General features: G+C 35.1%; 3 protein-coding genes across 5 annotated transcripts; 2 read left to right on the forward strand and 1 right to left on the reverse strand.

The window, feature by feature from the left end:
- Nucleotides 1-10,878: 10,878 nt before the first annotated feature.
- On the reverse strand, nt 10,879-24,426 carry LOC110783618 (uncharacterized). Of its 3 annotated transcripts, none has more exons than XM_056827628.1 (5): nt 24,019-24,426; nt 15,436-15,657; nt 14,674-14,798; nt 14,010-14,404; nt 10,879-11,997 (listed from the first exon to the last, which is right to left on the reverse strand). In XM_056827628.1, the coding sequence occupies exons 1-4, from the start codon at nt 24,223-24,225 to the stop codon at nt 14,035-14,037; spliced, it is 924 nt and encodes a 307-aa protein (XP_056683606.1). In that variant the 5' UTR covers nt 24,226-24,426; the 3' UTR covers nt 10,879-11,997; nt 14,010-14,034. The 3 variants fall into 3 exon arrangements, with proteins under 3 accessions (XP_056683606.1, XP_056683607.1, XP_021843661.2); XM_056827629.1 differs by having other exon boundaries at nt 14,674-14,786; nt 24,019-24,424; XM_021987969.2 differs by having other exon boundaries at nt 10,879-11,404; nt 14,674-14,786; nt 24,019-24,420.
- Nucleotides 24,427-42,686: 18,260 nt separating this feature from the next.
- Nucleotides 42,687-47,187, forward strand: LOC110783617 (phytosulfokine receptor 2). The gene has a single exon (XM_021987968.2). It carries the CDS (start codon nt 43,853-43,855, stop codon nt 47,012-47,014), a length of 3,162 nt encoding a protein of 1,053 aa, XP_021843660.1. The 5' UTR covers nt 42,687-43,852; the 3' UTR covers nt 47,015-47,187.
- Nucleotides 47,188-51,689: 4,502 nt separating this feature from the next.
- On the forward strand, nt 51,690-55,624 carry LOC110783601 (uncharacterized). Its single transcript, XM_056827630.1, has 2 exons — nt 51,690-51,831; nt 55,042-55,624. Exons 1-2 carry the CDS (start codon nt 51,709-51,711, stop codon nt 55,483-55,485), a joined length of 567 nt encoding a protein of 188 aa, XP_056683608.1. The 5' UTR covers nt 51,690-51,708; the 3' UTR covers nt 55,486-55,624.
- The last annotated feature ends 16,465 nt before the right edge of the window (nt 55,625-72,089 follow it).

Genomic DNA, 72,089 nt, shown 5'->3' on the forward strand with positions numbered 1-72,089 from the left:
AATCAATCCCATATTTCTGAGTGAGTCCCTTAGCTACAAGTCTAGCTTTGTATCTTTCAATTGAGCCATCCTTCTTTAACTTTATTCTATACACCCACTTGCAGCCAATGGCTTTCTTACCCTTAGGAAGCACACAAATTTCCCAAGTATCATTAGAAGTAAGAGCTTCAATCTCTTTATTCATAGCTGTAATCCAGTTTTCTGACTGGGAAGCTTCAAAATAGCTGACTGGTTCATTTTCCTTTATTGCTTGATTCACCAAAGCCTTATGTAGCACTAGTAGATCTTTGTAGCAAACAACATTGCACCAGTGGTTATTGGACACCAAGCAAACATAGTCATCCAACCAAACTGGTGCTTTATGAGTTCTGGTTGATTGTCTTGGTTGAATTGGTTCATGGTTAGGCTGTGTTTGATCAGATTGAGAGTCATGATCAGTGTCACTAAAGAGTTCAGAAGACTGATCAGTAGGTTCAGGGGTTGTCACTAGTGGAAAAAGGGTCATTTGCATCGCACTTTTAAGCACATTTGCATCGCACATTGTGCGTGGCAAAAGATCTCGATGCAAATGACTAAAAGTCATTTGCATCGCACAAAAGTGCGATGCAAATGACCCTTATTTGCGTCGCACATTAAGCAAATGTGCGTGGCAAATGACTTTTCAGGCACCATGTTGAAAAGTCATTTGCCACGCACATTAGCTTAAAGTGCGTGGCAAATGACTTTCAGGCGCCAAAAAAAAAAGTCATTTGCCACGCACAATAGCTTAATGTGCGACGCAAATGACAATTTGAGCGCCAAAAAATTAAGTCATTTGCCTCGCACATTAAGCTAACGTGCGTGGCAAATGACTTATTTTTTGTTTTTTTTTAAAATTGGTTTTTTAATATTTTATTGGAAATTCCGACATGATCGTCTTTGAAAGTAGACGCTTCCCAATACCGGGAATACATTTATAAATAATACCTGTCACAATAGTTTACAACGTAATTTACGTTCCCAATAAAAGGCAATTAAATTCGTCATAGATCAACCAACATGTTACAACAAACATAAAATTACTACAACAAAGGTATCTAGCTAGAGATCGAGTTCATATTACAAATTAAGCTAAAAGTCGACATTGTTCATGAAGTAATCTGCCCAAAAATCTTTCACCTCATTAATCTCCTCCGGTGAATAAGGCAATGTTCTTGAAAAATCCTAAAAAAGTGTAAATAATTCAATTTATCAACGATCGATCAATATAATAGTTTTGTGTACTTCAATTTATTATATAAATTAAAGTACGTAGTTTATGAGAACATACCTTAGTAAGATCTTGACTATTACCATGATTCATTATTATGTCGTACATAAAACGCATGACGTGGTAGCCACATTCTAGTGATCTCGGTTGTTGAGTACACTACATGCATTAAAATAAATAACACAAGTAAAATTTCTATCACAAAAGATCCTAAGGAATGTTTTCAAACTTATTACACGTTTAATATGCATATTTACAACTTTCTACGGCTCTTTACAATCTATTATTTCACATTTAAGGCTAATTTGGTCGTTCTAAGTCATTTTTAGGCAAATATGACGTTTTCGAACCCAACTTTGAACTAAAGAACCTAAGGAATGTTTTCAAACTTATTACACGTTTAATATGCATATTTACAACTTTCTAAGGCTCTTTACAATCTATTATTTCACATTTAAGGGTAATTGGGTCGTTCTAGGACATTTTTAGGCAAATATGACGTTTTCGAACCCAACTTTGAACTAAAGAACCTAAGGAATGTTTTCAAACTTATTACACCTTTAATATGCATATTTACAACTTTCTAAGGCTCTTTACAATCTATTGTTTCACATTTAAGGCTAATTTGGTCGTTCTAAGTCATTTTTAGGCAAAAATGAAGTTTTCGAACCCAACTTTGAACTAAAGAACCTAAGGAATGTTTTCAAACTTATTACACGTTTAATATGCATATTTACAACTTTTTAAGGCTCTTTACAATCTATTATTTCACATTTAAGGGTAATTGGGTCGTTCTAGGACATTTTTAGGCAAAAATGACGTTTTCGAACCCAACTTTGAACTAAAGAACCTAAGGAATGTTTTCAAACTTATTACACCTTTAATATGCATATTTACAACTTTCTAAGGCTCTTTACAATCTATTATTTCACATTTAAGGGTAATTGGGTCGTTCTAGGACATTTTTAGGCAAATATGACGTTTTCGAACCTAACTTTGAACTAAAGAACCTAAGGAATGTTTTCAAACTTATTACACGTTTGCAGTCGAGAAGAAATGCTAGACAAGGCTTCCCGATGGATAGAAGTGCCAGCATTCAGAACTCCCGCGGATATGGATGACCTGCATAAGACGGCTCAGCCTTGTGGATGACATTGATAGTGAACAATCCCCGAAGTAACTAGGATAAGCAAGTAGAAAGTCAAAAGCAGCCAAATATCAATGGAGCTCCTATCCAATTAAGCATAATATATTGGGCATACCTGAAAGCTACTACCTCGACAAATTCTGCGTTAACCTAAAGCGGCAGAATTAAATTAGCAAAAATTGGAGTCTCCTTCCATAGCGGAAAAATACTTTGTATATGATATCAAGAGACCACTTACTCCTGTCTCTTCCTTAACTTCTCCGATGGCTGCTGCATATATATCCTCTCTGTACATGGTAAAAATAACCTATAGAAACTTACAACATGCACAAGGCAACAATAAATTGGAAGTGGAGAGTGAAAGTCTATTAGCAATATACCTCATCCACGATTCCAATAGGGATATTCCAGACACCTGTTCCTCGAAGTCTGCCACTCTTTTCCTGTACTACAAGCATCTACAAACACCGACTGATCAAGCTCAATTAAACTAGAAATACAAAGTAAAACATAGAAAATAAGCTATCTGGAATTCTGGATTACAACTAAGATGAGTGACTGTAGTTAGACATTAAAACCAATTCGCAGGACAGTCAAATGCGCTATATAGAATTAGAACACTGTAGTTGGGCATTAAAACTGATTTGCAAAATAGTCAAATGCGCTATACAGAATTAGAACATTGTAGTTGGGCATTAAAACTGATTTGCAGGACAGTAAAATGCGCTGTACAGAATTATAGATATAGATCATTTTATGTAGAAGAATCTTAGGGGCAAGGAAAAAACACTGCATACCTCTCTTTTCTCTGTTAAGACAATAGCACCAACTCCAACACGATGTGTAGCATTTGCAGGGAGTGTATTAATAGTTTCAGGAATCCAGTAAACCAGCATTAGATAATTTGGCTCTGCATGATGATACCAAAAGCCTTCCTATAATCAACATAAGATGATTACAGAATGAAAGCTACAAATCCACAAAGTAGACTGGAAAGTTAATATCTTGTCGACTTCAGACTCAAAAGATATGCAGAACTTATCGATGTCGATCTAATTTCCTTTATTTGTGTTGCCCTGCTTGTGGCGTACCTTGACCACAGTTTCAACAAGGTTTGCAAGTTCAATGGGAAGTTTTATCCACACACCCTTTTTGCCCTGCCAACACATAATGTGCATATGCATAAGCATAAGCAATTAAAATAAGCTAGCCAGAAATGCAGTAACAACAACTATCATTCATGATTCATCAACTGTCATCTCAGTTCCTATCCAAACAGTTCGAACTCAAGACGGCCTAATAACTCAATCAATTCTTACACAACAGATGATAACTCAATCAATTAAAAAAAAAAAGTAGACAACCCAACCAGAGAGAAGAAAGCAACCAAAACCTAAAGATATAATGCTCTAAGTTCCCAGACTATTGGACTCGACCTTCGTCTCAGACTATTGGACTCACGTTTCCAGTGTCTACATCAAAATCTGAGTCTGTAGATCGGTGCCTCACCCATGCCAAGAAACTCTAGAAAAACAGTATTCAACAAACATGGCAAAACACTCTCAACATAAAACTGGAAAACCATTGAAATTTTAGAAATTCAGGGGAAAAACCGAATTCCATTGTTGAAATTGAAAATTTCAGGAAAAAGAACCTAACTTGTAGAAGAAATTACAAATTGAATTAAAAAATCGAATAAAGCACACGAAATCCACAAATTCGCAACAATAAATTAAAGAGAAAAAGAGGGAAATGAGAACAAAACCTAAATTTGTAGTTCTCTGACGACTGTGTTGAGGTCTCCGGTGGTATTTGATGTCATCAACCGTACGTAATTCTCCGATGGTAGACTCGCCGGTGGGGGTGAGTTCGAGAAATTGTCGTGCCCTAGTTGTGGTGAGTTCCAGGGAAGAAGAAGAAAGAGGCAAAGACTAAATAGCTAGGGTGAAATTGGGTTTTGAGAAAGTGTGGCGCCAGGAAATTAAAGAAAATAGAGACCTGTCATGTTAAATGATTCGGGAAAAAAAAAATTTAGTCATTTGCATCGCAGATTTATAATTCTGCGTGGCAAATGACTCTAGGAGCACCCTAGAGTCATTTGCCACGCAGAATTATAAATCTGCGATGCACTTAATTGAGTAATTTGCGTCGCAGATTTATAATTCTGCGTGGCAAATGACTCTAGGGTGCTCCCCTAGAGTCATTTGCCACGCAGAATTATAAATCTGCGATGCAAATGACTAAATTTTATGCTAAAATTTGTTATTTGCTTCGCATGTTCAGAATGGCGTGGCAAATGCGGGGATGCAAATAAGCCTTTTTCCACTAGTGTGTGTTTGTGTTTTCTGTAGCAGAAGAAGACTGTTCTGTGGGTGGTTCAGTAGGGTTTTCTGTAACTTGGAAAACATCAGGTAGATCAAAAGGAGTGTGAATTGGTAAGAAAATTGGGCTTGATGTAGTGTGTTGAGTGGCAGATATGTGGAATGGGAGATGTTTTTCATGGAAATGAACATCCCTGGAAATTACTATCTGCTTGGTTTCTAAATTAAGCATTTTGTAGCCTTTTTTATTTGGAGGGTAACCAACCAGAACACATGGTATTGATAATCCAAGCATCCATACACTCTTAGATGCTCCAAACTAACAGATTTCTTATTCAACCTTTCAAAGGGTATCTCAAAATCAATGCTACTCAATGGCATTCTGTTTATCAGATGAGTTGCTGTGAGTAAACACTCTCCCCAAAACCTCATTGGTAACCTGGATTGAAAAAACAAAGCTCTTGCTGTTTCTAGAAGATGCCTATGTTTTCTTTCCACCACTCCATTCTGTTGTGGTGTTTCTGCACAGCTTCTCTGATGTTTAATGCCTAAGGAATGATACAAGGATAAAATCTTTCCTTCACACAGCTCTTTTGCATTGTCAGTTCTGAAACACTTAACATTAGAATCATATTGAGTTTTGATAAAATTCAAGAAATTACTCAAAATGTCTACACAATCTGATTTATGTTTCATCATAAAAGTCCATGTATTCCTTGAAAAATCATCTACAAATGTAAGAAAGAAAGTACACTTATCATGTGTTTGGACCTTGTAAGGACCCCAAACATCAATGTGAAGCAATTCAAAACACTGAGTGGTTTTGCTATGACTAATTGGAAAAGACTTTCTGCATTGTTTTGCTCTAGGACAAATTTGACAGAAACTATCACAGTGTTTCCCAATAGAAGGCAAGTCCTTATTGATCAAATGCAGTTTGTCAAAAGGTAGATGACCCATTCTTAGGTGCCATAGCTTGACATCCTCACTAACTGCAACTAAGACTTCTGTTCTTGAGTTGGTTTTATTCTCCAGATTCTTACTTTCCAATCCTTCAACCATAGCATACAATCCTGAGTCAAGCTTACCAAGAACCACTGAATTCTTCTGGGAATGACCCTGAATCATGCACTTGTCATGAGTGAAAACAATATTGCAAGACAAATCTTTGCACAACTTATGAGTAGAAATTAGATTGTATTGACAGTTAGGCACATGAAGCACATTTTGAAGAGTAATGTCATTACCAATCTTGACATCACCAATGTGTGTCACCATAACTCTCTTACCATCTGCCACTGTGATAGATTTTTCACCCTTATCAACTATAGAATAGGAATGGAACAGTTCTAAGTTCGAGCATATATGATCAATTGCACCACTATCAATGATCCATCTAGAATTTAATGAAGTAATTAAGCAATTACCTGCCATGTTTACTTTTGAGTCAGACTGCTTGATTAAGTCCATGAATTGCTGATATTGTTCTTGTGAGATATGAGTTACACTGTCAACTTGATCTGTATCATCATCACTCTGTATCACACCAGCAAACTTCTTGTTCTTGAAATGAGCTGGATAACCATGTATCTTCCAGCATCTTTCAATTGTATGCCCTGATATTTTACAATGGTTACAGAAACTAGCACTTCTCTTGTTTGAAACTGTAAATCTTTGATTACCAGGACCTTGTAAGACCTTTGATTGTGCACCCTTAAAGTTTCCTTGATAAATTCTTCTATCTTCAGTGTTGACAGCAGCAAATACCATTGGTTTTTTTTCTTGACTTTCAGACATCTTCTGCTGTCTTTCATCTTGGATGAGAAGTCTGTATGCTGTTGTGATACTAGGCAAGGGGTTCATCATGAGAATATTAGTTCTTACTTGTGAATGCTTTTTGTGCAATTTCATCAAAAGTTGAACTAGTCTTTCTTCCTCTTTTTCTTGTAGAAATTTCTGACTAACATTGCAAGTGCAACCACTGCAGACACATACTGGCACTGACTTGGCACTGCTCAGTTCATCCCAAATCATTTTGATCTTGGTGAAAAAATCAGTGATACTACTATCACCCTGTGAAACCTCACTTAAACTTTGCTGTAAACCATACAATTGTGGTCCTGGAGTTACAGAAAACCTGTCTTCTAAATCTTTCCAGATTTCCCTAGCAGTAGGCAAGAACACTACACTTTTGGCAATTGTGGGACTCAAAGATCTCAAGAGATATGACATCACCATACTGTTACATCTGTCCCAAGCTTGGTAATCAACATGTCCAATAGATGGCTTAGGCAAGGAACCATCAATGAAACCCACCTTGTTCTTGATTGCAAATGCCAACAAAACACCCCTCTTCCATTCTGCATAACCTTCTCCATCAAACTTATCTGAGACAATTGCTGCATATGGATTTTCTGAGGAATGTATGAAGTACACACTGCTAGGATCTTGCATAGGAGGAAGAATTGTTGCCATCTTGCAGTGTGACAGTAATCAAATCAGGTTTTGAACAATTTTCAAGTTGTTTTGAACTTGATCACTAATTGAAATTTTCTACTAAACTTTGTAGCAGATTGATGATATGCGGAAAAAATGGCAGGATCTTATGCCTGCTCTGATACCATGTAGAAATTCTAGGATTAAGAACTTCGAATTTAGAGAGAAAAGAAGGAGATTTTATTAACTGCAGAATTAGAGTATTTACAATGCGATACAATTGACTGACTATAGGAGTATTTATACTAAGTGTACAAGCTAGCAACTACAGCTGGTTGAGTTAGTTACAACTGACTCTAACTAACTCTTACAAGTGGTAACAACCTTGTACAAGTCAGCAATCTGTGTGGTGATAAGACATGTCAGCAATCTGTGCTTCACAATCTTCAATGTGTAGCAGCTGAGTCACAAGAGCTGTAATCAGCGCGCTGTTGTTTGTGTTTGTTGTTGTGTTTGTTGTTGCTGTTGTTACTTGCTGCAACATGTACTCCAATATTAATCGTTAAAACGCGTGAAAAATACCAAACGTAAAAAACAAAAAGAGACGGAGGGAGTATTATGTAGCTAGCTTATTTATTACTCGTATTAGACATTATGTTATAAAAGTTGAGTAATTTGAAAACCTGATATTCGATACGGATTACATGTTTAGTTTCATCGGGATATCCGTTTTTCTAACCATACTTGAGCTAAGTGATTAAATGATTGTTACAGTGAATTAGGGATCTTTGTCATGAATTTTGAGGCATATTTTATCAAGAATAACGTACTAACGTAGAGAGTAAGTATTAGTCATTCGGCTCACTTGTGTTGGAGTCTTGGTTACCGATAAACCCGAATTAACGTACAAGTCAGTCAACTCCACCATCATCTTATCATATATACCTTGGGCCAGCAATTGCATGATTTTGAATCGCAACATGCGAGTACGCCGTGTCATAATGATGACATGACGTGTTTATGTGTCATGATTTAAATTGGAAACTAAAATATAACCTATTATATAGATACAAAATAAGGTAGGAAAATCTTAATATTCTAATTTGTTTCCTTCTTTATACCGACTACTTTATTTACCTATTTTCATAGTAAAAATATTGCATTGATAGTAAAAATATTATGATGACGCATAGCCTACGTGACGCCTATATGTTCGAATTAAACTCCGACACATAAGATTGTGACAACTAAATGTTGTCGCAACTTGGAACCTTTATCATCGCCCAACTATACCCACCATGGATGATGGGGCAAATGTGGATTTTGTGTTTGACTCGCCCTATCCCCGCCTGCTTCTCTCCGCTTCATACCCGTCAACTCGACCCGAATATCGTTTTCTACGTGAACTAAAAATTTTAAAGAATATCTAAAAATTGAACAATATTTTTAATGTGTTTAGATTTATTTTCCCTTACATATATGTTATTAGTCTTATATGCACGCGATGCATGCGACGATATATAAAAAACTAAAATTATGTAATGTAGAAAAAAATTATTCGCGAACTTTCACTACAGAAAAAGTAGACATCGAAATAATTGGGGATGCATTTTTGTTACGGAGTATATTTGTTTGATTGAATTTGTTTAAAAAACCCTAAACAAATATACTAATTGAATCGAATTTGTACAGATTTGTGAGAATGGAAATTCATTGAAATAAGCAGATGAAGATGTGCAGAAATTTGATTTCATCGATTTGTGAAATGGAGTTTGATAGCTAATTAAAATTTATCTCCGCAAGAATTAAGGTGGGAACTTACAAAGTATTTATCTGTGCAAGCAATGAAGGAGAGAGAATTAGGGGGTTACATTTCATAAACGCCAGTTACTGTAGATGAATTACCAAGGGTTAATTGTTGGAGAATTAGGGGGTTACCTCCAATTACGCCAATAGGGGATTAATTAATTAGGGGAGAGAGAATTAGGGGGTTACAAATTCATTAGGGGATTAATTGTAACTACTTTGTAATTGGCGTAATTGGCGTAATTTACATATTTGTTCTTCATTACTTTGTAATTGGCGTATTTACTTTGTTTGAATTAACATAATTAATCAGATTTACAGTAATATGTAATTTTGTGAAATATGAGGGTATTTTTGTATTTTTGATAGGGGACACCAAAAGTGGTGTTACTGAAATGCCCCTCCCCTCTCCACTTATATAATAGAGATCTTTAGTTGTAATTTCTTTTAAAAGTTAATTTTTCATTATATGTATTGTCAGGTGTTTTCTAAATGAGAAAAATTAGATGGATATGGTGGGAAAGAGATGGGGATGGATGCCCATGCGAGAATGAATATGTAGGCGGGGATGGGGGTAAATTGTGTAGCTTCCATGGGTGATGGGACAGGAATAGAGGGAACTACATCTGTATCCATCCGCCTCCATTGACATCTTTTGGATTCCCATCAAGTCAGGTGTCAATTCGAGTTTAGAAAGTTGTCGGGTCGGGTCTGGTCAAATGGATTGACACCGTTAACGATCACTGTCGATTCAGGCTTGCAGCTTCACCTTCGAATCTCACTTAGGCCCAACAATTCTTCGGGCATGGATAAGTTCCGAGCCAATAAAGGCTCATGCATGTTTCTCAAGTCCGCGTTACTTTTCGACACCTTTAACCTCTACTAATATTGGGCTAATTTGTATCCAAAGGTAGAACCCTTGGGCCTTGGCCTAAACCAAGACCAAACTGAAGTTGGACCATCAACCCTCAAGAGAGACAATGACCTACGTTGGCTCCGTATGCAACCGGCAGCTAACGTACCATTTTATTTTTCACTTATTGACTACTTTCCCGACCTTAAAACATTTCCCCATTCACATCTCAAAGCCACGACTTAAAACGTAAATATCTCTAATTTTACAAGCATAAATATTACTCTCTCCGTCCCAGATTAGTTGTTACATTTACCTTTGCACAAAGTTTTAGGTAATAAGTGCTTGTTTGGTTATTTTATTGAAAAAGTAGATGTGATAGGAGTTAGTGGGATATTTTTTTAATTGAATGAGAGAGGGTATGGGGACAAAAAAAAATTAGTGAGAAAAGAGAGACAATATAATAATTATGGGGTCATTCCTAATTTAAAAGTGTAACAACTAATTTGGGACGGGCGAAAAAGAAAAGTGTAACAACTAATCTGCGACGGAGGGAGTATAAAAAGTTGATATTCAATTGAAACGAATCCAACAAGACCCCACATGACTATATTATTTCTTATAGTCTAATGAAATCCAAGGTTAAAGTTTTCAGAACTTAACCCAGAAAATTACAACGGAATAATCTTTTAGGGGCAAAGGGAGTAGAACTCGTTAACATAGCTTCTGAGTTCTGACTCTTTTGAAAATATATTTGCAACCTCACCTTGGAGTCACATAATCAATATCGCCATGTTTATCCTTTATGAAATGTCTTGATGGTTGGCCAACTAACTTTTACACCCACACCCCTCAGGTTCTGGGCAGCTAGATCGTGCCCCTCACAGTCACAGCTTACTCCACTCCTTTGGGATCGGGGCAAAAGCATGGAACCCCGTTCCCCCAACACTTCTTCTATAACATATCCTAAACAGACAGAAGGAAATCCATATAGCTACCTTATCTTGAAAGTTTTTCTTTTTTTACCTTATCTTGAAATTTGAAACAAACCAATAGTGCAAAAAAGTGAAAAACTAGTAACTTTGTACTAATAGACACAACCTAATGTAACTCAACCAGTATACATTTAAGAATTATAGCCATCAGATGTGTACTATGCCTAATCACATCCTTGCAGTAAAATCTGAAAGCCGAAAATCTCAAATTCAAATTCACAGAAAAAACATTCCAGATGAGACGATCCAATTATATAGGGAAAGGGTTGGGCGGAGAATACATTATTTGAAGTTTGAACATATACTAGTAGCAATTCGTACCTGCATTTCAGATTAATGGAGAGTCCCAGAGTAAAAAGGAACATCAAATCACTTGCACATTGCCTTAATCTCAAATATTTATAGCCAACTGATTATTAGTTGGAATTACAATTAACAATCATTCTACTCTGCTGCTGGTGCTGCTGGTGCCACTGCTGCTGGAGGTGCTGCTGCAGCTGCAGGTGCAACTTCAGCACTACCGCTTTTCTTTTCTTTCGGCTTTTCTGTCTTCTCCTTCGGCTTCTCCGTATTTTCCTTCGGCTTCCCTTTCTGGGGCTTCATGAAACAGAAACATGAACAGCAAGGACACTGGAATAAGAATTTCATTATGTTATGTCTCTTCCCAACAGATAACTAAAATCTCTCTCCTCAAATCTGATTCTTTTCTGCCAGGAAAAAGTACCAACTTTTTATTCTGTTGTTTCAGAAACTATCTTCTATTCTACTCCAGCTTTTCCCCTTAATCAAATTGCTTTGCCCATTGGATCCCATTCAGTATCAGGCCCCACATAAAAAGAAGGCCATCCATTAATCAATAATTCCAGCTCTTAAGTGGGGTAGAGTTGTGGGGCTAAAGGTTGTCACTAACCAACAGAGTCAAGTCGGCTAAGGCTGGCAAGCAGTACCAAATAGACTTTTAGGCTTTTGCAATTATAGTAACACAACTTTAAGCACAGTATTAACATCAACTTAATCTCAATTTTTCTAAAGGAACTCCCACCCATGACAGGGTAGGAGGCGTAAGATGATGCAGCCAAACCCGAAAATAATAGAGAAACTCTTTTCAATTGACCATTGTAACAGTGCACCTCAAAAACAAGGTCCTTTATTTTTCCATAAGATATCCACATGAAGTTCTAGCTTATTTTCTGAAATAAGTGAACAAAAAAGGTTTCAGATAGGATTACGTCAGAATACAGAGAGCATTATCATTTATTTCTTACAGTATGATCATTTTGCCTTGATGCAGAAGGCTAGATTAACATATCTGGTAGGGTATATTTAAGACTGTGTGTGCCCAAGTTTGCATGTGATGAACATGATGGCTATGCATGACAATTGGTTTCCTTAGGTAAATCTATATACAACTCTACTTTATGCACCAAGAAAGAGACAAATGTACTATTGGCATATTGCAAATCACACAATATTCTCTCCACTACTAGTTTGTTGGCACCAGAAAATTTACAAAAGTTGCACTGCACCATTGTAAAACCCATTTCAACCTCGAAAAAAGAGGAAAGGGTTTCAATAATTGTTGAAATATACTCCAAAAGAATATTCAACTATTCTGATTGGTTGAGATTGATTTGCTTGTAAGGTTTCAGATTTACAAAAGAATTAGTGTATAGGATTTTTTTAGGATACACACGGTAACATTCTTTGGCAATTGCATTTTGCCAATGGTAAGCAAGATTCAGGTTATCCGTCTGAATGTCACAAGAGTCACAATAAAAATTAACAGAAAAGAAAAGTAAAAGCTTCTCAAGCTTCAATCTCCGACACTTTTCCGTCTCCAAACTTTATAAGCATTAGCTTATACTACCTCCGTTCCTTAATGTTCTTTACGCTTACTATTTGCACGGACTCCAATGCAATATTTAACCACTTATATATCCATTTTCGTATGTGAAAAAATTATAAAAATTTGATATTTTGAAAATACACGACGAGGCCAATCTAACAAGATCTTACATGATAAAATTTTGATGTATATAACAGTGAGAATTCACGGTCAAAGTTTTCATACTTTGGACACATTCCAAAGCGTAAAGAACATTAAGGAACGGAGGTAGTAATTAACTGTTTGAAAACATTGCTCCCACTTTAGAAAAAAAGAATCTTATCCGACTTTATGTCTTAATATATTATTAAGGGGGGGGGGAGGGATTTTAAAAATAAAATCTTTCATTTAACATCAGATAATACATCATGAAAAAGGTGGAATCGGAGATCCAATTTACCAATTATATAGCTGGACTCATGCTTGTATTCCACTAGATTTACTCACAAAATATTAGTATAATGTGAATGAATTGTGTTTTCTGAAATCTCTCTTCTTCAAAATGAATTTTATCTTCATCATTATCATTACCCCATTGCCTCAAAGAGACTCCCGCAAGAAGCGGGGTAAGGGGGGGTCGGACGTACGCAACCTTACCTCTGCAATCGCAGAGAGGTTGTTTCCAATTAACCCAAAAGCGATAACGGGATGACAATGGGACGATCATCTTATACTTCAGTGACCCAAAATGAATTTTATCTTGATTTATCAAAATTTGTCCTACTTATCAAAATATTAATTGTCTTTTGCCTAATGTATTCGCTCCGAACATGGAAAATTATTTTACAAAAAAGGGTAAAACCCAACAGGCCTTTTGCAGAAAGCAAAAAAATAGTGCTGTAGTGGGTCTCCCTGTTTCTAGATGCTTTTAATCTGCATCTACATTGGCCCAGCACATTCCAGTATCTTAATTGGTTAAGGAAGCTTATCCTATGGGCTTCTTTGTTAGGATACTTTGTCATGACCATGCATCAGTGTCTCTAGAACTTTGCCTATTACATAGATTTTTACTTCACGGGTAGTTATGTTACAAGGCACTAACAATTCACATACTCAGAAATGCATCAGCATGAGGTTTAGCATAAACAGTTTCCTCACAGATTGACTACAACTGACATCGGCAAGGGAAAGCAAGCAACCAAAACGACGGTAATACACAGAATTTCAGTAGATATTCTAGATAATATAACATTTGCAATCCCTTATGTGTGTTCTTAGTGATACCAGGAAATATTTTGTTTTACGGTGATCATGACATCTTATACCCTTATGTGTCTACTGTTCGTAGTTCTAGATACAAAGAGCTATGTTGCTTACCTTATTAGCTGATAACAGTGACAAATCAAAGTCTTGCTGCATGCTTGGTAGATTTTGGTGCATCACGGTAGTCGTATACCCCAACACCAGATTTTCTGCCAAGACGACCAGCATCAACATATTGAGCAAGAAGAGGGCAAGGGGCATACTTAACGTCTCCAAGTCCTCCGTGAAGGACTTTAAGAATTGACAAACAAACATCCAAGCCAATAAAATCTGCAAGCTCCAGTGGACCCATTGGCTGGTTTGTCCCAAGTTTCATTCCTGCATCAATGTCTTCCTTGGTTGCCACTCCAGTATATAAAGTGAAAAATGCTTCATTTATCATTGGCATTAAGATTCTGTTTACAATGAATCCTGAATAATCCTTAGAGCATACCACTGTTTTACCAAACCTGAGAAATCAATAATGCATGAGATGATTAGTCAACAGCATTTAAATTATAAATAAATTAATTAAATTAAATCAAGGAAAGACACAGGAAAATAAAGATGAACATTTTTGGTGAATCGTAGTCCATTACTCATGGATCGACAGAACAGCAGTTATCAGATGACAAATATGCACAAGAAGAAATAGAAAAAAGAGTGATAGTACATGTGAAAATAAATAATTAAGGGAAATAAAGACTCGGCACACTTTAAAGGTCTTTAACTAAGTCACCTCTCTGCCAAAGTTTTAGTTGCACTGAAAGTTTCATCTGATGTGTCTGCACCCCTTATAATCTCAACCAATTTCATTATAGGAGGAGGATTCATGAAATGCATTCCAATGACCTGCAAATGTTTCTGTAACTCTTAATATAACAAAATCTTCAAAATGATCAATTATAAACAAACTATATTCAACTCCAATAATCGAAAAGGATAGACATTCAACATATAAATTGAGAAAGAAATGAAGCACAGTAGTACACTTATTTGAAGTCAAATTTGAGAAAATCCTAGTTTTACACATATAGATGGGAAAAAAAAAAAAAAAAAAAAAAAAGGAGCAAAGAGTGCAAGATAGAACAAAACATCTTGAATGAGATGAAGAAGTGGAGTTTGAAAAGAACTTATTTATCAGTATGTCAAATAGTCTGTAAAGCAGTCATAGAATTCGATAGAGAAACATGACCAAGAAATGCATTGTCAATGTGATGATGGAATACTGGAAAGAATAAAAAATGTGGTAATTAACAATGAAAATTATGCAGCACCAAGCCATCGATTTCACTTACTTTATTATAACACAAGCTTCCATTCTCTACAAATGCAAAGTCTTAGTAACTTTTATGTAAAATGCCAAATGATGCGCAAGTCAACTCCACTAAATTGTCAAACTATACAAACTTGCCCCACCTTGGAATTTTTTCTCTTTCTATTTTGTGGAGTTAAAAGCTTTTAACCAATGTCAAACATGAAATATAATACTAATGCAGACCTGGGATGGTCGACTTGTTACAGAAGCAAGCCGCGTGATAGAGATGGAACTAGTGTTAGATGCTAAGATGGCAGAAGATTTGGTTGTCTTGTCCAGCTCAACAAATAGATTCTTCTTAGCCACTTCTGATTCAGCAATTGCTTCAATTACAATATCTGCAGAATGAAAATCCTTCAAACTCGTGGTACAGTGTAGGCGTTTCAGCGCATCACTGATGACAGCCTACCATGAGACAATGAAAATGAGTTGAGTTTTGACTACAATAAACAAGCATAATAAATCATGGGTCAGCAAACCTGGTGCGCTCTATAGAGAACACAAACCTAACTTGTCAACAGACCCATAAGTCTTGCACAATTTCTACAGAACACAACTAAAAAAAAAGCCAGTTAAAAAATTATGGTGCCAGAAGAACTACCACAAACAAGTACCAATACTGCTACGAACAGAGTCTAAGAAACACAACCTTATCCCCAACTAGTGTGAATCTGTAAAGAGATCACTCATTTACTCTAAAGACCTACAGACAACATTTCTGTAAAAGTGTGACAACTTGATTTGATTTGTTTTATTGCAGAATGTTAAAATAATGGCCTCTCCTCTCATTTAATAAGCACAGGTTCATATTAATTTACTATATAATTCAAACTCTATTATTAGTGTTAAATTATCTATCATTTAAAAGAGGTGTAGAGAGAAAATCTCTCTCTACCTTTATTTCTTTAAGTAATTGATGTAGTATATATATATGTCGTAAGAGAGAATATAAATATAACACATTTTTGTTCTTTAATTTTTTCTCTCCAATTCTATCTCCACATTTTTTGCACAATTTAGCACAAAGCCTCTTACAAGGCTAACAATTGGTACCAGAGCCATTGATCCTCCATTTAAATAAATTAAAAAAAAAAAAAACTTTGAGCAACATTTTCCACCAGCTTCCGCATGGCAACTCAAAGTATTAATCATCAATTCGTCCCTATTTTCAATGGTGAAAACTATGACTTTTGGGTTGTAAAAATGAAAACAATACTTAAGTCAAGAGATCTTAGGGACATTGTAGAGAATGGCCCGACAAAAAGTGCTCCCACAACCTCATAAACTTCCGCAAGCGGTGGTGAACCTTCTAAGGAGGAAATCATCAAGGATCAAAATGCATTGCAAATTCTGCAAAATGCTATGACTGATGCTATATTTCCCAGAATAGTCACCGCTAAAACGGCAAAAGAGGCTTGGGATACGTTTAACACCGAATTTCAAGGAAGTGCCCAAGTTAGAGGCATAAAACTTCAAACCTTGAGAGCAGAGTTCGAAAACTTGGTAATGTCTAATGATGAAAATATTAATCAATATTTTTCACGAGTTACAGGCATTGTCAATCAAATGAAGATATATGGAGAAGATGTTAGAGAGGAAAGAATTGTTTCCAAAATGCTCAGTACCGTAACGAAGAAGTATGACACTCCTGTTAGTGTTATCCAAAGTACAAAAGATTTATCAACATTGAGTGCATTGGAAATGATTGGTTTATTTAAAGCACAAGAACAAAGGGATTAAAGTAGATCGGATCATAGTTCATCCGAAAAAGCTTTTCAAGCAAACCAAAAAGGACATAGCAAAAAATTTGAGGGAAAATATAGTTCTAACAATTCTGGAGGAGGGATTAAAGGAAAATACCCTCCATGTAGGATTTGCAAGAGAACTAACCATCTGGAGAAAGATTGTAGATGGAAAGGAAAACCTCAATGCAACTTTTGTAAGATGTTTGGGCATATCGAGAAGGATTGCAGAAAGAAGCCAAAACAAGCTCAAGCCCAAATTTCTGAGTGTGATGATGAAGATCATCTATTCTGTGCATACCACGCAACACAAACCCTTAATGATGATGTGTGGTTGGTTGATAGTGGATGTAGTAATCATATGACAAAGAATTCATCTTGCTTCATCAGTCTAGATAATTCAATACGAATCCCTATTAGGATGAGTAATGGAGCAATTGTCCAATCAGACGGTAAAGGTACTATTGCCATAGAAACTACTAAAGGAAGAAGATTAATTAAAGATATTTTATATGTTCCCAAATTAGACAAGAACCTACTCACTGTTCCTCAGATGATGAAGAATGGATATTCCGTGCACTTTGTCGGTAACACTTGCAAGATTCTTGATCCTTCCGATAAGGAGATTGCAAAAGTCCCACTGACAAGCAAGAGTTTCCCCGTGAAATGGTTATATTCATCATATTATGCTTACAAAGCTGAAAGCAATGAGACATATTGGTTATGGCATCGAAGGTTAGGTCATAGCAATACTGAATCTCTCTGTGTGTTATCCAAAAACCAGTTTGTCAAAGATATTCCAATACTACATGAGTGTAAAGATCTTTGTGGAACATGTCAGCTTGGGAAGATGCACAAATTTCCATTTCCTAAGAATGGAGCATGGAGAGCGACCAGAAAATTAGAACTTGTGCACACAGATGTTTGTGGCCCTATGAAGACCCTTTCAATGGATGGAAGTAAGTATTTTATTCTTTTTATAGATGATTTGACGAGAATGACGTGGGTATACTTTATGAGAGAAAAGTCACAAGTCTTCTCTATTTTCCTTAAATGGAAAAATCTTGTGGAGAATCAAAGTGGATATTCGCTAAAATCCATAAGAAGCGATAATGGCACGGAGTATACCTCTAAAAATTTTGATAAATTTTGTCAAGATGAAGGAGTTGAGCATCAACTTACAGTTACATATACACCCCAACAAAATGGTGTTTTTGAAAGGAAAAATAGGACTGTAATGGAAATGGCTAGATGTTTGCTTGAAGAGAAAGGACTTCCAAAGAAGTTATGGGCAGAAGCAGTATACACCTCGGTTTATATACAAAATCGAGGAATGACCAAGGCTGTGAAAAAGCATGACACCTCTAGAAGCTTGGTATGGGTATAAGCCATCAATAAAACATTTCCGTGTGTTCGGGAGCATATGTTATTTTCACGTTCAAGATCAGAAAAGGAGCAAGCTAGATGCTAAAGCTAAGAAAGGAATATTTATTGGTTATAGTTCTCAATCAAAAGGTTACAGAATTCTCAATCTAGAAAATGAGAAAGTTGTCATAAGTCGAGATGTTACTTTTGACGAGGATGCATTGTGGAATTGGAGAAAGAAGAAAAAAGACACATAAATATTCCAATAATAGGAACAACTTCCTTACAAAATGAAAGCGAAGTTGATTTACCTCATACACCATTAAGTTCACCTCGAGCACCACCCTCTTCTCAGATTACACCAGATAATATGAATGCCACTGGTCCTAGAGGAAAGAAGTCCATCACAGAGTTGTATGAAAGATTTCCCGAGATTAATGATATTGAGGATTCAGAATCTTGTCATGTAGCAATCATTGAGCCCACTCATTATAAATGAAGCTGTTCAATTTTCAGAATGGAGGGCGGCCATGAAAGAAGAAATTCGAATGATTGAAAAAAATGGAACTTGGGAACTAGTTGAGAAACCTCCTCATAAGAAAGCCATTGGAGTCAAGTGGATTTACAAGATCAAATACAATCCTGATGACACTATATTAAAGTATAAAGCAAGACTTGTTGTCAAGGGTTATTCTCAACAATTCGGCATCGATTACAATGAGACATTTGCGCCTGTTTCAAGACATGACACTATTCGAGCCGTTTTAGCCCTAGCTGCCTCAAAGGGATGGAAGGTACATCAAATGGATGTCAAATCAGCATTCCTCAATGGCTATTTGAATGAGGAGATATATGTTCAACAACCACTTGGATTCGAAGTGAACGGACAATTTGACAAAGTCTTGAAGCTCAAAAAGGCCTTATATGGTCTAAAGCAGGCTCTTACAGCAGAATTGATGATTATTTCACTCAGGAAGGATTCGAAAAAAGCATAAGTGAGCATACCCTTTATGTTAAGAAACATAAGAATGGGGAAATTATTATCCTTTCCTTATATGTGGATGATCTAATCATCACAGGCAATAATCAGGAATTGATTATAAATTTCAAGAAGAAAATGATGCAAGAATTTGAGATGAGATGACTGATCTAGGACTTCTGAGTTATTTCCTCGGTATGGAAGTTAATCAAAGTTCAGAAGGAATTTTCATTTGCCAGAAGAAATATGCAGAAGGTCTGCTAAAGAAATTCATGTTGGAGAATTGCAATCCTGTGACAACTCCACTTCAAGTTAATGAGAAGTTGTCCAAGGATGATGGGCATAAGAAGGCAGATGAGAGAATCTACAGAAGCATAATTGGAAGCTTACTCTATCTTACTGCAACTAGACCTGATATTATGTTTGCTGCAAGTTTCCTCTCTAGATTTATGCAGAATCCAAGCCAACTTCACTTAGGAGCTGCTAAAAAACTCTTAAGATACGTGAAGGGAACCACAGGCTATGGCATTCAATTTCAGACCTCTAACAATCCAAGAGTAGTTGGTTATACCGACAGTGATTGGGCAGGTTCTCAAGATGATATGAGAAGCACCTCAGGTTACACATTTACTCTAGGAAATGGTGTGTTTTCGTGGTTATCTCAGAAATAAGACACAATTGCCCAATCTACAGCTGAAGCAGAATATATTGCAGCTTGTGCAGCTGTGAATCAAGCAATATGGCTAAGAAAAATTATGTCGGACCTCTGGTGAATTTCAAGGAGGAGCTACTATCATTCATTGTGATAATAAGTCAGCAATAGCCATTGCTAAAAATCCAGTTTTTCATCGAAAAACCAAGCATATAAAAGTGAAGTATCACTTCATAAGAGAAGTAGAGAATGAAGGTGAAGTTAAACTTGTTCATTGCAAGGGAGATGATCAAGTTGCAGACATTTTCACCAAACCCCTTCCAAAGGGTAGATTCGAGATACTAAGAAACATGCTTGGGATGAGAGAGAAGAGTTTCAAGGAGGAGTGTTAAAATAATGGCCTCTCCTCTCATTTAATAAGCATAGGTTCATATTAATTTACTATTTAATTCAAACTCTATTATTAGTGTTAAATTATTTATCATTTAAAAGAGGTGTAGAGAGAAAATCTCTCTCTACCTTTATTTCTTTAAGTAATTGATGTAGTATATATATATGTCGTAAGAGAAAATATAAATATAACACATTTTTGTTCTTTAATTTTTTCTCTCCAATTCTATCTCCACATTTTTTGCACAATTTAGCACAAAGCCTCTTACAAGACTAACACAGAATAAGAAAACAGCATTAGGAAAGAAAGATGGTAAATTAGAATTGAGTTAGAGACAAGCAATGAGCATAGGAATAAGAGGTGGCGTAGAATAACAAAACTGCAAAGGAATACAAATTAGAAGCACATACGGTCACGAGATGACACCGCGGAGTTATTCTAGTACTTTTTGGTCTGTGGCGAATGGTGCTTTCCTAATTATTTTCGTTTGGAGGTCCGGCATTCCAAGTGATAACACACTCCAGCCAGATTCAAAATCAAGGTAGCTTAGTCAACTTGCAACAACCCATACTGGAGGTCGAGCTTGTTCGCCTCTGAAAAATTCAGCCACAGCTCCACGCCTCCACTCATTAATGCCACTGGGCCTCAAGTAACAAGCTCAAACCAAGAAGATATCGTTTCTCATCACAACATTCCTTTTTCGAATATTTTGCTGATACTTTGAAATCCTCATACATATATTGTGAAATCTATATTGTCACGACTCATTTGCTTTGTCAAATTTATAAACTTGAGCGTACTGAAGAACTTTTTGAGCCGGACTGCTCGTTAAGGTTTCCAGCCAACTCGAGCCTTAGTTAGCTCACTTGGGCTGAACTTTGAGTAATTCAAACACGCGAAGCTAATGAGAAGGCTAGACTCATTATCACCCTTTCCAATTTGATTAATGCACTTTCTTGAATATTTTTTGATGAATGAACATTTTAAATAGTTACATAGTTACTTTTATACATTATTAGTGATTTTGAAGGGATAATTGTTACTAAATCGGAAAAATTTATCACTGATAAATAGATAACTTTTACAATTAACTTTAAAACATTTTACCTTAAATTTTACTCTGGCAATATTTATTGTACACCACCTTTAAATAAGAATTTGTATTTTCTTATTATAATGAGTAACTTCAACCAGGACCTTTACTTATAGTGTATTCTCATTTTGGACACCTTAGGTTTTGGATTACGTTCAAACCCCTGAAGTTTCCCGTATCTTTCATTTACCCCCACTATTATTTATTAAATAATTTTAATAAAAGAACCAAAAATAAAATAAAATTGAGGGACAAGGTCAGACCATCACGGTTCAAAGTAAGTCATTCGCTGCAAGCATCAAAATGAATTTTAAAATAAAACAGAAAAAGCTAGAAAAAAAAGGCAGTTTATCACATAAGCAGACTTTTAAAGGTAATTTATGTCAAATTTTCCATTCGTGTAAAATGCGATTATTAGAGGGAACCCACGAACAGAACCTCCCTCCAAGTAATCAGGAAAATAAGAATAGAAGAGAACCCCTAGATCACATTGCCTTGGGTATGTTGCCCTTAAACAGTATTTGCCAAGTTGATAATTGGCTTGAGCCAAAATCTTTACTGACATAAATATTTCTATGTGGGCCAAACTAGCAGGTCTTGAAACTAAAATAGCAGGGCCGTCCAGGTAAGCATACAATGTGACAGCCTCAAACTATTCAAGGTAAAATCCCTGACCTTGGTGAGTATGTCAAGCTTAACTAACAAGGTGACATCCTAAATCGATTCGAAAGGGAATTTCCAAAAGAAAAGGAAGCCAATGTCTTCTGACAATTGAGCGTTCGACTACCCAATAGTTAAGTGAATAGAAGAAAGCATACAGGACAAGTTACTAAGTGTCACTTAATAAATTCTTTTCTGATGGCACGCAACCGGTGACAAACAAATTTGTTCAGATCTTTACCAAATCCAAGCTCCCAAACTTGATACTGTTGAGGAACTCTGCAAGGCTTACACCACCTTGAATCATTGTATTTGAACCTTTGGACTAATCTAGAATTATATTATCAGAACAGATAAAATTACATAGCTGGCTTGACAATGAATGAAGCATAGTTGAGAGAAAACCCTCAAGTTATACAAGTGAAGTTGATTGACCACAAATTAACAACATATGAGTTGTGAAAACACCTGAGCGTCACAGGAACAAAAGACATATACTGCTCCAAGTGAACCTTTAAAACCTTGAGAGGTACTCAAGAACAATACTCCAAGAGTCCAAGGTGTCTGGCCATTGGTAACTTCTTCAAATCAGGTCATTCGCCAGTCACTAGTCACCACCCACTCTTCAAATGATGGCAATAGCCAATAAAAACGCAGTGATTTCTCAAAACTAATATCAGAGTGCTTAATTAATCCCTATCTATAAATATTTATTTTACCAGGTGCGCCTATAATTCAGGAAGCAATACATCCAATACTGTCATACCTACACAGTGTTTATCTAAATGACATTTTTCATAGTACAAAAAGAAAGACATCAATAATCCAGGTCTCTTCTCTCTTTTACTCAAGACACAGATTAGCTAAAAGATTTGAAATACAAAATCTTCAGAACAGGGAACCTTACATACAAAACAAAAGGAAAGCCTTCCACACATCCATATCACTGTTGGGAATGACCAGATGGAATCCAGTGAGAGAGGCTAAATATTTGATACTAAGGTACCTACCCCTATACATATGATACATCTTTAAGCCACATAAATTCCCCAGCTGAAACCCTAAGTAATCGCCAATTAAGCAACTAGGTTTCCCTCTTCCTTCTAACTCATTGCCATTGTAAACCCCCGTGCTTATTATAACATCTAAAATATATGTTGTGTTGGGTCAGAACCAACTCAGGTAGTTTCCTTGTTCCGAAAATTCCTAGCAAGTGATGTCCACACGAATGAACAAGCAAGTAACCAAGGAACAACAGCCAAGACGCTATCGCACTAGGCTGACATAGTGGGGTTTTCTAACAGCCATTATAACTTTGTAAATACTAACTAACTAATCCCACTTCCCACCTCGTTAAATTTTGATGAGCTACACTTGGTCACACAAGAAGTTCACCTACACTTCACTACCCTCCCACCCCCATCCCCCCAATTTTCTATCCTTTTGAATGGCAATTGAACAGAATTCATCACAGCTCTTTGTTTCTCACAATATTAAATATTAACTAGCCCCCTCTCACCCCAATAGGCCGATTTCTATTTTTAGGACGTCCCAATACATTACAGGTCCCAATTTCTATCATTTCCTACGTCATGCTGAATACCCAATTCCATAACTTTCTGCCACAAAACCATACTCAACACGCAATTTCATTCATCAGATCAATTTTTGCATCCCCCAAGTAATGCAAAACTACTTTCTCCGCAATTCCAGTTTCGGTTAAATGAGATTGCCAGTCATAAAATTACATACAAATCCTATCAATCAATTTTAGCAAAGTAATGCTACCGCAAATCAAACTGGGCAAAAACACAGTAAAATCAAGATTGAATTAGTCAATTTCAACACATGCAAAAAATAAAACCTTTGAATTAGGTAAAGTACCTGGGAAAGTTGGCCTTTGGAAGCAAGACGTTGGAGAGAATTGGCGATAGTTTTGGTAGCCCTAGTAAGAGAATTGGGGTCCGAATCCAAAAGCCAAACGTTGAGGCCATTCACGGCGGCGAGCTGTGCGATTCCGGCACCCATTTGGCCGGCGCCCACCACTCCGATTGTCGTTATTTCATCCATTTTTGCGGGATTTCTTATCATTTCCACGGTTTTAGCGAGCTTTGATTGCCGTTAAATAATTTTTATGTTTGTCTAACTTTGAAAGGTGATTCCAAATTCATACTCCCTCTCCGTTCTTGATTACATTAGTTCTCGACTCCTTATAATCCAGATTAATTCTAAATCTCAACAGGTTCGTGTCCATATGAACACATGACTATCAATATCAACAAAATTTTGTGAAATACTTAATGTTTGGACGTTTTGTGAATTACTACCTTATAAAAACATTTTTTATATTTTCCTACCTTATAAGTTTGATATGTTTGAGTAACAATGTCTTGTAACAGAAAAACGTTAAATCTCTCTGTTTGTGGACCCCACCCCAACGACTTTATTTCATTTTTCTTTCCTCTTTCTCAGTCTCTGTTTTCTACTCCTCTTTCTCAATGTTTGTCCTCCCATTTCTCAATCTCATTCTCTTTCTCAATCTTTGTAGAAGAAAACCCACTCGAATACCCACTAAAACCAGAAAACTCGTTGCTGATAGCATCTCCTTCTCTTCATTTTTCCGGATATTATGGTATAAATCTGGTTTCATCTTGATGAATTTTACAATGTCTGATACATAGATAGGACATCGAAATGGCACATTCAGTTTTCTTTTGTTGTGTTTCTTCACGTGAATTAGCTAAATTCTGAATAATGTGAGACTAAGAGATGAACCTATTTGATGTCTTTTTCTTCCCCTTTTTCTCTATATTTTGTTCAGACGTCGTGCACTCATACTTTCCTCCTTTTTATCATTGGTTAAGATTTTAGAGGGCACTATAATGATTACTTTAATTTGTTCTTAGAAGTGTTCTTGTCTTCCGTCTGACAGAATGTGTTTTAACCTGAAATATGATTGTGTGACATAATGTGTTTTAACCTGAAATTTGAGAGCTAGTGAATAAAAATCGCATCTGTCATATGATTTCCTCTTCTTATTAAAGTTGACATAAGGGCACCTCTGATTTGCTTTTAGAATCTTGAGATTGTTTTTGTTTTATGAAAGAATTTCGTTGCCACATACCATTAGATTAAATACTTAAATGTCTATGTGAACTTCCTTGGTCCACAAACAGCAAAGAAGCCAGTAAAAGGGCAATGTAACTCGTGCAAATTTGCTTAGCTACTTTCAAATTTCCATGCTCTTCCCTGTTTAGCATTATTTTACGTCAGAGTGTTTTTTAACAGTTTTCTTTCTGGAAGCTGAACTGAAGAGTATTGACAAATCAAACTTTGTGCAAGTTTTCTAGCTAATCCTGGTAAATTGTGTTGATAATGCTGTCTGCCACCTTCTGATTTAAAACCCTCCAACAAACCAGAAAAGTCGTTGTCTTTTGCTATAAACTTGGCTGTAGAAAACTGATTTAGTGGGTATTTGAGTGGGTCTTCTTCTACAAAGATTGAGAAAGAGAATGAGATTGAGAAATGGGAGGATAAACATTGAGAAATGGGAGTAAAGAACAGAGACTGAGAAAGAGGAATGATAAATGAAATAAAAAATTTGGGGGTAGGGGCCGCAAACGGAGAGATTTAACGTTTTCTGTTACAAAGTAGTGTTACTCAAACATATCACACTTATAAGGTAGGAAAATATAAAAAAGTTTTTATAAGGTAATAATTCACAAAACGTCCCAACATTAAGTTAGTGTTTCACAAAATTTCCTTTGTTTCATTTGTTTGTTTATAAAAAAGGCTACGAAGTACTAAATGAGATCGAAGGGGACTTTTGAGAATCTAGCCAGTGGACATTTGAATCTTAAAAAAAATACTTCGTAGATCCTAGGAATCACATTATAGAAATAAACACTTAAGAAATATTTTTAAGTCTCGAATAAAGGCTCACAAATGAAAGTGATCTAACAGGTACTTGTAAACAAAGTCACGGTAATAATCAGGTGTCGACAACCGAACAAACTGCTACCCATCCTGCTTTTAGTGGCTTGTAGCCTTGTATTAGGGAGTACTCCCTAGTTTGTTGTGTGAAGTTTTTAGAGTCAACTGTAACTTTTGTTTGATTTATGCGAATTAAGCTTTTATAAAATAAAATAAAAACCTCTGTAATAGCTATGACTCGTAGTAAACAACTTAATTATAACCTACAAAGTACAAAAACAATAGTTTGTAGCTACTACTATAGGCAATTTTTCTCCATACTATTGTTACTCAAAGAAAAATCGGTGATAATAAAGGTCGCAAGATGAGACAACATTTAGTTGTCGCAATTCAACGTGTCGGATTCTAAATGGTACATATAGGCGCCATGTAGGTCATGCGTCATCAAAATATTTTTACTATTAATGCAATATTTTTACTATGAAAATATGTAAATAAGGTAGTTGATACAAAGAGTGAAACAAATATTTATTATATTTATAATAAATTAGAATATTAAAATTTTCCTACCTTTTATGTAACATGTAGGTTATATACTTTAAATATTTTAGTTTGCAATTACGTTATGACACATCAACATATTATGTTATCATTGTGACACGGCAAAAGTCGCAAGTAGCAACCTTTATCATTTTCGAAAAAAATTAAACCAAAAGCTAGAAAAAAGATGAGAAATTTGTCTTTTGTCCTTCAAATATCAAGGATTACAACCACATTTCAAAGTGCATCGCATCTAAAATGACACATCCTATGTACTCTCTTTGTTTTTTTTCCATGGTTGCACTTTTACCCTACAAACATTAACTGTAAATTCTCATAATTACAATCATCAACAAAATATGTTTGAGATATTGTTGGATTGCTAATAATATGTATTTTCAAAATTAGGGTTATTCAACCTTGGCTCTGATACCATGTCAAATTAATATAATGTCTCACTCATTCTCATTAATCTCAACTGTATATATATTACATAGGAAGGCTATTTCGGTAATTCCGTATATCCTAGAATATTACAATACTAACATAATATACTCCGTATATATTATCGTGACAAATTCTTATAAAAAAAACTTTACAATATATTGGATATATTAATGGCCAAACATGTTCATTAATAACGTAAAAATTAAAGTCTAGCCATAAAAAACAAGGGAGTACTATACTATTTGTAGTGAAACTTACAGTGTAGCATGATGCTACAACATAACTTCAACCATGCATTCTCAAACATGTCATTTTCAAAGTTAAAAAAAAATATAATCGTCACATTGATGATAACTAGCCTAAAACTCCAACATGTTGCATGCACACCTAATTATAAACCCGATAACCATTAAAGTTTTTCTTTACTATTTTAAAGTAAATAAATAAAATAAGCTTAAAAAATATAGCAATAATTATGAAAAGCTAATGAGTTCACATGTAAGCACACCATTTCGAGGGGCAGGTTAGTTGAGTAGTTGACCCAACAACCTTCACCTTTTTATGCAATAGTTATAAAAATGACGTGGTATTATGGATAAATCCAATTTCTGTTTTTTAGCTTTTAATTTTTAGTTGACATATTTTTCACTAACTATATTCTTAGGTGAGTTGAAATTTTTAAGGAATTTGGAATATATTTGGGTCCATGGTAAGTGAGAGAAATGAAATAATCTTAGTTAAAGTATGTTATTTATAGAAACGAGGCGAGTATTAAGGGACGATTTTATAAGAAAAGCGAGGCGAGTATTAAAGTACGGAGGGAGTATCGTTATTTTATAACTTTTTTACATACGAAATTAAATATATTACTAGTGATTAAATGTTTCACTTGAGTTTATGCAAATAGTAACTGCAAAAAACTTTGAGGAACTGATGTAGCATATACTTCGTATTTACTTTTAAGTCATGTCTTGGGCACTGTAAAAATTCAAATGGTGCAATGAGAGACATGACGTAGTATGTTAGGCGGGTGAAAAGCGAGTGACGTCTGACATGGTGTGGTCTAACAGCTAAATACTCCCACCGTATTTAAATAAGAGATGTACTTACTATTTTCGACCGTATTTAAATAGGAGATACACTTGTCAATTTTAGTAACTTTTCAATTCCACCATCTAATTAAATAATACTCCAACCCCACTACCACATCTATACCTAGTATTTAAAAAGCAACCCCATAGATGTTTAGATGACATGTGGCATCCTCTTCTTTCACTCATTATTTGTTATTTCAATTGTTTATTTTGTTGTTTGCTATGTTTTACAATTTTAATGCATCTTTCACTTCATCTTCTTCATTCAACATCAATTTACCATTTAATAATATTCATTCAATTTTTTACACTTCATCTACTTCTTTAACACTCAATATTAATTCACCATTTAATTTAATTTTTATATATTATTTCAACCTTCAAATTTCATCTCTATCTAATTATATATTCCCCCTAAAATCACAAACCCTCAAAAAATTAGTAGAACTTTAAAACACGTAAACAACAACTAATTGTCCGTTCTTAGAACGGGCTCAAGAGCTAGTTAAACAATTAATTTCATAAACCCCTCATCCCACATCCCTCCAAAATTTAATGGTCCTCACTTATTTTACTTGATTAAAATATCCCCAAACCCACTTGCTTATTAATTTATTTCATTCAAATATTCTTTCTCAATACACGTGTCAGACCAAATGTATTTCATATTTAAATACTGAGAGAGTAAGGCCTTGTTTAGTTCACCTTATTTCTCATGATCTGATCTAATCTGCTCTGATCTGAGCTTATTTTTTCTGATCTGATCTGAACTTATTTGTTTGATCTGATCTGGTTTGATCTGATATGATCTGGTCTTATCTGATCTGATCTGGTCGGGTCTGATCTGATCTGATTTGATCTGATTTTTCAGAATTAAGTTTAAACACAAATCTACATTTATTAATATTAAACGACTTACGTGTAAAATAGATGTTATACAAATTTATAATATTGTTTTTTTTTTTACTTTACTCATGATTTAACTATTACTTATTTAGATAGACCTAAACATGATCTAGATAGATCGTTTATGATCTAGACATATAAGTTCTGGATCTGGATATGATTTGTACAGATCGGTTCTAATTTGGGGATGATATGTACAAATTTGGTTCTGATCTAGATATGATCTAGACAGGTCGGTTCTGATATGGACATGATCAATACAAACATGATCTATACATAGCAGTTTCGACCTAGACATGATCTGTGCATACAAGTTCTGATTTGGACATGATCTAGACAGATCGGTTTTAATCGAAATAGATCGATTCAAATTTGGACATGATCTGGACAAACGGGAGATGATCTGGACATATGAGTTTTGATATGGACATGATCTTGACAAATCAGTACAGATTTAGACATGAAATAGATAGATCGATCTGAATATATTGGTTCTGATCTACACATATGGGTTCTGATATGGACAGATCGATTTTGATCTGGACATGATATGTGTATATCAATTCTGATCTGGACATGATCTATACAGATCAATACTGATCTGGACATGATTTGTACATATTAGTTCTAATCTGGACATGATTTGTACATATTAGTTCTGATCTGGACATGATCTGTACAGACCAGTTCTGAATTGCACAAGGTTGTACATATCAGTTCTGATCTGGACATGATCTGTACAGACCAGTTCTGATCTGGTCATGATCTTTACAGACCAGTTCTGATCTGGACATGATCTTTGTAGATCAATTCTGATCTGAACATAATCTGTACAGTGTCGATATCTAGACCAGTTATAATCTGGACATGATTTTACAAATCGATTATGATCTGAACATATTGGTTCTATAAGGATCGAACATGATTTATAAGGATCGGCTCTAATGTAGACAAGATCTTTGCAGATTTGAACATGATCTGGACATGATCTGTACATATCATTGATCTGGATATTATCTGATCATACCGGTTCTGGTCTGGATATATAATGGTTATGATCTATAAAAATCAGTTCTGATATGGACATGACCTGATCATATCGTTTCTGATCTGGACTTAATGGTTTTAATTTGGACATGATGAAATTTAATGTTTCGTTAATGTTTTTTATGCCTTAAATAATAGGTTTTAATTGCACCGACAACAACAATCTTTTTTATTAAAGCAATAATAATAATAATAATAATAATAATAATAATAATAATAATAATAATAATAATAATAATAATAATAATGGATCGGGGATGTGATGTGTGTGTTGACTTGACGGGATCTTCTCCTATGACGCAATCTGGGTTGTCTGGCTTTGTTCCGGGCAGGGTGGTGACTGATGCAGCTATTCGTAAGCGGATCAAGTACGAAGCGCGTTGTAGGGCGATTGGTTATGGATTTCTTCCGTTCTCTTTCTCTTCTTTGGGGGAGCTGGATAAGGATGTTGTTGCGTTGCTGAAGCGGATTCAGAAGTTTTCTAGGACTCAGGACATTGGGGCTCGTGCTGCTGTTCATATTTTCACCAGGATAGGTTTTGCTATAGTCAGAGGAGTGGGGGCCCAGATTGTATCTCGGCTTCCCACTAATTATTTGTAGATTAATAACTTTGTTAGTATTTGATAATAATAATAATAATAATAATAATAATAATAATAATAATAATAATAATAATAATAATAATAATAATAATAATAATAATAATAATAATAATAATAATCTGATATGGTCTGGTCTGATTTGGCCTGATCTGGTCTGATCTAATTAAATCTGAAATAAGTTATAAGGTCCTGAAATAAGGTGAATTAAACAGGGTCTAAGTGTCAACCCATATTTTACAAGAATTTGTATTGATTTTATGAGTTTATTTAATTAGACGAGTTTGAGTTCATTTACACACATCCAAGTTCCAAGTTCAACCCCTAAGAAGTAGAGAGCTAGATATTGTCCGTGACTTTCGCATGCAGCAGTTGGGGTTGGGGTTGGGGTTGGGCTATAAAGGTGATCTCATTCTCACTCGATTCCTCTTTTCCGGTATATCGATTTTACCTTCTCTTTTGACTCTTCTTACGTATTCCTAACTCTTACGCCCCCTATTACAAGTGCGTTTCCTTCATCCTCGATATCGTGGAGTGGGATTCTACTACATGTACACCTAGTCTACAAGGCATCTTATACACCATATTTTTCTATTTGTCGAAATGACATATTTATAGTCTTTCATTCACATTTTTTAGTGGGTTTGATGATGTGTCAACAAATTAGTGGTGGTGTACAAGAGATTCTTGTATACTTTTTTTTTGATGCAATAGAATTGGAATAACCAACATGTAGACACCTACTTTTGTCCCCATTCCCGAAAGGGAAGGTTCGATGATGAGAACGTAAATCTCCACTTGACAACGCATCTCCTATAAAATAACGAATCTCGATCACCCCTTTTCATTTCACTCGAAACCTGCTATTTATAGAAACCTGTTATTTATGGAAACCTGCTAAAAATAGTAACTGCCGTAATGGGTAGTTGTTAAAAGTGGCAAGTCATAAAAGATAGAAACCTGTCAGAATTAGGTGTTGCACTCCAACATAAATCCTAAATGAGATAGAGATTATGAGAGAATCCTATTCCTAATATGATTCGAAAATAAGAGTCACGTATTAATTAAAATCCTAACGAGCCTAGAGTTCGTAACGGGCCCAGACGCATCCCGTCACAAGGTTAATACGCACCATAAGACTCAATTAAATCTCAAATACTCCGGATTCTAGGAATCCGAATCTGACAAAGAAACGGCCCAAACATCAATTTCAACGCCCATCCCTGGGCGCTGAAATTGCCTGGATCCTATTTTCAACTCCCAAAGCTGGGCGCCGAAATCTTTGACGCCCAACCCTGGGCGCTGAAAATACCTGGGACGTGTTTTTTCCTAATTCCTCGTGGATTAGAGTTCTACAATTCTATCTTTCCACGAACTCTTTTCTATAAATAGGGCCCTAAGTTCGACGTGAAAAAAACAACAACACACAATTATTATTCTGAGTATTGACTTTAAACCCCTAAGCCTAAGCCTCATGCTGCAAAACCGATCACGCGTTCTGTCGCAATCGATCCATAAATCGAACAGAACGTATCCTGTCCCATAATTTGAGATTCGTTAAATAAAAGGAGAAATAGCAAAGTCAAAGTGGTTAATTTTCTGAGAACCGTGACGCACCTCTCAAGGGTGCGTCGTAATGTGTCCCTTTTCTATGATTTAATTGCTTTCCTCGCCCTTTTATGAACTGTTAAACTAACTAAATCTGATTGTTCGATCACGCCTAATAAATATGATATTTTTGGGAAATTGGATTATCATGCTAGGTCCCTTAAAAAAATCTAAATCAGATAATCGCGTTCGATCTAGTACTATATGTTGCATATTCTTAAAATCGACTCAGATTAGTTTAATAGTTAACGCATGTCCCTTCAATTATTTATGCTGAGCTAGTAAGGATATCTTGCCTCTGGAGTTATCGAAGAGCGAGTACTCCTCTCGGTAGTTACAGTCCCCCGAACCCTCAATCTCTACCCTGCGGGTGTACGTTGAGCGATCCCCACCACCAGGGATCACAAGGGAACCTACGGCCGTCGTGGTCAAACATAATTGCACTCCCTTTTTGTCACGATAACCGGGTTTTGTCAGTTTTTCTCATTGTCGTTAAAAACTGAATGGCGACTCCTATATTACTAGTCAATTGGGTGTAAACTCACAGGAAATCCAATTACACTTGATTTGACAAAAAGAAGCGTCACACCCACGAGGGACGAGGTTACGCATTAGCCTCGTGCTTTTTCGACCCCCTCACACAACAAGAAACAAGAAAAATACGAAAAGTAAAACAACTACTACAGCTAAAGGAAATAAGCTAACTTAGGGAGGAATGAGACGTGGTAGAGCCACACCTCGAATGTCCTCATCTAAAATACGAATAAGAGCTAATGGAATATCCTCTAAGATTACAGTTCTTAGAGTTTGAGCCACCCCATGGTTGGCGAGCCAGTCCGCGGCACGATTTCCTTCACACGATAAACATGTACGACACAAACTTCCCAATCATCTTTGTTAATCACCCTACGACAGTAATCCATAAGGTGAGAGCATTCACCACTTCCTGGAGCTGAGCTTTTTAATGCTTGAACACAGGCCATGTTGTCAAGTTGGATAACCAGCTTCTTAATTTGCAAATCACGAGCAAGGTCAAGGCCACTTACGAGAGTTGTGACCTCTGCGCGAAAGGAGGTGCAATGACCAAAGTTGCCTATTAATGCTGATATAAAAGAGCCATGTTGGTCCCTTATGATTGGTCCACCCCCCGCAGGACCAGGGCAGCCCTTCGCAGCACCGTCCGTATTCAATGAGTACCACCCAATTGGTGGAGCCTGCCAGGAGATATACACTTCCTGCATCCTTCGAGGTCCAGGCAGATGAGTTTCATCCAGGTTGAGTAAACTTCTTTTGGTTTCAACCACTCGGACTTTCAGAAAACCTCCTATATCCAGAGGGATGTCATTGCTTCTACCAAAAACAAAGCAATTCCGCCATCTCCAAATCCACCATACTGTTGTACAAAATTGGATGGGCCAATTGCCTTCTTCAGTTCCATCATCAAGCTCCAAATTCGTCACAATCCACTGTTTTAAATCTCCTTGAAAGAACGAGGGAGAGTTGGCTGATCCACCCACCTTGCGCCACACACTTTTGGCTGTCGGGCAACTACGTAACATATGTAAGGTTGACTCCTCTTCCTCATTGCAAATGAAGCACTTCGGATCATCTGTGAGATGACGAGTGTAGCGGTTGGCCTTGCCAAGGAGACGATCATGACTAGCTAACCACAGAAATGCTCTGGTTCGTTGTTGAGTAGGGGCCTTCCAAACTAGCTTCCATATGGCCTCTTCAAATTCATTGCTCTCTTTCCGAATTACTGGCAAGGCAGATTGGATAGTAAACTTGCCTTTAGGCCCATTCTGCCAGTAAATCAGATCACCCACATCTTCATTCAGTTTCAGTTCGTGGGCCTGGATTAACTTCAGCGTGTCAGGCTCCAAATATGGGGAAAACACACCCCATTTCCAGCCAACGCCTTCCTCCCACATCTCCCCTACTTTCGTTCCCATCAGTTCAGGTGGAACTTGCTGTGTGGTTAGTTCACTCAGTGGGGAAGAAGTGGCCCACTTGTGATCCCAAAAGAGAGTTTTCACCCCATCACCCACTGCAATCCGTATGCCCTCGCATAGAACACGCGCATTGTCTGTTATTCCACTCCAAACATTGGACATTCCAACCTTTGGTTCAAACATATCCACATCACACCGGCCCTTGCAGTACTTGGCTCGGAGGACACGGGCCCACAGGGCTTTCGGTTCAACTAGCATGCGCCATCCTAGTTTGGTCAAGAATGTTGAATTAGCCTGTCGTGCAGAGCGAATACCTATCCCACCTTGATGTTTGGGGCATTGTAGAGTTTCCCAAGAAAGTAAATGGACTGTGCGAATGTCCTCGTTGCCTCCCCAGATGAACCGACGGACTTTCCTGTCCATATCATCACATATAGTTCTCAGAATTTTGGCCGTTTGCATCGAATAAACCCCATTGAGGCTACAGTGGTATTGGCGAGTGTGATTCTTCCTGCCAAATAAAGGTATTTTGATTTCCAACCTGACAATCTCCGACCGATTTTCTCACAGAGATGAGAAAAAGTAGCACGGTCACTCGGCTAGTTAGGGTCGGCATGCCTAGGTACATGCCGAGGTCCGTCGTTTCAGTCATACCCAGGGTCGTGCTAATCTGAGTTTTTTCCAAGTCCTGCATATTCTTTGAGAAGTAGATACATGATTTGGATAGGCTAATTTTTTGCCCTGATGCTTGACAAAACCGGTGAAGGCAATCTTGGATGACCATGACTTGGTCAACGCTTGCCTCCGCGAATAAAATAATATCGTCAGCAAAAAATAGATTTGAGAGAAGAGGCCCGTCTCGACTTGCACGGATTGGCTTCCAACGATGCAAAACTATAGCTTCCTTAATTGTTTGGTACAACCTTTCCATACACATAACAAATAAATACGGAGAGAGGGGGTCACCTTGTCGAACTCCTCGACTTGGGGTAAAGCTAGTAGAGGGTTTGCCATTCCAAAGAACCTTGAGGGAAGCTGTAGTAACGCACTCCATGATAACATTGATAAGCAGGGAAGGCAAGTTCATTTGTAATAAAGTGTCCCGGATGAAAGACCACTTGAGCCTATCGTAAGCTTTTTCAAAGTCGATTTTGATAGCTTTTTTCCGCGTGGAGGGAGCGTTTACTCTGCCCACATGGTTACATGTAGACATATTTGTATGAGTTTGAAATTTGGGATAAAATCATGGCAATATAGATTTGAAACTTGATAATTACAAATTAATATCATGTGTATATGTTCAAGATTTATTTTTTAAGACATCCGCTAACCTCTGTTATAATATAGTAATATGTGACTGTGTAATATGATTTTGGATCCTTTAGAGTTCTAAAATGACTCTATAAGGTAGAGTTTGAGCATATCAACCATTGAATGAAAAATCAATAGTTTATATGTTATATATCTTTCCAAAATTCCCCCTATTTTTTCTCATCAATATGAGCCATTGATTTTAAAATGTATGGTTTAGATACAACTCTACCTTGTAGAGTTTTATTAAAACTCTAGAGGATCCGGACTCGTGTAATATGTATAGGCCGAGAAAACATCATTGACGGTGCTGCTAAATTCAATAAAATCACCTTTTTCCCTAATTACATCTCAAAATGGAGGCATGAATGTAATTTACAATCTATTCACTTGTATAGTAAAAATTAATCAATCCGTACAGAATACTTGTAACAGTTTGACTTTTACACTATTTAAGTATTCATACATTTACTTTTACTATATCTTCTCATATAAAAATCAAATGTTAGCTAATGTATTACTCCCTCTGTCCCAGAATACTCGCACCGGTTCGAGTCGACACGCTTGCCAATGCACAACTTGACCACCAATATCTTTAACAACATATTGTAAAAACTTATGAAATATTAATATTTTGAAAATATATGTTAAGATGAAGCCAACAATATATTATATGCTAACTTTGTTTTCATATACTAGAAATAAAATAGGGTCAAAGTGAATTATGTGAATAGTGCAAAAAGTCAAACCGGTGCATGTATTTCGGGACGGAGGGAGTATGTTGTTAGTAGTCTTAATGTAAAATTTTCAAATATCAATTGTATAGAGCTTTTGCGAATATATAAGAATAACATATATTTACGGTCAAACAAGTACATTGGCAAGTGTGCCAATTAAACTGTTACAAATACTCTCTCCGTATTTATTTAAGAGATACACTTGGTCGGGCACGAGTATTAAGAAAAAGAATTAAATGAAATAAAGTAATAAAACAAGTGGGGTTGAGTATATATTTTAATAAGTAAAACAAGTGGAGACCATGTTATTTTAGGAGATGGGGGTGGGATAGGGTGTAGATAGATTATTTAATTAGAATGTGAGATTGATAAGTTACTAAAAATGACAAGTATATCTCTTAAATAAATACGGTCGAAAAAGACAAATATATCCATCAAATAAATACAGAGGGAGTATTATGAAACGGAGAAACTGGGTAAACAACGATAAAGGGTAAACAGTAAAAGGTTACAGACGAAGTATTACTCCTTGTAGGGCTTGTACCTAAGATATCTGTGACGCAACGTTTGGAAATTAGAGGGTCCTTTACGACACTGGCACGCTATCTATGGCATGAGTCTGACCGCATCCGCATGAGGAGGAGATTATAAAAGTCCATGCTCCATTCTACACTCTGCTGAATGGCTTGAATACTTGAATGACACAAACGATAGATGGGAATGAACATTATTAATCATTTTTTTAGTCAACCTTTCAGAAATATACGGAGTAGTACTAGCTGGCAGATGTTATTTTATATCTTCTCGTCTTTTAAAAATACAAAATAAATAGGAGTAGAGTAGTCTCTACATCACATAATATATGTAGTTTATGCTCTTGGCTGCACAGTAAAATATCCTTTCTAAAACCTGCAAGATTAACACAAGAATTTTCATCTCAAATTATAATCAGGGGGTGAAGGATCCACTCATCATAGTTGAGAGTCTTGGATTTTTTTATTTATTTATTTTTTTTTTTTTTTTGTGCGTGTGTGTCTGTATTTGTGCAGTGAGAGTTATAATGGTCAAGATGAAAAATCATGTACACGAGATTTAATCTCAGGTTTTTGAGTACCATTCCCTCAATACTTTACCAATTAAACTAATTGGCATCCGATCCACATATTTTTATATTTTATTTGTACTTCATAATACGGTATAAGTCATTCCGGAAATAAAATTAATGTTGTGTCCAATATAGATTTTCAAAATTAACTTTTTTAGGAAAAAAATATTGAAATCATTTTTTTTTAAATTATTTTGATTCAAGGATCATATAATATGTAGGACTCCGTAGGTGAGATCAAATAAAATACTCCACAATTAGTTATACTGGAATTAATTAAGCCCATGCGATACACGGATTAAAAGTAAAATTACAACAGAGATACATGATTTGTTACTTTTTATAGGGTAAAACTATACCTCATCACATATATCATATCAGTAATTAGATAGCATGTCGTAGAATATTTCACTTAAAAGAGGGGATTTGAGCCCGTCAATGAGATTGTTTTTTTTTTTTTGGTAATGTGGTTGCATTATATAGAACATGCTAAGTATTTATTTATCTATTTAGAGTCCAAAGTACTAACAAAATTTATCTCTTATTATCTTTGTACTTACCAGTAGTTGAATCCTATTAAAATTACTACGGAGTAAGTATTTATTTATCTATTAATCTCTCCTTTATCTATTTGGAATCCTAGAAAAAATTATCTCTTATTATCTTTTTACCAGTAGTTGACTCCTATTAAAACTACTAAGTGTACGTTTATTTATCTTTTACCGGGTTTTTATTTATATATTTTTATTTTAATAAATCTGGAAATAAATATTATATATATATATATATATATATATATATATATATATATATATATATATATATATATATATATATATATATATATATATATATATATATATATATATATATATATATATATATATATGACGTGGAAATCCTACGTGGCGCTCAAAATGCTCTCCAAAAAACTCTCATAAATATATTAGACTAGATTTTAGCCCGTGCGATGCACGTATTCTATTAAATTGTTAAGTTAAACTAAAAATCCTATATATACGAACTGTTATATTATAATTTTGGATTGAATTTCATTTTAGATTTATTTTTTTAATTATTAAAGTGTTTGATTTCAGATGAAATTGCAATATCAATAATTAATTAATAAAAATATCTACTTTGTACCTAATTATATATCTACATGGCACTCGACTTTTTTAATTCAAAAATAATTTCGAAATCTTATTTTTCATTAGCCAAAACCATCAGATTTCCTACGTGGCGCTCTAATATTGGATTAATGTTTAATTTTGGATTGAATTTTATTTTAGATTAGTGTTTGGTTTTGGATGAATTTTATTTCAGATTTATTTTTTAATTATTTGAGTGTTTGATTTTATATGAAGTTGTATATATTAGTAACTAATTAAATAAAATATCTACGTGGCACCTAATTATTTATTTACGCGGCACTCGACTTTTTTAATTCAAAAATAATTTAGAAATCTTACTTTTCATTGGCCGAAACCATCAGATTTCATACGTGGCGCTCTAATATTCTTTGTATTAGTGTTTGACTTTGGACATAATTTTATTTTAGATTAGCGTTTGATTTTGGATTAATTTTATTTTTGATTTATTTTTTAATTAGTAGAGGATTTGATTTTGGATGGAGTTGTACATATTATTAACTAGATTTTAGCCCGTGCGATGCACGGTTTCTATCAAATTATTATGTTTAAATAAAACTCCTATGTATATACCAATTTTATATACTTCGTATTAGATTAAATTAGTTTTTAATTTTGAATTGAATTTCATTTTAGATTTTTTTTTAATTATGAGAGTGTTTATTTCTCGATAAAATTTCATATGCGTAATATTAATAATTAATTAATAAAAATATAGCACTTAATTATTTATCTACGTGGCACTCGACTTTTTTTAATTCAAAATTAATTTTGAAATCTTATTTTTGATTGGCCAAAACCATTAGATTTCCTACATGGCGCTCTAATATTGGATTAATGTTTGATTTTAAATTGAATTTTATTTATTTTATTTTAGATTAGTGTTTGATTTTGGGTGAATTTTATTTTAGATTTATTGTTTAATTATTAGAGTTTTTGATTTTAGATGGAGTTGTATATATTAATAATTAATTAAAATATCTACGTGGCACCAATTAATTATCTACATGGCAATCGATTTTTTAATTCAAAAATAAAATAGAAATCTTATTTTTCATTGGCCGAAACCATTAGTAATCCTACGCGGCGCTATAATAATTCATGCCTATTGGATTAATGTTTGATTTTAAATTGAATTTTATTTATTTTATTTTAGATTAGTGGTTGATTTTGGATGAATTTTATTCTAGATTTATTTTTTAATTATTAGAGTGTTTGATTTTAGATGGAGTTGTATATATTAGTAATTAATTAATTAAAATATCTACGTGGCACCTAATTAATTATCTACGCGGCAATCGATTTTTTTAATTCAAAAATAAATTAGAAATCTTATTTTTCATTGGCCGAAACCATTAGTAATCCTATATGGCGCTCTAATAATTTAGCAAATATGCCTCCTTTATATATTAGATTAATTATCTAAAATATCTACGTGACACTTGATTTTTTTTAATTCAAAACTAAATTAGAAATCTTATTTTTCATTGGCCGAAACCAATAATAATCCTAGGTGGCGCTCTAATATTTCAGCAAATATGCCTCCTTTATATGTATATATATATATATATATATATATATATATATATATATATATATATATATATATATATATATATATATATATATATATATATATATATATATATATATATATATATATATATAGAGTTCTGGTATTATTATGCTCCCTCCGTCTCTTTTTGTTCTCTATGTTTGGTCTTTTGCATGTTTATTAACGACTTATTAATGTGAATTAAGACACCCAAAAAGAAAAACGTAAAAAACAAAAAGAGATGGAGGGGATAACTTATACTTCATCTATTTGGAAATACTCGCAACGTTGGTCACTTTCACGCATGTCAATGTACAATTTTGATCGTTAATATCTTAAATTTTCTTCAAACAAAAATTATAAAAAGTTGATATTTTGAAAATACGCATCGAGACGAATCTTACAAGATCTCACATGACTGTTTTATCTGAAATATAAGTCACCAACAATAGTCAAAGTAGAATATATAAATAGCGTAAAAAATTTAAATGTTGCGAGTATTTCTAGACGGAGAAAATACTACGTAAGACATAGGGAGTATATTAATTAAATATAGTCGTTTGCAAAAACGTTGATTTTACTAGGAAGAGCATGTAAAAGGAATTAAATGGGTATCGGTCAAGTTCAAGTTAGTTAGGAAAAATGAATATTATGTTCCCTTGTAACTTTGAATTTGTTAAGTTACAATAATCAAAGTCAATTAATTCATGCACTACTAATCTGCATTTCTTCTTGTAACCCCATTTTCCAGAACTACGAACGTTGACTATATGGGTTGTTGTCCTCTTGACCACAAATTTATACAAATATTTCATTCAAGTAACATGCATGTTTGTTGACTTTTTTTTTTTTTTTTACCACCCGGTTTATCCTTAGCGCAATTCGGACTCGGGGTAAGTTTTGAGTGAATAGATTCTAGTCCCCTCCCAATTATTGTTGCGGGGGATCGAACACGGGGTCCTCTCTACCAAGTTCAGCATCAATCACCACTAAATCAACAGACAATTGGTTATGAGTGCATGTTTGATGACTTGATGCGGTGTTATTACACTTATTATTACGATATCAATGACAAACTTATAAATAATTGGCAAATTTGCCAAAAAGGACCTCTAATAACGCAATTTTTGCGAGAAAGGACCTTATATAATTTTTTTTGTGAAAACACACCTTAAAGTAATTTTTTTTGCTAGAAATGACCTAAGGGAAGTTTCCGGCATTGACTGATCTTTTCCGGCCATTGACTTGCACGTGAGCAGCACGTGTAGCTTACGTTGGCTAAAGACATTGATTTTCTCGAGTCTTGAATTTTCAAGCTTGATTTTATTTCGATTTATTTTTCAACTTTAGGTTTTAAAGCTTAGAATTTTGGAGGAAAATTGGGTGTGATTAGCAAAATAAAGTCACACGTGCTTCTCACGTGCAAGTCAATGGCCGAAAAAGCTCAGTCAATGCCGGAAATTTACTTTTGGTTGTCTTTCGCAAAAAAAAATTACATTAAAGTGTGATTTCACAAAAAAAAAATTATATAAGGTCCTTTCTCGCAAAAAAAGTTACATTAAGGTGTGATTTCACAAAAAAAATTATATAAGGTACTTTCTCGCAAAATTTGGGTTATAAAAGGTCCTTTTTAACAAATTTGCCTAAATAATTACTCCCTCTGTTCTTGATTATTAGTCCCTTTTGAAATCTTGTCACTATTTAAAATTATTGAGTACTATTCACAATCCTTAGCGATTAGCATTACCTCTTTTTATTTTATATATGCAAAATCACTACGTGTATGCAAAATCAAAATTCTTTTTCTTTTAAATTAAAACTTTGTACTCGCTCTGTTCTTAAATATTAGTCCCCCTTTGACTTTTTCATCCGTTTCAACTCAATATTTAAATATAAATATTTCCAAATACGTAAGTTAAAGAAATATAAAAATTTGATATTGTTAAACAACACATTGAAACGAACAAAACAAGATCCCACATGAATATATTTTGAAATACATATTGGAAAGAAACTAGAAGATTCACTTCAAATTTAAATAGTGACAAGATTCCAAAAGGAACTATAGAGTACTATGCGTCACGTGACATACTTCCTCCGTTCCGGAAATATCGCAACATTTGTTTTTTACACTATTCACACTACGACTTTGGCAATTTTTTGTGATTCGTACGTAAGAATTTTTTTGTCATGGGAGATCACGTTAGATTCGTATCGACATATATTTTCTAAATATTATTCTTTTATAATTTTTACTTACATGGGAGGTCACGTTAGATTTGTCGAGGTCACGTTAGCTATCTTTACCTAAACTTATTAGTTATTACTCGGTAGGCCAAAAACAAACATCTCGTTCTATGTATTAAAAGCGGACCTCACAAGTACGCGCGAAACATGAGAGTGGGGAAAAGAGAGCATAGGATCCAAAACGTCCTCGTTAGACCGCACCTAACATCATGAATTTCTTACGTCCCTACCATTCTTCTTCACCTCAGATAATCTCACTTTTCAAAGAGAGAGAAAATCAGAAAAAGACAAAATTGAGTTTGCATAGACCAAATTAAGATTTGTAAGAAACAAAGTACAATCAACGCAAACCCAAAACGCTCCCAAAAATAAAAATAAAAAAACAAAATCAGCATTTTATTAACAATAAAAAAAGTCAGCTCAATTGTGTCACCATTTTCAATTTTCAATTTTCAATTTTCAATTTTCAGACATCTGAAAACCTTTCTAATTTTAGTCAATTTCTACAACCCACTCCAAATTTTTGCCTGTCTATTCAAACACAAAAAACCACTCTGTTTTCCCCTCTACTAGATTCTATCCACATTATCTTTGCCCAACTTCTCTTGCAAATTGTTGTTACTAAAACAGTTTCTTGTTAATCTGCGTATCGGCTCCGTAACTGGAAGTTTCGGTTTGGCGTTTTTTCAACGGGCCTAGTAAAAAGATGAAAAGAATAATAAAGTGTTGAAGTTGAAAGTGCAATTGTTCTTTTTTGGCTTTCTTAATGACACTCAATTTCTTCCATTACAAGGCAACTGAAGAAGAAGATTTTTAAGGTTATACAGTAAAATCACTAGTTTTTTCTTTTCTGTTTCTCTCTCTTCATTTATTTAACTTTTAGCCCACAAAATATTTGTTCAACTACTACTCTACCCCCATTTCAAGATCTTGGGATTTGTTCCGAGTTGGAGATTGAAGTGGAAAAATTGTCACTTCAATTTCAAGTTGTTGTTAGTTGGGGTTTTTCTATTTTTTCTGGGTAATTTTTCCTGGGAAATTAATTTCATTTTTCTAGGAGGTTGTGTTGTTGTCTTTTCAAATAAACAATTAATTTGAGGGTTGAATATCTTGCCTTTGAATTTTTTTCTTCAATTTTTAAAAGGAATTATCCCCATATTTCATGGTACCTGAATCTGATTGCAGATCTCAGTGTAGGTTCATTACTTGTATTGTGTCTGGTTGCTTCATTTAGAAGTTGCTGTTTTTGAAATGGGTAGTTCTTAAACTTGTCCAAAATTAAATTCAAGAAATTGGGTTTCTTAGGATTTTTGTGGGATTTCATGATTTTATGCAATTGGGCATTGAAAAGCACTTGTATTCTATATTGGTGGGATTGGTCATTAATTTGGTGAATTGGGGTGAATTCAGGCGATTTTCGGGTTGTATTGAGTACCTGATGGTTTGGAGAGTTAGAATTTGTGTAATTTGAGTGACAAATTTGGCAATGGTAGAAATGCAAGTTATATCAATTACTTTCCTGAAATGTGTGTTATTAGTTTGGTTTGTGGTTTCTATTCCTGGGTTTGAAACCCTAAGCCAGGCATGTGATCCAAATGACCTTTTGGCTCTGAAGCAATTTGCTGGTAATCTTACAAATGGGGCAATTGCCTTAACTTGGGGCAACAACACCACCACCACAAACTGCTGTAAATGGGATGGTGTTTCCTGTGATGATAACAATAGCAGCAGCAATAGCAATGTGTCTGTTGCAAGTAGAGTGATCAGGTTGATTCTAAGAAATAAGGGTCTCAGAGGAGTAATTTCGCGCTCTCTTGGTCAGTTGGATGAGTTGCAGATTCTTGATCTTTCAGGGAACTATATTGAAGGTGGATTGCCTTCAGAACTGTCCAATTTACGGCAGCTGGTTTTTGTGGATGTCAGTATCAACAAGCTCTCTGGATCAGTTTTGGAAGCTTTTGCTGGTCTGAAAAATGTCCAAACCTTGAATCTTTCGAGCAATTCTTTCAATGGGACACTTGAGGATTTTGGGTTGTTCCCTGAATTGGCTGTGTTCAATATAAGCAACAATACGTTCGCTGGACAAGTCGATTCACGAATTTGCAGTTCGAGTAAGGTCAAGGTCATAGATATCTCGAAGAATCAGTTCAGTGGTGTGCTTCATAGCTTTGAGAATTGTACCTCATCTCTTGAGCAGTTGCATGCAGGTGATAATTCGCTTTCTGGGAATCTTCCGAGCTCTATCTATGGCATGTCTTTGTTGGAGCAGCTGTCAATACCTTGCAACAATTTCTCTGGCGCGATAACTGATGAAATCAGTAAGCTTTCAAACCTTACAAACTTGATCATTTCTGGCAACCACTTTTCTGGGCCATTTCCTGATGTATTTGGTAAGCTAACCAAATTAGAGCAATTTGTTGCACATACAAATCATTTCTCTGGGCGATTGCCTGTGAGTCTGTCTCAGTGCACCAAGCTTCAGGTGCTTGATCTTAGAAACAATTCTTTCTCAGGTCCTATCAAACTTGATTTCACCGGACTGTCTGAACTTACTGTACTTGATCTTGCCAGTAATTTTCTCAATGGAACCATTCCCGTTTCACTTTCTAGTTGCACCAAACTGCAAACTTTGAGCATGGCTAAGAATGAATTACAGGGTGAGGTACCCAAAAGCTTTGGAAACCTTGCATCTCTTTCCTTTTTCTCAATGTCCAACAACAGCTTGATGAACTTGTCAGGAGCATTGACAACTTTGCAGCGATGCGAAAATCTTATTACCCTTATTCTTACTAGAAACTTCCATGGTGAAGACATCCCAACAAGTTTGTCAGGGTTTGATAAGCTAAGAGTTATGGCACTTGCCAACTGTGGTTTACGCGGTGAGATTCCTGTTTGGTTGCGGAATTGTGACAAGTTGGAAGTCCTTGATTTGTCATGGAATCACTTGAATGGGAGCATTCCTTCATGGATTGGGCAGATGGAGAATGTGTTTTACTTGGATTTCTCTAACAATTCGCTTTCAGGGGAGATTCCAAAGACTTTAATGCAACTCAGCAGTCTGATCAATTCACGTAAAAGTTCATCTGATCCTTCTCCGATAAATGGTATCCCACTGTATGTGAAGAGGAACAGTTCTTATGGTTTGCAGTATAACCAAGTCTCCAGTTTTCCACCTTCTCTATATTTGAGCAACAACAGATTTAATGGGACTATACCATTTGAGATAGGGAGGTTAAAGCAACTCCATGTGCTAGATCTCAGCAGGAATAACATCACGGGGACAATTCCTGATTCTTTATCAAACATGCTGAATCTCGAAACCTTAGATTTGTCTTTCAATGATCTACAAGGATCAATACCTCCATCGCTTAATAATCTCTCATTTCTTTCGAAATTTAGTGTTGCACATAATCAGTTACAGGGACCAATACCATCAGGAGTGCAGTTTCAGAGCTTTTCAAACTCAAGCTTCGAGGGAAATCCAGGCCTTTGTGGGTCAACTCAAGCTCCTTCTTGTAGCAGTTTCCACAATATGAAGAATCCTTCTGTCTCAAGAAATAAATCCCGAAGAAGAAGAAGCATCATTGGGATAACAATTAGTGTTAGTGTGGGTATTGCCATGCTCCTGGCGGTCCTTTTGATGAAAATGTCGAGAAGAGATTCTCGAGCTTCTTCTATCGATGATCTGGATGATGAGAGTGGTCGGCCTCCAAGATTGTCTGAAGGGTTTGCTGCTGCAAAACTAGTGCTATTCCAGAACTCAGATTGCAAGGATTTAACAGTTGGGGAGTTGTTGAAATCAACTGATAATTTCAGTCAGGCGAATATTATTGGTTGTGGTGGATTTGGTCTAGTATACAAAGCTAGCCTACCAGATGGAAGCAAAGTTGCTATAAAGAGGCTTTCTGGGGACTGTGGTCAAATGGAACGTGAATTTCGTGCAGAAGTGGAAGCTTTATCAAAGGCTCAGCACAAGAACCTTGTTTCCTTGCAAGGCTACTGTCAGATAGGAGACGACAAGTTGTTGATTTACTCGTTTATGGAAAACGGAAGCTTGGACTACTGGTTGCACGAGTGCATTGATGGTGGCTCAGCACTTAATTGGACTGCAAGATTGAGGATAGCTCAAGGTGCTGGTCATGGTTTAGTATACCTCCATAAGGTTTGTGAGCCAAATATAGTCCACAGAGACATAAAATCTAGCAATATTCTTCTTGATGAGAAATTTGAAGCCCATTTGGCGGATTTTGGACTGTCGAGAATGCTTCACCCTTACGACACACATGTAACAACAGATTTGGTTGGAACTCTCGGCTACATTCCTCCTGAATATAGCCAGGCGTTAACTGCCACCTTCAAAGGTGATGTTTACAGTTTTGGTGTTGTCCTTTTGGAGCTTCTTACTGGTAGGAGACCTGTTGAAGTTTGCAAAGGGAAGAATTGCAGGGATTTGGTTTCGTGGGTGTTTCAGATGAAATTGGAGAAGAAAGAAGAGCAGGTAATTGATCCATTCATTTGGGACAAAGATTGGGAGAAGCAACTATTGGATGTTTTATGTATTGCTTGTAAGTGCTTGGATCAAAATCCCAGGAAAAGGCCTTCCATAGACCAAGTTGTTTTATGGCTTGACGCCATTGATGCCAGTTAGAAACTAGGATTTACTTAGTGTCAGAATATAATACCTTTCATTCTGTAAAGAAGCTATAGTTATGTATCAACATTGCAGTTTTTTTTACTCTATACAGACAACCATAATCTTTGTATACCCGGGCCATTTTTGGTCACTTCTTTTGGAAATAAGCTTGAAAAGTTTTCCAATTAGTAAGTAGTAAGTACTTAGCCTGGTGTTTTCTTTGAAATGTAAACAAAATGCTCAAATCACCCTATTTTGTACCAGAAGCTCTAAATGTAAATGAAATTGTGTTTATACAAACCCAACCCTTTTTGTGTTTTGTTGTCCTCATTTCTGTTCTCCATGGTTTTCCCCTGCCACTACCTCATTTGCTCCCCTACTTTCGTGATATACATTCTCATCAGTGTGCTGTTATCAGAAGATATCTTCGATTCCAAATAAGTTGGACTAATATTCTTGATCCTTACCTTTTTGTTATTCAGACAAATCTTAGTATAAACTCGTTGATCATCTACAGTTTACTTTTAATTTTGCAGTTACTCTTCTCGCGGTTTGACGCAGACCTGAAATATATTCTTTGCAGTTACTCTCACAGGACCTTCCTTAACTGATAGGTAAACCTGTCAAAAATCGACCGCACCCGAAAATATTGGGTCTTGAACAAGATTTTGTGCTCCGTAACCCGTGTTTATCCGAACCCGAGCAAACCGAAAAGTAATGGGTCAAAACCCGACCAAACCCGTTTTGACCCGACCGATTAATAATCATTGTATTTATAGTAATAAATGAAATTATGAGGAACTTAAGCACAAGTAAACACGTTATTGTTACTTGTTTGGGTGTAATATGATTTAATTTGAATTTTACGTTATTCTATGGTTGAATTTGATCAAATATAAACTTATGTAGGAAAGTTTTTTAATCTGTGCCCATAATTTTTATATTTATTACCTAAGTTAATGAAAACATAATACGTGTTTTTAAATCTCTTAACCCGTTGAACAAGCATTTATAAACACGAACCCGAAAGTGACCGACCGGAATTAACCTGAACCGAAAATAATTTTTTACAACCCGATCCGTTTGACAGGTCTACTTATAGCCGATAGGTGCTGAAATTTATTTAAATAAGGCCTATAAATTGAAGAGAAAAGACATAAGTAAGGGTGAGTTTATCCCAAGTCTTAAGGTGAGTCTCGATTCTAAGTTTTGGGGTAATGTGGTAAAAGACTACAACAAGTCTTGAAGTGAGTTTCAAAATCCAAGACTCACTCAAGACTTACTTAAGACTCCACTTTTTCTCCAACGAAATCAATGTGTGCCACATCATCATACTTTATCCTATTTAATTATATTTTTTTAGGAGTTTAGTTGAGTCTGAGGTGAGTCCGGAGATAATGTGAAAAATAGAGAGGGTCTTGTGTGAGCATGAATAATGACAAAGTTAGTGGAAAGCTGATATGACAAAGTTTGAAGATTGAGAGAGGGTCTGAGGGATAAACTCACCCTAAGTGTGTCAATTATTCTGACAGGAAAATAGCTGCCTTAAAATAAAGGAAAATTTGTAATTATTAATCCAACCTTTGCCCGGTTTTCTTTAATTAAGCCTACCTATGCGATATTTCTAAATAATCCAACCTTTATGACCCAACTACTATTATTAAGCCTAGATGACCGGTTACCTGCTACAAAGTCAAGGAAAATTTGTAATTATTAATCCAACCTTTGCCCGATTTTCTTTAATTAAGCCTACCTATGCGATATTTCTAAATAATCCAACCTTTATGACCCAACTACTATTATTAAGCTTAGATGACCGGTTACCTGCCACAAAGTCAACGTTAAAAACGTTGACAACCTAAAATTGGTTTCCCTCCTAAAATATTGGACACGTCATCATCACTTGCCACCTAAACAAGGATTTCATTTTTTTTTTCCAAAAAACCTTTAATCCTTCTCTTCTCTGTACCGTGTTTCAATTCCTCTCTCCTCCATTACTGCTGCTTCAACCACAATTGTACTGGTTCATGACATCATCATCGATTTTCTTGTGGAAATAGGTGACTTCATCCACGCGCATTCAAATTTCGTCTCCAAAATCGTACAATTGAAGGTGAACTTACGAACCTTAGCGTTTTTGTTCCATTTTTGGTAAATTTTGAATTTTGGGCTTCCTTGATGCTCAGTTCGTAAAAACCCGAGCTGTTGCAATAATATAGTTTTTTTTATGTTGTGGGATGTTGATTATTGTGGTCTTGTTGAAAATTTAGAAAGAAAGAAAAACCTTGAATTTGAAGAAGATCCAGATCCAACAGGCAATTGCTTTACCCCAGCCATAGCAATTGCTGATTATTTTTGATGAACTTCAAATGGAGAGGTATGACCGTATGAGGGATCGACAATGGTGGAGAAGAGGTAGAAGAGAAATAATGAAGAGGAGTGCAGAGATGAAACAGAAAATCGCAGAGGAGAGAGGAACGAAAATTAAAATAACAATTAAAGAAAATAAGGGGAAAAAAATTAAAAAAAAATTATAATTGTTATATGCCACGTAAGGGTGAATACCGCCTATAGCAGGTTAGTAACTTGTTAGGCTTAATAATAGTAGTTGGGTCATAAAGGTTGGATTATTTAGAAATATCGCATAGGTAGGCTTAATTAAAGAAAATCGGGCAAAGGCTGGATTAATAATTACAAATTTTCCTAAAATAAACTAGACTTAATATGCGTGCAGAGATATATAAGAAAACAAAATTACGTTATGTAGAAAAAAGTTTCGCAAAGTTTATTTAAAGAAAACTAGAGATCAAAATGATTGAGGGATGAGCTTTTATTATAATTTATTTGTTTGATTGGATTTTTTTTAAAAAATTTAAATTTAAATATAATTTATTTTAACAATATCAAAATGTGGCATAATAAAATAACTGAAAAAATAAATTATTTGATTGTGAAGGAGTATTGGCCGCAAATAAGGACTTTAATCATTATTGTACAGGGGACATCAAAATATTGTTTATAATAATGATTTCAAGAATTCCCTTATAGTATATAGATAGTATATTAGTTTCATGAAGATAAACTGGACCAACCGGTTTACTTCCAAAAACATTTGAGAACCGAAAATAAAAACGATTCATAAATTTTATTTTCTGAAACCGAAATGGTTGATAATTAGTCGATTAGGGTACTCGAGATTTTTGCTCACCCGACCCTAATCACTTTTGATTTAGGTTACAAAATGTTGTTCACTATCAAAATTACAAGAGTATGAACGATGTCCAACAACAATCTTTGTTACTTTGTTTTGTCACATCAACTTGTCAAACCAAGCTACAATATCTTACAATAGTAAACTACAATCTTTTTAACTTTGATGGACCCCACATGTTAATTTTTACACTCTAATGAGGTTAATTATTTGGGATCACTTAGAATGTATAAACCTTGTAGCTCTACAAAATCAAAAGTTTTTTCCCAAGCTATAAGCTTGCAAGTTTTAACTTTGGTTGATCTCGTATATCCAATTAATTATTTATGTTATGAATGAAGGACCCTTTTGGGCTTAAATGTTGATTTGTATGACAATTTGATATTCGAAAAATGAGAAGAAATAATTGAAGAAATTAAAAACAAACACAAAGATTTAAGATGGTTCACCCTTCAATGAGCTACATCCACCACGAGGGAGGGTTTGGAGCTTGTATTACTCTTCAGTGGAGAAAGAATTACAAAGAGGAATTCTCAAAGGCGAAGAAGAGAGAATTCTATGCATGCTTAGATCTAGGGTTTCAACCTCACTTGTGTTTTTCTCTCTTAATACTGGATATTACATTTGGTAAGTGTTAGACATCAAAACAATCCAAGGGACAAAAAAATGCCACGTCGATTGAAGCTTGGGGAGAAGAAAATAGTTCTCCTGCAGGGTTTGGTCGAACCTATAAAGGTTAGGCCGAACCAAGGTCAAGTTTGGCCGAACCAACCCAAAGTCTGCCCGAACCTCCAGAATCTCCAAGCTACTGATTCTTTTCTTCTTCGGTGGAAGCATCAAAGGGTTCGGGCGAACTTCCGACAGGTTTGGTCGAACATGCGAACCTCAGCTCCAAAATCTCAAAGCTACTGACTCTTTTTATGTTCGGTCGAACCATTAATGAGTTCGGCCGAACTTCCAACAGGTTTGGTCGAACGTCAAACAGGTTCGGCCGAACCTCCCCTGCTTCAGGACAACTTCTCGTAAAATAGTCATAATTTCCTCATTTCTCATCCAAAATGAGCTTATGATCACACGTTGGAAAACTATTGAACCAAGATTTCCCCTCCAACTCAAATGAACTCAATCTAATGAATAGATCATGAGATATGTCCATTTAAAATCAGATTTTTCACTATAACAACCTAACCTCCTTTGAAGAGGATTCAAAGCCCATATAACAATTTAGAATTGCAAGCATGTCCTTATTAACAATCACTGCTGATGCTCTAATACTCGAGGGGCCGAGTTTTGTACGTGTGTGAGCTAATAAGACACATAAATCAACAAAAATAAGACACGTCAAATAAGATGAACGTGTCAATTAGCAGCTGAGCATACCCATGGGCCGTGGCCACATCATTCCTTCTACCTCTTCTTTCTTCTTTGCTTAAATAAAACTCTGAATTTGCTTTGAATTTCTGATAATTTTCGGTGGAAAAAAAACAAATAAAAAAAGATGATCAAGTATTGGATTTCTGGTGGAAGAAGTGTTTTGCATGTATCAAAGGCTGATTATCAAAATGGTGCTATTAACATGTTAAGGGCTAGTAGCTTCTCGTCTGCCAGCCATAATCCTAAGGTGAGACTTGTATATTATGGCTACATTTTGGAATTTACACTGTTGAGGTATTTGAATAAGTTCTTGTTCCATTTATTTTCACTTATTTCAGAAAAATAAATATAGATAAAGTAAAGATTAATGTATGCACGAATAATTTAAAAGTATTTGACCAACTTTATGCACCATGATATATCTGATTGTAATATTCTTTTCCTAAAGTGCTGCATAATTTTACGTTTTTAACATTTTTGTTTAATCATCTATCACAGATAGGGCTGTTAAAATCCCAACCGAATCGTTGAATCCGTTGGGTTAATCCGAACCATTGATAACCCGAACCGAAAGGACCCGTTAATGAAACGATTTATTTCAATCCGAACCGTTTTAATCCGGGAAAAACCCGTTCACAGCCCGGACCGTTTACAATCCGAACCGTTTACGACCCTAACCCGTTTACCATTCGTTTACAACCCGTAACCCGTTAACCATTCGTAACCCGTACCACATAACCCAAACCCGAACCAAATCGTTAATTTTTCAACCCGATCCGAACCAAACCGATAGCAAAATGAACCGATTTCAACCCGTCGTAAATGTCTTTTGTGACGGGTTAACGTGGCTAACAACCAAACAAAGACGGGAATAACCGTCGTAAATGTCTTTTGTGACGGGTTAACGACGAGATCTTCTAGTAATAAAGGGTCTTTTATGACGGATTTGCGATAGGAAATTTCGTAATAAAATCAACGATTATTGGCCTTTAGCGACATAATTTCTCGTAGCTAATTGTACAATTTCTCGAAGTGGATCATTCTTTGCAAATTATTATTACTTTAATAAAGAAAATAAAAAAATAAATGTAATAGAATTTCTCAGGGAGATGTTGTTGGCGGTGGATACGTGTCATTAGCCGTGATCCTTCTAGTTCAATCCAATAGACTAGAATAAGTTTAATAAATTTAGAATAAGCCGATAAAATTTATAATAGGAGATTGATATGTGTCATTTTTTGTGTCTGTTTTATTTAATACTAGATTTTAGCCCGTGCGATGCACGGATTATATTAAATTGTTATGTTTAAATAAACATCCTATGTATATAACACTTTTATATATTAGATTAGATTAGTTTTTCATTTTAGAATTTTTTTTATTATGAAAGTGTTTGTTTTTTGATGAAATTGTATGTGTAATATTAATAAATAATTAATCAAAAATATCTACGTGAAAGTTAATCATTTTTTTTACGTGACACTCGACTTTTTTAATTCAAAATTAATTTTGAAATCTTATTTTTCATTGGCCGAAACCATTAGATTTTTCCACGTGGCGCTCTAATATTGGATTAATTTTTGATTTTAAATTGAATTTTATTTATTTTATTTTAGATTATTGTTTGATTTTGGATGAATTTTATTTTATATTTATTTTTTAATTATTAGAGTATTTGATTTTAGATGGAGTTGTATATATTAGTAATTAATTAATTAATTAAAATATCTATGTTGCACCTAATTCATTATCTACGTGGCAATCGATTATTTTTTAATTATTAGAGTGTTTGATTTTGGATGAAGTTGTATATATTAATAATTAATTAAAATATCTACGTGGCACCTAATTAATTATCTAAGTGGCACTTGATTTTTTTAATTCAAAAAGAAATTAGAAATCTTATTTTTCATTGGCCGAAACCATTAGTAATCCTATGTGGCGCTCTAATCTTTCAGCAAATATGCCTCCTTTATATATGTATATTAGATTTAATTTTATACATTAGAATAAGTTATATTTTAGTTTAATCTACCGATTAGGATAAGTTTAATAAATTTAATTTAAGTTTAGAAAAAATAAGTTAGAAATCAGACAATAGAAGCATCGTATTCTGGTTCTTTTGAATTTATAGCTACCAATTTTTTGCGCCATTTATATTTTTTAGACAATCTTATTAAAATATTTATAATTTTATTTTAAATAAATATTGTGATATTTAAGTAGATTCTTAATATAATTTTTTTTAGTCAATAATCTTGGTGTATACACAGTATATTTCAACATGTTGTTTTATAGTATATTTAAATTAAGAATTTAGTGACATAAGTAAATAAGCATTTCATAGTATAATTAATTTATTACGAAGTATATTAATTATTTTATTTTAAGTTTAATTATTTATATTAGAAGAGAAACGAACCAATGAGTGACTTTGTCATCATTACATTGATTTTCCCTCTTTTAGTATAGATAATAGATATATGTAGATAGATGTATTTTTTCCGCCCATTATTTAAGTGTATCGCTATTCGACGCCCGCCCACGCTAATATCGCCCTACTATTCATAGCGAAAGTACAGAACTACCCTTATATTTTTTTTACCCCTCCTTTTCATTTTTTTACCCTTCTCACCTCACCTCACCTTTCCCTCACCTCTCTCTCATCCCCCCCTCCCCACCAATCTGGCTGCCGGAAAATCGCTGGAAAAATGAAATTCCGGCGAGATTTTTTTTTACCCCTTTTATAATTCGCCGGAAAACTGATATTCATACATGTTTCTTCATAATTCGCTGGAAAACAGAAATTCTGGAAAACGTTAGTATCTTCATAATTCGTGTGAGAGTTGCGGCGGTGTTTATAGTCGAGGAAGTTGTCTCGGAAAATCGCTCCCGAAAAGCTCGTAAGCTTCAATGGAGGAGGTAAAAATGGTGTTTTTTTTAAATTTATTTTATTCACTTCTGGCGCACAAGATTTGCACCTTTCACATGTACCTGGCGCACGGAATTTGCGCCAGTTCCATGAACCTGGCGCAAAGTCTGTGCGCCAGGTCCATGGAACTGGCGCAAATTCCGTGCGCCAGGTCCATGGAACATATGCAAATTTCGTGTGCCAGGTAAGGATCGGAGATGGGGCGGCGGAGATGGGGCGGCGTTGAGGGCGGCGGAGATGTTTATAGCCGGCAGGAGGAAGGAAGGGAGAGAGCAGAGAAGGAGAAGGCTCATGAAGGAGGGAGGGGGGTGAATTTGAATTTAAAGGGTAGAATCGTACTTTAACGTAATAAATTAGGGCGTTATTAACGGAACAGGGCGTCGAATAAAAATGCCCTTATTTAATACTAGTACTACGTACTACATAAAATTTATAGACTGTAGTATATTTTTATCCTTTCCTTGTCATTAATCCAAAACTAATTAATCCAAAACTAATGAGTGTTAATTTATGCTGAATATATAGAACATTCATAGCAACAAAGTCGATGCACCATTTGCAACAGCCGAGACTAAGGTCGCCCCGAGGACAACATCAGTTGAGGATCCCGTTGAGGATCCGTTTGACAACTACAATAAAAATAACAAAGACGGTAGCAGCAGGAGTACAACCGAAGACGCGGCTGATTACATGGCGGATAAAGCAAAGAAAGGAAGCAAGGGCGTTGTTGAAACCGCCTTGGACGTGGGGGAGAAACTCGCAGAAGGAGTGGAGCAAACATTCGGTACAGTCAAAGAGACTACTAACAAGGTTAAAGAGAGTGTGTTAGGTGAATACGACGAAGATGGTGGTTATAATTATAACAGAGCTGATAATGTTGATGACAATGATGATCATGGAAAAGTTGATAAACATGTTGACGATTTGAGGAGGAAAGCGGGCGGTTATGATTTGAGACGACCTCACTAATTTTTAGCTTTGGGTGTATGTAGGCAGTGTAGCATGGTGATTGCTGTATTACCAACAAGTCAACTTTAATTGGAACTTGTTTGTCCATTTATTTTGGCATGTTTGACATAATTGAATAGTTACACAAGTTAATGTTTGAGTCGTCCGTTTGTTTTTAGCAATTGGACACGGTTGCGTTAGCTATTCAACATCAATAACACAACATAATTTAACTGTTGTACATAAATCAGACCACGAGACTGCGCCCATATGTAATCCGAAACCCAATTAAACCATAAATTCATGGTCAAGAACTCAACATCATACAAATTTCACTTGCTGCTTCAATTGCCTAATAGCCCAAACAATATGGATCTTTTTTATTGGGTGAGGACAATATAAATTACAAATAGGGGCAAAGTATTCGATCCCGTTACCTATTATATACAGACTCTCTCAGTTTTAACTACTAGCACTACAAAAATAACGAGCAAGCAGGGCGACATTATTTGAGCAAAGAGGGCGAGTGTATAATCGCCTTTAAATAAACAACCAACTAGGGCGAGTTATTGTTGTTGTCTTACATTTGAACAACGAGGGGCGACTTATTTGAGGTTTCCCTTTTTTATAAAAATACGAGGACGTGTTTTAAAAATCGCCCTCCTTGATCAAATAACTTTATGAAAATAATAAAACATGGAAAGAAAAACTCCAAAACACAAACCCCTAAATCCCAAAATTCATTTTATCAAAGAGGGCGAAAAGAAAGTCGTTGTCGTATATTGTAACAATAAGGGCGATTACATTGTGTCGCCCTTTTCTAATAAAATAAATGACGATTTTAATGTTGCCCTATTTGATAAAATATCTTAATGAAAAAATACCAAATGAATTTCCCCAACCTGATTTTGAAAAACACCAAAAATAAACCCCAATCCTAAAATGATAAACCCTAAACGCCCAATTCCATTCCCCCCAAATAAGCCACTCCAGATTATTCGCGGCCTTCTCCCTTGATTCTCCCTCGAATTCCTTCACCAATAAACTATTCGAATTTTCATTATTGTTGGTAGATTGTGTATTGGTAGAGTACAACCTCGCTCCTGAGCAAGACGAGCATGCGCACGAGGAGTCACTAACTGTGATTGATGATATTTTAGAGTATCAAACTTCTGAAATCTCAAACTCCAGCTATTCGAATCAGGCGAGTTCCTTATTTCGATTTTTCTTGTCGAATTTTGTATTGGGGTTGATGAATCCGAAAAAATGCCTGAAATTAATGCTTACACAAATGCTGATTCCTAATTTATTAGGTTTCTTTACTCTACGAATTCGCTTACCTTTATTTCGTTAAGATTTGTACGTGTTTTATTATTTGTAAATTAGATTATTACTTTTAATCTATATTTCGCATTTGGATTAAATTTTTGGGCATGATTTATGATTGTATGGCTTAACTGAGAGAGACTATTCCTGTATGGAACTTCTCTGACACACATAAAGCTCGTCATATATCCTCGTTTTTGAAGCCAATTTGACGCATCATATCAGGTTTAAAATCTTTGCTACCACATGATATACAATAGCAAAAGCAGAGTTACAGGACTGACTGACTGACCGAGGGTGGTATTTCTTCAAGTTTCTTGTTCTGAAGTCTTTTTAGTTTTAATGTGAACGAAATTTATTACAATAGTATAAATTTTGAACATTGGGTAACACATACAACATAATGCTTATATCTGAGTAACCAGCTGTGTTCAGGTTACAGATTAAAAGGTTAATGAAGGCTTGGAGTCACTAATAAATTTCAACGAACACTAGGTGAGAGGTGAGGTGAGACTGGTAGTGAGCTTGATTCATGTGCAAATTGCATGTTGGCTGATTTCTGTGTCAACGAAAAGCAAGTGCCATGAACTAAATAAGAGTAATCTATGTTGAGGTCAAAATTGTACAACTATCTATTTATGGAAATGACAAAGAGATTTTCCCTTCCCCCATGTGGTTGAGCAAGTATGAAGTCCTCTGTCTTTCGTTAACTAGTTCGATAAAAAACTAGAGTTGTGTTTTGTCAATTCACTTCTGGATGGGTGAATGTCTGTAGTAGTCTATTTTTAATATGTTCTTTTGGTACGTTTGATAAGGAGGAATTGGAGGGGAAAGAAACGAAGAGAAAATGAGTGAAAATAGTGCAGAATTCAAGAATTGTAAGTAACAACGTTTCTTTTATTTGTGGTGGAGGATTTTATGCCTTACATACATTGTTCATGCTTAGATTACTTGTGGGATTAGATTAGTACGATGTCTTACTAGCGCTGGGTAATTCTTGCCATATTTTGTGCTAAACAAAATTTTACTTGTGGGAGTGTCTAGCTCCTTCGCGATTGAATTTCACATAACACCTTTCTTTGAACATTCTGTTTGTTCATGTTTGTTCTTTCATGTTGTTTTTTAAATTCATTCATCAAACTTATTGTTGTATTGTTTGTTCTTTCTTCTGGAATTTTATGTTCTTTTTTATATTGTTTGTTTTTTCTTATTTATTTGTTTGTTTATAATAATCATATGGTTAATGGTCGTAATGAAATTAAACTCTTCATTGATCTTTTATGTTTTTACAAGCGCCAGTATTAATTGTTTATTCTTTCTTTTTGTATTGTTTGTTCTTTCTTGTTGTACTGTTTGTTCTTCCATGTTATTTTTTAAAATTCATCATAAAATTGTTCATAATTGTTGTATTGTTTGTTCTTTCTTCTGGAATTTTATGTTCTTTTTTGTATTGATTGTCATTTTTTCTTGAATTGTTTGTTACTTGTTTATTTTTTGTTCATAATAATCATCTGGTTAATGTTCATAATGAAATTGCATGTTCATACTTTTTATTTTATTTGTTCATACATTTTGTATATATTCTTTGTTCGTTATTGTTTTATTAAGTCCACTTATGTAAACAATACCAGATTGACACCGGAAGAATTTGAAGGAATTATCAATATTTCAATTGCGGTCATTTCCTTTTGTAGTTTTCATCCTATAGAAGAATAGAGTTCGTTGTTCACAAGAAAAATTTAGATAATATGCAAGTCTCTTCTCTTAGAAGTTGTTTAGCTTGCCGACTGATCCTGGCTTTAGACCATTACAATTTTTTTTGATCAATGTAGAGAAGGTGCAAAACAGATAAACTTATGAACCAAAACACAAAGTTTCTACACCTTAATCTTAATCACTACTACACATAAAGGTAATGCCTAATTGTCCAGAAATGAAATAATGCCAATCTTCCTGAGTTAATGACTAAGATGAACAAGCTCAGAAGCATCAATGTGTAGAACCAACAATCGGACAAATTCAAATTCCAACGGTGTTCTATAAGGATTTTATTTCGAGATAATGTAAACATATGTTCAAAGTAATAACATCGTAATGCAATAACTAAGTTCATTCTAAAATTAGTAAATACTCATTTCACAATCAGTAGATAAATGCATTTCTAAATTGGTTGAATAAATGAGGATTGTCAAATATTAGATAAACGTTCATATTCGAATGAGTAGATAAATGTTCATTTACAAATAAATAAATAAATGTTCATTTCCGAAATAGTAAATATTCATTTCCAAATAAATAAATAAATGTTCATTTCCGAAATAGTAAATGTTAATTTTCATACCAGTATAATAATGTTCATCTTAAACAACATAAATCGACGTCGTTTTGAATGGGGGCACAACCAACTCTGACTGTACCCGGATACAGCCAAAAATTTGCGAGGAGATGCTAGATATATCTGCCCTTCCTTGTTTCCCATTCTCCCAGGGAAGTTCCTATTTGTTGTTGACACGCACACCTGCAATTCATTTCATAATCATGCTTAGTCAAAGGTAGCTTAAACTAGCTTACGCCATCCCACACTCGCACACTCTATGCTCTCTCTTGCTCGACACCCAGCCGTGAGCCTTGCCCATGCCTTCGTTGTTGTCCCGCCGCACCACACGCGCACACACACAAGTCGTGTGTGTTGTAGTGTGTTATACTCCGTATTCCTTTGATCTTTTTGCGCCCAATCACATTCAATTCGTGATTGTCCGTGCTATACGCCGGTTTGGTATAATTCTCTTCTTCCTTGCCTATTCTATTTCAATTCCGTATTTTAAATACTATATTATTATTATTGATTTTGATTAATTAAAATGCTGGGATCGATTATGAACACCGAATTTTGATGATTTGTATGTTTGAATTATTGAAGAATGGTTTGAATTAAAATATTATAATTTTCAGATTTGAGATATATATTAAAGCATCAATTGTTATTAGTTTTAATGGTTTTAATTACAAACTATAATTAGATTTTTAATCTAAGCCTTATGGGCGATTGATTAGCATAATTAGATGATGAATTTAATTATGATAATCAAATATATTTTTCAGAATATTATAAAGACTTAAAACGTCGATTTTTAATGGTTTTGTGCATGAAAATAAATTAATTTCATGCTAGGGTTTTAATCGTTCAAACGAGACTATTATTTTATTAATGAACGGTTAAGTTCTAATTAATTCAAGTGTTTTAAAACTAAACAAAGTTGCTGGAAATTTAGTAAACATGGATAATAATTAAGTTTCATTATGTTAATTAAAGGAGGTGATTTCTAGCTTGAGTCGTGATTCGCACAGTGGCCCCCGTACTTGGGTATTCCAGGTACGTACATAACTAGGGTGACCACCTATCCCATGAGGACTTTATGATGTGTATTGATTGTGAATCATGTGAACTTAAAGTGTTGATAATTCATGTTTGATGTGTGAACAAGCATGTTGTGAATTATTATATATTGAATCTATGAATTCTATGTGGACAATCATGTTATGGACTTTTATAATCGTTGAATCATGTCAAGCATGTTGTTCGAATTGATATGCATGTATAAGTGTTTTGCATGCAAGTTATTATGATTATGCTATTGTACAGGATGTTTAGCATACTTTGAGCCTATTGGATTTGCCTCAATGCATCGTTTATTCTACCGCCGAGTAGAATACATTTAAGAAGTTTATGTGAATTGAACTAAGGACTATTCGTGCTAAGGGTACACCCCGCTTGTTAACAGGCAATGCCGGGTTATCTCAAACAGTATTTTGAGAAGGAACCATGGGAGTAATTTCACTTGAGTCCTATGTTTGATCACAAGTCCTAAAGAATTAAAAAGAAGTGTCATTGTTTAATTGTTTAATTGTTTGCATGTTATGTCTTGTGTAGAATCTTGAGTCCCTGAACATAACATACTAATTAACGTAAAGTGTAACCCGAATGAGCTTCAAAACTCTTGGAACGTATATACCCTGAGTATGAACAACGGAGGGAGTCGCGTCGGAGAAACTCGTACTCCTTGAATGATACAAGACGTTATTTCATTCTTTTGGTTTTATCGCAACTAATGCGCAGGAATTCCGTCGGTATGGCCCGACTGTTGGTAGAAAGGCCGACCTTAATTATTTGGCGCTTGGTTGGCTCCCAACACCCTCAGTCTCCCTCAGTGGTTTTGTTATTATATTTTACCCGTTCGAAGCTAATTCTTATTAATCTGTGAGTTAAGAGTCGTGTCAAGTATCAAGTCTGTCTCCATGATTAATTGGTTATTAAATGGCTTTTGCATGTGGATTATTATATCTTTGAGTGAAGCATGCTAGACTAGGATTTCATTCTAGCTTGTTCGTACTCAGCTTTTGGTGACTTCGTGCTTCATGTCATTCGGTCATGGCCTTCGCCTTAATGATCCTATGATGATCCACAATTGCACTTGCATTGTTGGGAGTATTTTTCAATAAGCAGGTTCGTAGATATAACTTGCGGGAGAAGTTATCATGGGAGTTGTGTTGAGAGACTATTTAGTCCTCCGTATTTATAAACTCTATTTTTATTTTTAGTCATGACTACTATAATTATTTAAACTATAGTTAATGGGTTTTAAACTATTAATGCTTTGGTTTTGGGCCTTAATGGTTCCAGTTTGTTAAGTGATCATTAACTATTTAATATTTTTGAAAGTTAGTTATTTCCGCTGCATAATTCTGGTAAATAGCCTTAGCCATTATCACGGTGGCGGTAATACCTTGGTAATTCTTTTATATTAGTCGGAAAAAGGGAATTATAAATATAAGGAATTATCAGGGTGTTACACAAGCGGTGTTTGGTTTCATCATCGAACACACCGTATCGGGCCTAGGGACAAATGTAGGCGTTTACAGTGTCCAAACTAGCATAATTGCAATATTGCATTGATTCCTTAGGAAACAAATGAACAATCGATAATTGTTTTTTGATGCAAAGCCAGGAATTGAAAAGTTCACATCAGTAGTTTAGGGAGGTTTCTCATCCTCCATAACATCTACCACAGGCACAACCTCAACAAGGCTAAGCTATAAGGTTTCGGCATATATATAATTGGTTACGATAAACATCCTTTTCCCGACAAATCTTCGCCCAAATATCAGCAACACTATTTTTACTTCTTGGGCTAAACTGGATCTGAATGTTGTTAATCCTCGACATGAGCTCCATGCATTGAACAATCGGTAATTTATTGGCCTAGTTCTTGTAATTATGTGTTATTCTTGATTATTCAAAAGTATGAGTCATGTTGGTCTTATGTAAGTGTCTAATTACTTAGCTTTTTTATCCCTTACAAAATAAAAAGAATGAACTACGAGTCTACCAGACTTGTGATGTCCACAAAGCTAGGGACATATTGGTATTGAGAATGAGTTTTATTATAGATCCGATTGCAAATGATTTATTTATTATTGATAACAGCTTAAAGAAATTAAACTAAACATCATTAGAAAAAGAAATAAGGGATCTCGCTGCTCCCGTGGCGAGAACATGAGTCGGATTAATCTTATCCCTGTCGACCTTGTTGCTGGAGCAATAGTCAAAATCCTTAGCTCTTGCCACAATTTCTGCCAACGTCCACTTTACCTGCAGGTCAACACTACCTCCTCCCCGGAGCATGTCTACAAGACAATAAGAATCAGTCAAAATTAAAATAGACTTAACGTCGCAACGAATAGCCCATCTAATTCCAGCGAGGCAAGCCTGAGCTTCAGCCTGAATTGCAGATTCCGCATAGCCATAGGTAGCCCCACCTTTCACATTTCTTGCATCAGTCCCGTCTGTTTCCACGACCCATGCTATTCCCGATCTATTGGACGATTTATTCCATACCGCAGAAGGGTGATATGAGTGGCAGTCCCCCCATTGTCGGAAAGGATTGCTCTAAAGAAGCCTGGCGGGAAAAGATGTTGTTATGGAGGATGCAAATACATAAGAGCTCCGGAGCTAGTATTTGTAGTAATGTCATGTTGCACTAAACCTTTTGTGATCAGTGCCATTATCATTGATAGATCAACATTCGCATCTTTGAAAATTTTGTTATTCCTAGAAATCCATATGCTCCATAAAGTGGTAATGAAGTATATGGTCCTAATACTCGAGTGACCATCCTGGCAATGAAAGAGGCGGATATAAGATAGCATCCATTCCACAAATGGAATGTCGCCGCGTAATTCTGAGTGAATACCTAAGATTCCACTCCTCCAAGTTTGTTTTGCTACTTTGCAAAACCGAAATAAGTGTTGGACATCCTCTTCCCCGTTGAAGCATAACTCACAACCTGTTGGGATGTTTATTCCCCTATGATTAAGATTCATCTTTGTCGCGATGCCATTCCTAAGAATTTTCCAACTAAATAATTTCCAATTTGGGGTCCTGCTGCAGGGACCATAAAGAAGAGAAAAAATCTTCAAAATCGATCCCATTAGTGTGATCCGACTCCTCCACGAGAATCATAGCATAAGTCGTCTTTACCGTTAATTTACCTCCCTTATGATACTTCCAGTATAAATAATCCTTGACATTATTATGCGGCAATTCCATCCCAACAATTTTCTTAGCGCCGTTGAACTCGAAACACCTGTTAACTTTCCCATGATCCCATTCTCTCCCAGTCGGCATAATAAAGTGACTCGCTTTCCATGACCTTGCCTCGTTCAAGGTGACATTAGATTTGAACTCAGGTATTCTACCATTAACCCAACGATCTCTACCATCCACAATAGAACTTCCATCCCCAACTTTCCAATTACAACCTCTGAGTAGAATATTCCCAGCCTTGGCTAACCCTCTCATCCCCCAAGAAAAGGTACAATGATTGATTTTAGTTGTCTTCCTCGTTAAGAGAGGAGAGGGGAACCTGTTGGTGTAGACCCTGGCCAGCAAAGATTGTGGATTATTATGAATACGCCAAACACTTTTCATAAGCAAAGCTTTATTCACCACCCCTATTGACCTAATCCCTAGGCCCCCCATTCCTTTCGATAGCTGAATTATCGAACGACTGACCCAATGTAAATCCTTCCTTTTTGTTAGCCCAAAAAACAGAGCTATTGTGGAGTCAATGCAAATAATTTTAAGCGCACTAAAGAGAGTGTATATTTTTTCTGTTGAATCAAATTTTGTTAAGGATTTTAAAACGTGCAAAATCTATCAAAGGAGGGAAAGTGGGAAACAAAACTCTTTGTAATACATGTAACTCTAAGGCTCTATTTACTAGGGTGTGAAACGTTTTAATTTTCTTTGTTTCAATCATTTTACGTTGATTGGTTTGGCAAGGGATGGAAAACAATTTTCCATAACTCCTTCAAAGGTAGAAAAACCTTTTCCATTTAAAAGGGAGGGAAACCACTTTTCCACCTTTCCTACTTACCTCCCTCAGCCTTGTTCCCCTAAATCTTTACCACCTTCTCCCATTTTCAATTAAGGAACCAAACAAAGGAAAACTAATTTGGAATAGTTATTTCTATGGAAAATCATTTTACACTGATCGAAAACGTTTTGTACCAAATCAAACGAAGCCTAAGTGTACCCAAAACTAGATAAGAATTTTGGTGATGCGGGACAATTAAGGAGATGATTTGGGTGCATATAAATATACAATACCACAAGTCTACAACAAACCTTATAAGTTGTAACACATTTCTACAAATTCGTATCAATTTGTCGTAAAGTTTACTTACTGCTGGTTACTATGGAGTACCAACATGGTCCTTTAAGGACCACTATGAACATGGGTGTTGATGGCCTTGATGCACAATTTAACTTATTATGCTCAATTACTGTTACTGTTACTTTGTACATCATACGAAGTATTAGTTACTCTGCTCGGGTTCACCTAAAATGAGCGTGGGCTTATTTTATTTTGTATAAATAAGTGTACCTTAATCCCAGGTGATCACTGATCAGACGGATATGATACATATAAGAATTTCACGTATGTACTGATGTACATGGCTTAATCAGTACACCAATGAGGAGGAAGTAAAAACCCAATGATGTGATGTTTTCGTAAAAACATAACAGCAAAAAAATACAATGAAATGATACTCTTTTTAACAAAATAGTACTCTTTTTTTTTTAATAAAATTGTACTCTTTTTAAAAAAAATGGTACATATTTTTAACGAAATGGCCTTGAAATGTGTTTGCTCACACATCAGCATGTCGTTGCGCCAACCTCCAATTATGAGTGCTTTTCAAAGAAGGAATATAGACCAGGTAGGAAGCATGAGGGCATCCTGTCGATCAGTTTTTGAGAAGGAGAGCAAAAGGTTAAAAGTTTCGTTGTTGAGAAGCAGAGAAACAAAAATCTTTGTATAGATGATAGATAGAGACTTTGATATCTAATCTTATAGTGCTAAAAGTGGTCCGAATTATATATGTGATCTCTTTCATCACTTCTCAAATCGTCTTCAGATAATAATATGCCCCTTTTGCTTAGATATGATAAAGACATCATCTAGATCAATATTATTTTAAGACGGCTTTTGGAACTAACAAGTGATAGGAATATCAATTAGTAAAGAAATTGTTTTAACGTACGTACTTAACCAAGGTTTCATATTCATCACTTGAAAACGCATCACCATTTGTTGATCACTCGAATTCGGATCACGTAGTCCAATAGGATGTGGATTAATTATCGATTGCATGTACTTGTGTATTAGACATATGACCTTATATATGGCTTTTTGAACCAACTAGGGGTAGGTAGAAATAATATGACAGTTAAATGAGTTATTTTAACTTAACCTAGGTTTCAGTTTCAGATTCAAGATTTAACAACGCACTGGTATTTATTGAAAGAGTTATTCCCGATTAATTGGGTCCGGGCCTAACCTGACTCGAATCTGAAATAGTTCGTAGTGCGATAGGTTGTGAATTAATGAGTTTCTTTATCTCCTTTATTTTTTTATTAATTATTCTCTCTTCTCAAAAACAAACTACAAATCTCCAATAAATGTTCATATAGGTACAGTTTAGATCTTTCCCATCACAATATAAAAGTTGCTTTAGTTAATGACCTATAACAAGTTTTTTTATCGTATGAAAGCAACAACGAGTTCTTTGGAGTTTTCCTAACTACAAAAGGCCGGTACTCAATAAAGAATCCACTATGAATTATAGTTTTCATCGTCCTTTGTTTTTTTTTTCAATGACCATTAACGATCTAGTTGGTAGGTAAAAGTGACCGGGGTGATAAAATGTACGTACCGTAGTAAACTAGTAATGATAATAAATTTGAATGTAACGTTAATATCAGACAGCCCCCCACCGGCCACCCCCCAACCATTGTCATCATTTACTAAATGAGCTGTATATGGAATGAAGAACCAACAAGTATATAGTAATATACAAGTTCACGAGTTTTAATTTACCCAAGTGACAAGAACGACGTACAACAGTAGAATAAAAACACAACCCAAGAAAACGAAAACCAAACTTGTGGTGGTTAATTGGAACAAAAGATTGGAAGGGAAAGGAGAAAAAGCTAGCTAGTACACTGTAATCGTACTAGCTAACAAGACTCCGTAGCAAGTGGGAAGAGTGTAAATTAAGATCGAAATAAACCAAGCAAAGATCGTAGATGCAAAAAGTACGTGAACATTAAGAGAAGCAAAAGGTACAAACACTAATGACTAATGTATAGTTGGTTGCATTAATGGCCATCCAAGGTGCGATCACATTGAAGTTACATACTCCAAAGTAGTTCGTATTGTTTATAATAAAAAAAAAAGGTGTACTTGACAGTTACTAGACTTGTCTCTCTCAAATCTCAATGGGATCGATCATCGATGACTTCTCTTAATTTGCTTCTTGCTTTTCATCTCATCAGCTTTCGAATCCATTCTTATATTATATGGGCCCTATTCTTTTGTTTGGACTTTGGACTTTGGACACATGCACATATGTCTTTTTATCACAATTTCATTATATGTTTTAATCTTCAACATACGGAGAATAAATTAAGGATATGTCAATAGGAGTAATGAACATATCATTCACATATAAACACCATTACATATATATGTTTGAAATTATCAAGAAAGTTCTTGATTGTAAGTTGTCTAATATTAATACATTCATTCCCTCAAAATACAAATGTTAATACATTCATCATCCTATCTTTGAAAATAAACATGATGTGATGTAAGGGTAAAATCAACAAGTTTCTTTGATATTATGTTAGAAATAACAAATAAAGTAACTTGTGTCGTCTCTGAATCCCTAAACTAGGCCATAAGACATTAAGACCCCGGCGTTGAGATGCTTCAAGCGTACTTAAATAATTCAAAGCATGTTCTAACGGTTTGGCATGTTAATCTAACTATATTCAACTACATACTAAGACCCTGTTCTTTTTGGCTTAATTTCAGTTTCAGGACTTATTTGGCAGTCCAGTTCAGTTCAGGAGCATTCAATTCAGTTCAGTTCAGCTCTAAAAAACAGGGCCTAAGTTCACAATAAAATATATGGCCTTATTTCATAAATGGCTTTAAAATCGGCCTTTGGCCTTTAAATGCTTGTTTTAAGACTTTCATCGAACTGAAAACCTAACTTTTTGGCCAAAATAAAAATGTCACTTTTTGTAGCTTTTGATTTTCGAAAATGATAAAGGTCGTAACATGCGACCTTTAAGCCGTGTCACAATGATGACATGGCATGCTTATGTGTCATGATTTAAATTGGAAACTAAAATATTTAACTTATATAACCTATTATACATGTTCCAAAAAAAAGTAGGGAAATCTTAATATTCTAATTTGTTTCCTTTTTTTTTTTTTTTATCTCGAATACCCTATTTACATATTTTCATAGTAAAAATGTTGTATTGATAGTAAAAATAATCTGATGACGCATACCCTACGTGGCGCCTATGTGTACCAATTAAATTGCGACAACTAAATATTGTCGCAACTTGCAACCTTTATCATCACCCATTGATTTTTGACTTTTTGAGTGTAAAAGTTGTTAATAACGTGCGACTGCATGCGTGAGTTTTCTAGTTCACCATCTACTCCGTATAAAAGATAAGCTTTAGATAAATTTTGGTGAAAAGAAATACCCTACCTCCAACAATTATTTAACCAAAACCTCCGATATTTTTAAAGAGCAAAACAACAAACAAACAGATAGTCAGATAATACAAATTTTCGAATCAAAGCATTCAATGATTCAAGTAAAACAACGAAAACCAATTGCCAAAACAAAATTGAACAATGTTCAAAATCTAGAAGAAGAAAAAAAACCTAGTTATCAGTGAAGGAGGAAAGTGGATTAGGTGTCAAACAGAAATTAAAGAGTGGTTAAGAGAATTTCACGTGTCTGCAGTAAAATGAGTAAAACTGTAAAAGGTGATAAAGCCTCCAATGAGGCAATGATAGAAGAAGAAGCCTAGAGTGGGCCGTTATTTCACGGAGAAGCTTGCATGGGTCCAGTCACCAATCATTATTGCTTTTGCTGCAAAACCCACGCGTAATTCGAAATTCAAGTGCTCAATAAATTTACTCCACATTAATTACAAAAGAGGTAATACCAAAATACCTACTGTGCTGTACCTTTCTTTTACTTGCAAAGTTAAAAAAACTTGTTAACTATTAATACATTTCTGAGTGCCACCTCGCCGATCCCTAATTATACAGAGTAGGAGTAATTCTTACTCATTTATACTCCTTCCGTGCCAAAATTATACTATTGTTTGACTAAAAACACAGGTTTTAAGAAAAGTGGAATATAGTGTATGAGGAAGTGGGAAAGTGTAAAAACTGGAATATAGTGTATGGGAAAGTGAAAAAGTGAGAAAAGTAATTTCCAAATAAGGAAAAAGAACTATAAATTTGGGACGTCCGAAATAGAAAACAAAACTATAATTTTGGGACGGAGAGAGTAGCCACTAAGGGTGCGTTCTGTTCACCTTAAAAAAATAACTTTCAAGTTCGATAAGTTCGGATAAGTTCCAATAAGTTCAGATAAGTTTCAATAAGTTCCAAAAAATTCCAATAAGTTTCAATATTAATAATAATATTATTTATTATTATTATTAATATTATAATTTTTATTATAATTTATTATTATTTATATTAATAATAATAATAATAATAAGAATTAATATTAATAATAATAATATTATTATTATTTATTATTATTATAATTATTTATTATAATTATTTATTATTTATTTATTTTTATTTAATTAATTTTTTTATTATTTATTATTTTTTATTTTTTATTTATTACGAAGTATTTATTATTTTTTATTTATTACTCCCTCCGATCCTATTTGTTGTATCCGTTTCCATTTTAAGCGTTTCTTTTTGTTCTACCCGTTTAGAATCTATTCTGTTTTTGGCCATACATTTTTTTCCAAAATACCCTCACATTTCTATCTAATTACCAAAATACCTAAAGATTCTACCCATATTTCCACCTAAATTTCCCAACCCATAATATTAAATTAATTTATTTTCCCAAACCACATTATTTAATTATTTTATATTCCCAACCACCCTTATTTAATTAATTTACCCCCCTATAAATCGTCCCTTTCACCCCTCTCTCTCCCTCATTCTCTCCGGATTCCTCTCTCTCTCTTAACTCTCTCTCTCCCTCTCTCTCTCTCTCTCTCCTCAAACAAAACTCTCTGTTTCTCTAGAAACCCTAACAAATTCCGCCTCTGTCCTTTATTGTTTTTGGTGAGATCTCTCAGATCTTTAGTTTTATCGCTCAAATTTGTTCTCAAAATTTTAAACGGAACCACATTCCGATCAGAAGCCCTCTATTTTTGTACCCTATTTCGTCCAAAATCGTCGTCGGTATTCGATTTTATGTTGAAATTTTTTTTGTGGAAAATAATCGGAGTTTTTTAGGGTTTCTTAATTTTTTTTCATGGGATCCTCTTCTTCCGAATCTCTTTCGAGTTATTATGGGTACTTCTGGGCAACGGATTCCTGACCCAAACTGTGATTGGGGGTCGAAATGCAATTGTCCCAACAATGAGAACTCGTATCTGGCGAGTATTTGAATAATTTGAGGTTGGCCCAGAAAGAGAATACGAGTACTCGACATTATCCCAAAGCTTGGTTCGAGAAAAAGCAAGTGGAGCCTGTTGAAGAGGTGGAGTCGAAATATGACGATCGAGTCCCCACACCAGCAGATCTGAGATTCTTTGGAGGAGACGAATCTGATGTGGTATATTTCCATTTTTTTGGGGTTTTTTGTGATTTCTGAGTAAATTAGGGTTTAATCTTTTTTCTGGGATTTACTCTGAATTTTTGGGAATGTTTTGTGATTTTTGGTGGAAATTTCTGATTTCTAATGAAATTAGGGTTTAATATGTATTTTGTGAATTTTTGTGATTTTTGGTGATTTTTTGTGATTTATTCGACCCTCATGCGATTTAACAATAACTTAATTCTTTTTCGGATTTTTTCAACTTACGTGTCTGAAATATGTTGATCGGGTGGTATTGTCATGATATTTTGAATTTTTTTGAAATTTTTTGTTCAATGATGATGTTTTCGATTTGCATGTCATCGATCCCATGATTTTCCTTGTGAATTTATGAGTTTTTCGATTTGCATGTCATCAACCCCATTATTTTCCTCGTGAAATTATGATTTTGGAAGAAGAGGATCCCAGGAATTTGTTGGAATGCATGTTTGATTTTGTTCTCTTGATCTGGTTTTGATGATCTTGTTGAGTTGCATGTTCAACCCCATGAATGTTTGTCTGCTTTTGTTCAGTTGATCTTGTCAGTTGATCTTGTTATGATAATCTTGTTCAGTTGCATGTTCAATCCCATGATTGTTATGATGATGTTGTTCAGTTGATCTTGTTCAGTTGATCTTGTTTTGATGATCTTGTTCAGTTGCATGTTCAATCCCATGATTGTTATGATGATGTTGTTCAGTTGATCTTGTTCAGTTGATCTTGTTTTGATGATCTTGTTCAGTTGCATGTTCAATCCCATGAATGTTTTGATGATGTTGTTCAGTTGATCTTGTTCAGTTGCATGTTCAATCCCATGAATGTTTTGATGATGTTGTTCAGTTAATCTTGTTCAGTTGCTCTTTTTGTGATGATCTTGTTCATTTGCATGATCTGAAATATATTAATCACCTTTTATGTCCCCTCTTGCTTGCAAGGAACCCAATCAATATGATTCATTCGACCTATACTATGTGGGTGAGTGTGAGAACACAAATGGTGTTCCTGAGGTGTCTGATGTGCAATGTTTGACGTCGTCCCCAAAGTTGAAGGAAGATGAAATAAAACAAAAATCACCTAAGGGTGTTGATGATGCTTAGAGATAAGTGTGTCTTCTATAAACTCTCTTTTATTTATATTTGTATTGATGGCTAGCCGTGGAGACATAAGGTGGAGATGCCAACAACTGTGATCTGTTGTTGGCAACGGGTGTTGTTGTTTTGATGATGATGTTATAGGGCTTGGAGTGTATGCATGTTCTCTTATTTTGCCTTGTTGAATGAAAAATGTTACCTTGTTGATTGATAAATGTTGCCTTGTTGCTTGATAAAATGTTGCCTTGGTGGTTTAAAAAATGTTGCCTTATTCATGATGTTGTGATATTGGTATAAAAAAATTATGTGTCATTTACTTGATGTTATTATATGAAAAGGGAAATGCCCCTTGTATTGTGTTGAAGTCTGTTTGTTGGTTAACTACTGGTGCCTTGATGATTGTGAGAGGGGTGAAAGCATATATATGGGGATAGGTTTATGAATTAAAGAATATAATGTGATTGGAATCAGTTGATCTTGACTTCTAATTGATATGTATGAAATAAAATGAATCATTAAAGTCCCCTCTTAATGTTGCCTTTCTTAAATGCTTGATGTTCCTGTGTGTTCCTTGAGTATAAGTGACTTAGGGTTTGTATGAGGTCTGTGATGAGTCTTTCAGTTTGCTGAGAAACTATTCATTGTTTATAAACCAAAGTGCACCATTAGCATCCAGCCGTAGGCTGTTTGAAGCTTTTGTGTGCTAATGGTTTGTGAACTGAAGGAAATAATGCCCTTGGTCCAAGTATGCATTCAATGCTAAGTCTAATAAATGCGGTTCAGTATTAATTAATTATACAAGTTAATAATTCAGTGAGATCAAGTGAGTTGAATGCCTAGCTAGAGACCGCTTCAGTTCAAGTGGAATTAATAATATTAATCCACATCTTACTCTTGACTGAACCCGTAGGGTCACACAAATAGTACGTGAAC

This window comes from Spinacia oleracea, chromosome 4, assembly GCF_020520425.1.
Source record: "Spinacia oleracea cultivar Varoflay chromosome 4, BTI_SOV_V1, whole genome shotgun sequence".
NCBI classification, from domain to species: domain Eukaryota; kingdom Viridiplantae; phylum Streptophyta; class Magnoliopsida; order Caryophyllales; family Amaranthaceae; genus Spinacia; species Spinacia oleracea.

What these genes read in the sequence shown, in the direction of transcription:
- LOC110783601 (XM_056827630.1), top strand. Translation starts at nt 51,709, where the DNA reads ATGATCAAGTATTGGATTTCTGGTGGAAGAAGTGTTTTGCATGTATCA. An exon ending in CTGCCAGCCATAATCCTAAG is followed by an intron (nt 51,832 to 55,041) that starts GTGAGACTTGTA and finishes CTGAATATATAG; the next exon opens with AACATTCATAGCAACAAAGT.
- LOC110783618 (XM_056827628.1), bottom strand. Translation starts at nt 24,225, where the DNA reads ATGATAAGAAATCCCGCAAAAATGGATGAAATAACGACAATCGGAGTG. An exon ending in CCAAAGGCCAACTTTCCCAG is followed by an intron (nt 15,658 to 24,018) that starts GTACTTTACCTA and finishes GTCTCATGGTAG; the next exon opens with GCTGTCATCAGTGATGCGCT. An exon ending in ACTAAAACTTTGGCAGAGAG is followed by an intron (nt 14,405 to 14,673) that starts GTGACTTAGTTA and finishes TTGATTTCTCAG; the next exon opens with GTTTGGTAAAACAGTGGTAT.
- LOC110783617 (XM_021987968.2), top strand. Translation starts at nt 43,853, where the DNA reads ATGGTAGAAATGCAAGTTATATCAATTACTTTCCTGAAATGTGTGTTA.